The sequence below is a fragment of the Rhipicephalus sanguineus genome, unplaced genomic scaffold, assembly GCF_013339695.2.
Source record: "Rhipicephalus sanguineus isolate Rsan-2018 unplaced genomic scaffold, BIME_Rsan_1.4 Seq52, whole genome shotgun sequence".
NCBI lineage: Eukaryota > Metazoa > Arthropoda > Arachnida > Ixodida > Ixodidae > Rhipicephalus > Rhipicephalus sanguineus.
In genome coordinates, this window is record NW_023615423.1 from 1 (window position 1) to 60,001 (window position 60,001).

Sequence of the window (60,001 nt, forward strand, 5' to 3'; positions counted from 1 at the left end):
CGCGGCATTAATGCGAACTGCTTGGGAAACGCAGTCTCGAAAGCAGCATTTCAAACCTTTGATAGAGGGCGAACGATGTGGGGATTGAGGCTTGCCCATTGCCATTGCGCGGGTTTTTCGCCTATTTCTGCCATCCTCATGTCCGATCATGCCGCTCCCCTCCGCCGTCCTACGGCGCTGGGCGAGCGAGGGTGACGTTAAACCCCCTCACCCCGGCGCCGGATCTCGACGGTAGCGCTGCGTGCGAGTCTCGCGAGACGTTTTGCGCGGCGGGGGAGTCAGACTCTCTCTGGATCTCGTAGGGTAAGCACGCAATTTTCTTTCCTGTCCGTTGGCTCCTTTGTTTGGGCTCGCTCGGACGGAGTTCGCCAACGGTGCCTTGCGCCAGCGGCGAGCGCTTACCTTACGTTGTCCTTTTCCGAACGCTAGGCTGAAGAGCGGTGCGGTGCATTCGCGCGTGGTCTTACTACACCGAAACCGTACCTATCGAAGCCAACGCGAACGGAGTTTGCCCTTACTCGAGCGATCGGGCCCTGTGGTCGGAGATCGTAAGAGTACGCAGCATAGTCGCGAGGGTCCGTTTCCCTCAGCGGCGTGTCGCCGTGAGCCCTTTTGCCTGCGGGGATGTGCTAGCGGCACCCTTTGTGTTGTACTTTCGCCCGTAGCGTGGTTAAGCCTGTTTTGCTTCTCCCGCCGCCTTTGGGAGCGGGCGTTGTACTGCGTTTTGTGGTGTTGCCGCAGGCAATAAAGTGTTGCGGATTTCGAGAGCAGTACTGTGTACTTGCCGCGCTACGCTCGGCACCTTGTTTGCGCTCGAATGTACGTGTGCAGCGGCGTGCTAGTTCACGCGAGGCGACGGCAGACGCGGCCCTGTGGCTCGCTAAGTCCGAACCCACGCTAGTGGCCGTACTCCTGTGAGATACGTGCACACTACAACGATGCTCTATGAATAAAGAGCAATTTATCTTGCGATGCGCCCTGCAGTTTTGTTTTCATACAATAAAAACGATTCATTGACAAACCATCGGCATTCCACAGAAAAGCTGGCAGCGCCGTGTGGGCTGGCAACACTTCGCAGGGAACTAAACCACGTGACCAGTCACATGCGCCCACAAGCGTCTTCGCGTCGTTTTGCACTCACGCCAGTTCGCTGTTTTTGCATGTCGCTTCGCTTGCGAGCAGTGGTGTGTGCGATTTGCAACGCTGCCAAACGGACGCCAAGATGCCACCGCTACGCTGGCAACAGTACAGCGCTGCTTTCAAGAGGCAAGCGATCCTCTACGCAGAGTCGGAAAGCAACGTTGAAGCAGGGCGCAAGTTTGATGTGTCGGAAAAGTGCGTGAGGGAATGGAGAAAACAAAGGACCAAGATCTTCGCGTGCGCTGCTACACACCGTTCCTTTCGCGGGGCGAAGTCTGGACGATACCCTGCCGTTGAGGAGGCGGTTCGAGATTGGGTTCACAACCAGAGAAGCAAGAGCCTGAGTGTTTGCTACGATGATATTGAAGCAAAAGCACGTACTGTCAACGATGCCTGGTATGGACTGCCAATCGACATGGTCTGCACGGCGTTTTCCACGTTCGGCATCTCAGTACCACCGGCACCCATTCCGACGGCGAGCAGCAGCAGTAGCTCACACGATGGCAACGACCGCGACTGCGTCGTTCTCTCAAGCGACGACGAGTTGTAAGCTATGTTTCACGGGCAAACAAATGTTTCTTGGCATCACTCCCTCTTCTGAAAAACTTATTGGTGAGCTATGGCCGCAGCATGAGGCTGTGTTCGGAGTCAACTTTTTTTTCCCCTAGAAGGGGTTGCAAGTTGGGGGGTTGACTTATAATCGGAGTCGGCCTACTATAATCTGCAATATACGGTAATTTTCTGCACAATTTTCTATGGTTTCACTGCCCGCTTCTTCGTCTGTAACATGTCCTCTCTGTTTATTTCGTTCCTTTCCTTTCTGCAGGCTACAGCAACGACCCCGAGGCGACCTTGAAGGCCTGTCAGATTCTCCAGCGAGTGGTTGACACTGTCAGCACCCTGCTTCCCAGAGACATCCTTCAGAGGTGGGCGGCGCAGGGCGTTGCAAATTTTGAAAAGCCTGTTCTCTGAAACTACACGTTACTTGCAGCTACCATGTGTTCTGACGTGGGGAAATCAGAAAAAAAAAGAAGGAAATCTATTTACTGAAACGCATTTTCACATTGTAGGTCGCAACGTCAGTCTTTCCTTGTTGCCTTCATCGCTGTAGGTTCTTGTAGAAAGCTAGCCGGTTGAGGATTCATCAAGTTAGTCTGGAGTCCACCACTACCACAAGCCTCATAATGATATTGTGGTTGTGGCATATAAAACGCCAGAAGTTAATTTTGTTAAATATGCACAGGCACTAAGCTCACACTCTATTCACTGCTATGGGTCATTAGATATGCTCTTTGCCCTTTATTTCATCTGTGTTCTACATATTTAGTGGCCTTTGCCAGTGAATAAAAATTGGAGGCTTAACACTTGTTCTTTATACCATTCTAGGAGATTTTTTCTTTTTTTTTTGACTTTTTATTACAAATATGTGCAACCCACCAAGTCATAAGACAGCTAAGAATCGGCTTGCATGTGGTAATGTAGGGTATTTGTTAGGCTGTCATGCACCTTGCATGGTTTTCTTCGTGGCTTGATTTGGCGATTTCGTTTGCAGGTGCTACAACCTGTGTGTGGTCAAGGCTGGCAGTGCTGTCCCCAGCGAAAGGTCAAAGTTCATTGCCCTCATGACCCTGCTGCCTGTTGACCTCCTCACGAGGTTTGTTTGTTCCTCTCCCCACAAGTTCTTCTATGAGGGCAGATAGCTGTCTTCTTTTCCATTGAAGCTGTGAAGCTTTCAATAACTGCTAAAGGAGTCCTGTATTTTGTACGCTTCGCGAGTTGTTGCACTTGTGGTTGCATGTGTGGTTAATGTCACACGCAAGATAACGCAAGCTGTGCTAGTACAAACACTAGTTAAAATATCTTGACATTGCTCACGTAATGATTATTTAATTGTGAAATGGGCCTTCCTTTCACGGCCAGAATGAAAGAGAATAGCTGTGCAAATATCACGGTGTTCAATGCAATATGAATTTAATAGTGCCTTAGTAATGCAGTAGCAAATATAATCATGTAATGAGATATTTTTTTCGTGAATATAGCTGAAAACTACATTTACCAAAAGTTTTCAACTTTCTAGTTGAAAACTAAAACGGTTATTTGACGATATGACCAAGAAATTTACAATGATGTTTATTGAATGTCACCACGACAAAAAGAAACGAAGTGTCAATTGTCTAGAGAAAAAAAAATGCTTGGTAGCGGCTGCTAGGGTGTCCCCCCTGGATCCCCCAGCGGCTTAAACTCCTCATGACCTATGAATAAAATTCTTGGCTGACTGGCTGACTGCTGGGAGCCACTGCTATTGTCATCCTGTTATTGGCCAGGTTGGGGCAATTTATAGCTAGTCTGACTAGGCCAGAATTGTGCAACATTAATTGTGCCTTACGGAGTCCTCTTTCGCTTTGCAGCGAGGCACTGCTCAGTTCCCGGAGCTGCAAGAGCAGGCATTGCAGCGCACGGCCATCTTGTCCGCTCCCGGCACCACCCTGACCGTGCAGGGCTTCCGCACGGTCATGTCTGCGTTGCTACTACCACCACCTGGTGGTGGCAACATCGATGCCTGCGAGGTAGGCAAACCACCGAGTAATCTCTGATGAAGCTGGCTGTCAAATACGGTTGTTTTGTAAACGTTTGTACAACCAAGTGTCTTTGTAACAAATTGCTCAGGATCTTCGACATATCTTGCTGTACTAGTCACTTTGCTGTAAGGGTCATGCACTGTTGTGCTCACAATATAGCCCTTTTGCAAGGAATTTGTTATGCAAATCTTTTCAGTGTAGAAGCGTCCACCTTAGCACACTGCAGAAGATATGGGGTGTAGTGTGACATCTGTTGCAGCCCCTGCACGAAATTTAAAGCTTGAAATGCAAGTGGGAGTGTCATGAACAGCTGGAAAAATTGTCATCTTTGATACCAAACCTGACACACACACAAAAAAAAAGCAAAGTGCCACAGAAAGAAGACAACATGGAATGCTGGACTCTTTGGCACTACCTCTAAGGTAAGAGGGCGCTGAAGCATCTCGGAGGTGGTGGGCCTGGACCTATGTCATAAGGACAACCACTCTAGTCAGATGCTTAAGAAGGCGGGAGAGGCCCCACCCAGATGACCGAAGCACTGCCACCGATTGCCTCCACAAGTAAACAAATAGTCCTGCTTACAAGCTCGATGGCGGAGTTGCAGGCAGTCGTGCGTGCCCGTTTGTGTAAGCTCATATTCATCTGCCTTTGAAACGGAAATGTCGCTACCTTCTAAAGTTGTGCCTGACCATAGGTGAATGAGTCTTCTGCATAGGTGTTGTCCGTAGGTCATGGTATTGGGCTGCTAACAGGAAAGCGTTGCCATTACAGCCCTGTCGCTTTGCCAAGATTGCTTCAGTGTGCTTGATACTACTCGTAGCTAATTCAGCCAAAGTGAAATTTGATTACAGTTAAGTTTTTTTAAGGCTTAATGTGTCTTCATTGGAGCTCTGTTCTGTCTCTTTGCAGCTGCGCCTGGAGCGGTTGGCACCGGCTGGGCTGGCCTCGGGTCGCCACGCAGGCGCTCTCTGGTGCTGGGCCCTGTGGGAGTGTGCGCAGGTGTGCGTGCAGCAGAAGTTGCGCACTGCTCTGGGCAAGCCCCAGGAGACGTTCACTTCGGTCGAAGGGGCCCTCAAGGCCCTGCTGGCCGAGCCCCCACCCACGGGTATCCCTTCGCTCAAGAGGTGGGTCATGGTACCGGGCTGTTGTGCGGTCCTATGCAGTCTTTGCTGTGCAACTGACACTGTGATTGGATTCGACTTTTGACAGAAACTCTGCACTCGTGTTTCATATACGTAACTGAGAAAGGCAGTAGACCAGTTTTGCAATACCAAGTCGCCACTGTCATGGTGGTAGATTTTACCAGGCTGCAGGGCAACTGTTGTAAGAAACACCAGCGCATTTGTGCTGTGAAAAGCTTCAAAATTGAGTGTTCGGGATGAGTGGATAAAATGATTGTGTAGCAGACTTGCGGTAGAGAAGATGCATGCGCTCCTCATGTTTCCCTTGAAATTCTAAGGAATGATTCGCAATAATGTTTTCCATGTTGCTGTTTTCAATGCCAGCTTTTAGCCTGTTGTAACAGTCCGGCTGGAGGTTGGACCTGCATAACAGGACCTGCATAACGTGGATCAAAGATACACAGACGGAGATAGTCGGCGAGGAAGTGACGCTGGCCATTCTGACCCAATTTACTTGACAGAGTTATCAGAGGATAACATTTTCTTTGACAAATCACACCAGTGCGCACCGGAGCACCCAGGCGCTGCCTGCGATAATTGGTCGGAACTGCACACTGGGACACTCTGGTGTGCATCGGTGCGAATTGAAGTTGCCATAAGTGTACAGTAACCATTTTAGGTGCCATAGTGCACAGCATTCTTCCAACGTCTGCTAATTTCGGCGGGAGCATATCACGAGGAAGCAGCACATACATGGCCGCACCACAAGCCCAGTGGTGAGAATTACTGTTGTCAGTGCACTGGCAGGGTTTTGGGTGTGTTTTGAGTGTGACGTGACCGGTCTGTTCTGAACCTGATCTCCTGCAAGTCCATCACGTGCCCATGTGTCTGTTTGCAGGGTGCAGCTCCTTCTGGACTTTCTGGAGCAGCTGGACAAGTGTATGTACAATGCGTACGAGGGTAGTGCAGGCAGCCTGCCTGCGGCCCCCAAGGCGGTGCGCACCTTCTTCCGCACCAACCGGGCCACCTGCCTCGAGTGGCTGGCCCGGGTGCGGCCGCGGGCCGTACGCCTCGCCCTGCGCGCGGGACGACCCGCCGAGGCCCTGCGGCACACGGGAGCCCTGGCTGCCACTGCGCCCCAGGTGAGATGAGTGCCGTAGTCTGTGCACAGGCACATAAAATGTAGTTTGCCTAATTTACCTACCAAGGATTGGGGCTAGAACAGTGTGAAGCTGCTGCAGAGCGGGTTTTTAGCAGCGCAGCTGTTCTAAGTCAAGCCTGTGCCGTCTGCGTGTCTGACTGGTGTCGCACAAGCGCAGGTTTCCCCACCTCACCGCTAGGGGCACCCTTGATGATGCTCAGAATGATAATGAGGGTAGATGATGAGGATAATGCTCGTAATGATGAGGGTGGTAATGCATGTGATCTTGCTATACTATGTTACAACCGAAGAGAAAATGTCAGCTTTGCCCACTGCCATCACTGTGCTGCCCACAGAGAATTTGCTTAAATTAAGTACTCCATCCAGTAGCAATTACCCAGTTTCATGACGTCAAGGACTTCTCTAGTTGTTTCAGATAGTTGACTTTCCCATCCAGACACACGTTTGCGTCACTAGTTTTAAGTTGGAATCTTGAACGTCTTGGTAAATTTCATCAGGGATACTGACACCGCTGCTGTGCCACATGTAATGTTTCAGGTAGTAATGATGAATCTTTAATGTTTAATATTTATAGTATTTATATTAGCTGAAATACTGTACTGATAGTTTTGGTAGAAACCAGCTGGCATGGCTGTCTTTCGCAGGTGGAGGGGAGGTGCGCCACGGTTATGTGGATTGAGCTGATATTTTTTTATTTTTAATTTTATTTTATATACTGTTAGCATACATGCCAAAACAGGAGTTGCTCAACTGGGCACAAGTACACGAATTTCATAAGTCATTACAAAAATGAAACAAATTAAGTAAAAAAAACAACATTCAATGCGCACATTGCAGCAAACTCAGCAGAACACAAGTGAGCAGGTGAGTACAGTGCAGACCACTTATAACGTAACCGCATATAGTGCAGGACCGGTTATAATGCGGTCTTTTTCGACTCCCGTTCACCCTCCCATAGAACCGCATGTACAGTAGAATCTCGATGATACGAATCCCGCGGGGTCACGAAAAATATTCGTATTAGCCGAAATTCGTATCACCGAAACACATGTAAAACTAGCTAAATTAACAGTCAGAGGCAAACTCATTTTTAGGAACACATAAAAAAAACATTTATTTCTTGCAGAAAAAATCTCTAATGTCTTTCTGCTTCTTTTTTTTCGCGAAGTCACTCAGCAGACTTCTTTGAAATCCGTAAAAACGCGTGCACGTGTCGTCGCTGATTTCATCAGCGGCCATAGCACGCCTCAGGACGTCGAGCGCGTGCAGCGTTTCAGCCGCCGGTGGTGGTCCTTCACCATCGCCCTCGTCTATGTTGTCGCCATCATCGCTGGAAACGGCAACCTCGCATGTGGCCTCCTCAACAATATCCTCCACCGTGCGCGCACCACAAGTGGCGAGGTTGTCATCCGCCGTGCAGAAGTCTTCAGCTGTACACCCAGCATCAAGCAGTTCCCAACCCTCAATTGGCTCTTCCTGCTCTGAGGGCACCTCTTCGGAACTCCTGAAGAAGCCGCATTTCGCAAAGCAGTTTGCTATGGTAGTCGGCGTTACTCGATCCCAAGCCATAGCGATAAAATGGATGGCGTCCAGGAGGCTTATTCGCAGGTCGCCTTCGTGTTTTCTGTCAATATTGGCAAGTAGGCGGCGCACAAGAAGGCCCTTGAAATGATGCTTGAGGTTTTTTATTATTCCAGCGTCAAGCGGTTGCAGGTGCGTCGTCGTGTTCGCGGGCAAAAAGATCAGTTTGACGTTTTGGAGCGTTACTTGCCTCGGGTGGGCGGCGCACTGGTCAAGAATCAAAACAATCTTCCGATTCTTGCAGGCCATCCTTCTGTCAAGGAGCGACAGAAATTCTTCGAACAGGGCCGCCGTCATCCACGCCTTTTGTTTGCGCGATAGACGCACGGCAAATGGCTCTCGCGCTTGAAACACCGAGGCTTTTGGGATTTGCCAATTACCGTCAGCTTAAGTTTCTCCGACCCGTCGGCGTTACAGCACAAAAGCACCGTTATTCGCTCTTTGCTTTTCTTGCCTCCTTGGCACGCTTCGCCTTTTAAGCAAAGGCTCTTCTCAGGCTGAAGGTTAAAAAACAGGCCAGCCTCGTCTGCGTTAAAAACATCACGAGGCTCATACCCAGAGATGAGTGACTGCAGCTTCGCGAGCCAGTCGCTAACAACGGTCTCGTCAGCCTTCTTCGCTTCCCCACAGACGCTTTTGTAAACGAGACCGTGTCTCGTCTTGAAACGGTGCAGCCACCCACCTGAGGCCTGAAATCCGTCGATGCGCAGAGCAAGTGCGATCTCGTCGGCTTTCTCACGCAACACTTTGCCATCGATGTTCACACCAGCTGCAGTAACCTCCTTAAACCAGGTCAGAAGAGCTTCTTCAAGCTTCACGTGTTGGGCTGTCTTCGCTTGCCTCGCGTTGACGTTGAATGAAAGCACATTCTTCATTATTGAGTCCCGCTGTCCAACAATTGTGCTTAATGTCGACGTTGCGAGGCCTAGCTCCTTAGCCAACTCCGTGCGTTTTCTTTTGGGATCCTCATCGACCTTTCGAAGAATGTCCAGTTTCTCCTTAAAGGAGAGGGCTTTCCGCTTGCGAGACATAGCTTGCTGCCACTCGGCAAAAAAGGCACAATCACAACAAAGCAAGAACGCGGGCTCGAGCACAGCAACGACAACCACTCCGTCCGACGGCACACATAGAAGAAAGAAGCTCCCGCGGGCCGTGCCTCTCCCTCTCCGGCGTCTCCGCCTGCCGGCCTGCCTCCGCACCAAGAAAAACAAAACAAAAAAAAAAACGTGGCCAGCGCCATCTGTATCTTCAAGAGAAAGCAAAAGGCACACTCCGGCCTCCGATACACGCAGATCTTGGAGGCTGTCGCGCGCTGCTCGCCGGCGGCGCTGGCAACGTGCCAAACCGGCGGCGCCGCACGCATTCCAGCGCCGTAAGTGCACGTTGCTATCTTCCGTGGCCGTCGGTGGGGCCAACGTTGCGTTGGGTGGGGCGGCGTTTATTCGTATCAAACGACGCGGGTCAAAAATCAGTTCGTAACAACCGTACTCAAGCACGTTGTAAATTAATGGGCCTTGGCCGGGACCACAGAAAAATTCGTATCATCCCGAAATTCGTATTAGCCGTGATCGTATCATCGAGATTCTACTGTATACGCATACCGCTTATTGTGCAGTCCCCCAAGATGAAATACCGTTTATAATGCGGTTGCGGGAAAATATTTCTGACAAACGCGGTAGCGAGTGCGGTTCTCAAAGGAGGTACGCCGCTGGGGAGGGAGCGACGAGGTCGTTACGAAGGGCGAGGGCACGCACAGTGAACGAACGAGGGGCGGAGGGAGGAAAAAGACCGCGGCAGCGCTGTGCGGGCTCGCCGAGTGGGGAAGGATGGTGGTTGCCTAGGCGACGGAGTAGCCTAGGCGACGGAGTAGCCTTTGCGCCGGCGGCGGCAAGGCTCCGCGGCTGCTTGCCGGCAGCGCGTTACACGTGGAACGTACGAGCGCGTCCTCATCAAGTGCGCTTTAAAGTGAGTTTCCTGTCGGGAAAAGCGTCGTCGTTATCACACTTGCTACAGATATCGCGTTTGCGACCTCGTCCGCAAATTGAAAAGTTTTGCGGCTTCATGACGCGAGCTTTCGCCTTTTCTGCCAGTGCGCGGACTTAAACGAGCTTGGCGGGCTTTTGTCGCCGTTGATCTCCTGGCCGCGAACACAAACTTCGTATCACGCGCGCTGTTCTTAAGTTAGTGCTTGAGTGCGATCTTTTCGACGTCCGATCTTCATGTTGTCTTGGACAAACTTCCCACGACAACATGCTGAACGGCACGCTAGGCCTGATCAGCGTTGGTTGCTTTTCGGTAGCGGTCGCGGGCGATAAAAGTTGCGGTTTGGTGCGGAATCAACGAAACTTTTTGCGATGGCTGCACTTGAAGGGAAGAGAATCATATAGTTAATGAAAACGAGGGCATGGTTGGCACATGCAACTCTCGAATTGTGGTTCCGGATTCGATTGCAATGTCTTGGACATCGCGTGCGCGCCCGTGAAATCGAACGATCGGTACCGCTCAGCACGTGAAATTTCGGTCGCGATTCGACATGGTTTTGTGTAATGCGCATACCTCGAGGTGGCCTGAAACGTAGTCGGCGAATTTCCGCGATGGCACTTTGTTTTGTTTGCTTTTTTCCCCTGTGTTCATTTCGTTGGCAATGCAGGTCTTTGGCGGTTAATTTTTGAACATTCGGACATTTAAGTGGTTGTAAGCGCCCCAAATCGCATATGTCGATTATCGGACACGCGAGGCTACATGCTCAACACGTTTTGCGCAAGTGCAGCCTTTGAAGAAGGTTGTTTTGGTTATAGTGCGGTACCGCTTATAGTGCGGATATTCGCGACTCCGGCGACTTACGTTATAAGCGGTCTATACTGTACATGTTCATAGCTCAGTACAACATTTGAAACCAGCATCCAAAAAAAAAAAAGAAAGAAAAAAAAAAGTGCATTTAATTCAACAATGCACCTTCGAAATCTTTAACATTGTTACACAGTACAACATCATTTCGCAACTTGTTCCATGTGTCAACAGCGGATACAATGAAAGAATTCTTGAACGATTTTGTGTTATACTTCAACGGTTTAATGTGTTTGGTGTGCTTTGTTCGTGAATGCGACGTGTCGAGAGTGAAAACTTTTGTTATCTCTGTTTTGTAAATGCCATGGAATATCTGAAAAAAGAATTTCATGCTGTTGATGTTCATTCTTTCGAACAATGTAAGAATATGAGCCTTTGTTCTTAGGCTCGTTACGGACTGCGTTCTTCGGTAGGAATTAAAAATAAATCTTAAGGCTCTATTTTGAACTCGTTCACATTTAGCTATGTTATTTTGCGTATATGGTTTCCATATCGGGCACGCATATTCCAGCAACGGAAGTACTGTGGTTTTATATGCTGTAAGTTTTACTTCAGGTGTCGCGTCACCAAGCCTCCGACGAAGCATCCAAAGCTTTTTTTGCGAATTATCACATACATAGTCGACATGGCGGTTCCAGTTCAAGCTATCTGTGACGTAAACACCCAGGTATTTATATTCTGACACACGGCAGAGCGGTTCGTCATGTATGACGTAACGAAATAAGAGAGGCTTGGTTTTTCTTGTAATCGGCATAAAAACTGTTTTGCTTGGGTTCAACTCCATTTGCCATTTTTTGCACCAAGAGCCTATCATGCCCAGATGTTCATTAAGCTTTTCCTGGTCGTAGTTCGATTCTGCCTTTGAGTAGATGACTGTGTCGTCCGCATAGTGCTTAATGAAAACATCGGGCGAGAAGCCGCTGTTCATATCATTGATATACAGTAAGAACAGTAGTGGCCCTATGACAGAGCCCTGCGGAACTCTTGAACCTACCGACCGTCTCGTGCTAATTGTGCCTTTAATGCAAACCACTTGCTCTCTGTTTGTCAAATAAGCCGTTATCCAATTTATGAGCTCATCATTCTGCAGGATCGTGTTAAGTTTATGAAGCAATTTTGGATGTGGTATTTTGTCGAACGCTTTTCTGAAATCAAGGAAAATAATGTCAGCTTGCCCTCTGTCATCTAAGACCTGATTAATGAAATGTGTTACCTCGGTAAGAATCGTCACAGTCGAGAAACCTCGCCTGAAACCATGTTGTTGCTCTCCCATTAGTTTGTGCTCTTCGAGAAATTCTGTTAACTGCTTAGTAAGTACATGCTCCAGTGTTTTACAGCATGTGCTTGTCAAAGACACAGGCCTGTAGTTGTTTACGCAGTCTTTAGCACCTCCTTTATGAATCGGTACGACCTTAGCACATTTCCAATCATTAGGAACCTCTCCGTCACGCAAAGATTTGTTAAATATATCAGTGAGATAATAAGAGCACCATTCAGCATACCTTTTTAAAAAGACATTCGGAATGCCATCTAAGCCAGTTGATTTCTTCTCATCAAGATTTAGAAGAAGGTTACAAATGCCTTCCTTAGTAACCACAATATCAGTTATTGGCGAGGCAGGACAACCTAAACTGAATTCCGGCAATATACCATCATCGTTCGTAAAAACCGATTCGAAATAATCATTGAAAGTACAAGCTAATTGAAAACTATCCATAACAGTGCCGTTTTCGTTAGTTAAGTACACAGCATTGGATTTTTCTTTCGATAAATATCGCCAAAATTTCTGCGGTGCTGTTTTAATAAACTGCGTTAAAGATTCATTCATGTATCGCTTCTTTGCGTCAGCCAACTCAGCTTTGAACGACAAAGAGAGCGTCGTGACGTCAGCCGACCTCAGACTTTGTTTACTATTTTTTCGTTTTGCCCGCATGCGCCTTAAATCACGCTTCATGTGAATAATTTTTTGCGAAACCCACGAATTCATTCTCTGAACCTTTTTTTTTCGTTCAGGTATATATCGTTTTATTAGTGTGTGTACCGTTTCTTTAAACCTTATCCACGCATCATCAACCGTTGAACTATCAGATACAGCAATGCGCTTAAAATCTTCATAGTCAACGTCAAAGAAGTCCAGAATTGAAACATCATCAGCTCTAGAGTAATCGGGTACCAGTACAGACTTTGTGGCTCGCGCTTCATGACGCATTCCTAATAGCTGAAGAATCACCATACTGTGATCTGAAATACCCTCCATCACCTCACAAGTGTACATTTGTGCAGCCAGTGATGGACTCAAAAATACAAGATCAAGTAGAGAGCCACCCTTTTCGTGTACCCGTGTGTATCCCTGTACAACTTGAACCATATTGAGCGAGAACACCACATCTAGTAGTGCCCGGGATGGTAATACATCAACTTGACCTGCCTTATACTCCACCCAGTCAATGTACGGAGGATTAAAATCACCGGCCATTACAATTTTTCTTTTTGAATTCTGAAATTCGCTTTGTAAAAAGTCATTGAAAGATAGCATGTAGTCTTCCGATGAATCGGGAGGACGATACACTGCAATGAATGATTGTGATTCTTAGTTTGTGATCGATATAGACGCGTGCACTTACAGCCTCACTGTCTGACAGTTTTCACGGTGTAGAACTGGCTGAATTTACTTCGTTCTTTTCTTCGCGTCTGTTATGTTGCTGGTGCTGTAATGAATGCCAAATAAATTGATTGATTTGAGTTACATTCCTGTATTTAATACTTTCATCTGCAAAAGAGTAGTGTGTGGCAGTAGAGCAGAGCAAGGTAGCCCGAAAAATCAGACGGTCACTGTACACAGCTTTAGCATTTTATTTTTGCATGCACAATATGGCAACAGATGAGCCAAGTAAAAGGTTTCGCTCTTTACTCATAAGCTGTGTGCCATGCTTACGCATGATTATGAATGAAGGTTGTCTGTAAGATCAGTAGTGACTTTCAAATTTCTTTTTTTGTCCTTCTTTCAGGGCTTGGGAGCAGTGGTTCGTGATGCAGCCACCTCGCTGGTGCAGCTGCGCTGCCCCGAAGCCATCTGGGGCCTGTACGCCTGGGGCAAGGAGATCCTGGGACAGCGCATGCCCTGGCTGCGCGCGGCTGCTGCTCATGCTGCTGGCAGGTGGGTGGGCGCTTCCGGCTACATCTCCCTGACATGCAGATTTGAATGTCTTCGTTTGTTTTATTTTTTGAAGCTGACGACATCAGACTGCCCAGACATGCAGATTTGAATGTCTTTGTTTGTTTTATTTTTTGGAGCTGATTACATAAGACTGCCCAGACGTGCAGATTTGAATGTCTTCGTTTGTTTTATTTTTTGGAGCTGATGACATAAGACTGCAGGCATCGTAACAGCAAGTGAGGGAGGTGGTTGGATGAGGTGGAGAGACAAGGTGCGGCCAATCACTTCACTGTCTCCACAAGACCATCTTTCTTATCAGTCCATCAATCAGTTTAATATTCATAACAAAATAAAGTACAGTGCGTCGCATTTATAGAGTTGGTACACCAGAATGACTGAAATCCACAGAAGTAGCTGCTAAGCACATCGATCTTTCTCGGCTGTCTGGCGCTGTATGGTGTTCCAGATGGTGGTCCGGTGCGCTTACATGGGCGCTTGAATGGTCTTCTGCAAGTTGATGAAAGCAGTATTTCATGAATTGCTGCTTCGTCTGAAAGACGTTGCTTGTGAGAAACAAAAATTGTTGCCACATAGTGGTGACTGTGTCCAGGCAAGAACACAATGAGGCATTGGCAAGCAATAAACCATTACTCTTTAGTGGACAATCTCGTGCCCAGACCAAACTCGCTCATTGCAGCGGCAGTCACGGTGGCCGGCGCCTGTTGAATCGAGATGCCGTGCACTGGCCGGCCCGTTACTCATACCTGCATCACCTAACATCTTAGGCATGGTGTTAGCGAGCAAGTACATTCGCGAACATACTAAAAACACCTAGACGCATGTGCCCAGAATTTATGTAGTGAGCCCACCTTTTCAAAAGACATGCATTATCTGATCGCCAGCACATAGTTGCATACCAACAAAAAAGTGACGGCAAGAGTACACAGACAACACAGGAACACGAATGGCAGTGTCACTCTTTCTCGTTGAGTTGGCCAAGTTAGTGTACGTGGACGCAGGCAGAGTCTTAATCATGGGAAAGTGCACTGTGAGACATTAAAAGTTGCAATCGTCCCTGTATATTAACTCTATGCAGCCTGCGGTGATGCCGCAATGCTGTTCAAGTAATGGTGCATTTCCAATTTTATCGGTCAACAGTGTAGTAAGTGTTGCAAAAAATGCACGGTATCCACGGTTCTCTGACGTTTGCAGCCATTTTGCTTGCGCTGTTTCGTTGAGAACTTTGCCTCTTTCGTTTCTCTTCCTTCCAGATATGAGTCTGCCGCTGACGAGTATGCAGCCATCCTCAAGGACGAAGCGCAGGCGTCGAAGGAGATTCGGCCATTCTTGCTCAACCAGGCAAGTCTTGGCAACCCTGCATTGTTGATATGGCTTCCTGGCAGAGAGGATAATCACCATTTTATGATTAACAGAGACAAGATGGCAGCTTCTCAGTAGTGACCGTTTTCGCCCTATCTCTCGACAACTTGAACATGAGCGGACTGTTGTTGACAAGTGTAGAAGATTATTTCTTTCCTGTTTATGGTTTGTTGAGGAATAGTTTGACAGGAAAATACTGATGGTTTAAGAAACTCGAGAAAATTTCAGGATAGATGACCAGGGCTCTTTGATAGTATAGACCAGTACACCCAACAGCAAACGATTACAGGATGTTGGCTCCACAAGAAATACGAATTTCTACTCTATTAGTGCATAATGCTTCTAATCTAGCTTGTGACTGTATAGGTTGCAATTTCAGCCTCAGGCTGGAATATTTATTTAGAGGTCATGTTCCCCGACAAAGCAGTAATATATAGCTTTCTCGAGCATCTTGTGTCCCGCAAACTTTTGCTGTTGGATGTACTGTTGTTACTCTAGCATTGGAGGGTGTGTCAGTCAGCACTCAGGAGGGCTTAGTGGCCTGCAAAAGCAAGCATCGCCTTCCGTATCTTGTCACACTTGGGCCGTCGGGGAGTCGTCATAGTGTACTGTTAGGTTGACAATGTTTATTGTATCTTGGATGCCATGTCACTGACCGCAACTGCATTCCGGTGGCTACAGTGTTGTTTTCATAACTTGACTGTGTGACAACTGTCGTAGCGGGTGAGGACGTCCATCCATGACAACGTTTGTCATATCTTGGACGCCATGTCACTTACCGCAACTGCATTCTAGTAGCTAGAGGGTTATTTTCATAACTTGACTGTGTGACAACTGTCGTAGCGGGTGAGGACATCCATCCATGATGGGGAGGTAGGCGGCGCCCTCTCTGCACAGTGTAGGCAGACTGTGTGTGCGCCCACTGGTGTGAGCGGTTGTTGAAGCTTTGCACATAATACTAAACCTGACAGTAGTACCTCGACTTGGGCGAGTTGGTTTATACTCGGAGAAATGCAGCGTGACTTATACAAAGACAGGAGACACAGATACACACAGATGCCGGTTCTTTATGTCTATCTGTGTCTCCTTTCTGTGTCTAAGTCGCGCTGCATTTCTTCGAGAAACCTCACAAGTGTTTGCCGTGCTGCTTTTCTAATCCTGCTACTGTATCTTAAATTGTTTCCTTAGATCCTGGACTGTCACATGAAGTTGGCCGACTGGAACGAAGCACTCAAGTGGGTAGAGGATTCTCGGCATGCACCAGTCAACGGCTGTGTCAACAAGACCAGTACCCGCATGTCCTCCATCGCCCAGCACATCAGGTAGCACATCATCAGCTTCACAGGACATGTGCGTGCTACTACACTAGAAACCCGCTTATACGTTCCTCGCTTTGGCTCCCAGCAGAGAATGCACAATCACCTATCATATTAACTCGAACCTAATACGCTCCTTTTTTTTATGATAAAACGAATCCAAAAATTTTCTGCATGTTAGAATCAAGCAGATCTTATTCTGTTTGCCTTGCAACAGCAAACGAAGTTACCTTTGCCTCACACAATACACAGACATAGTGCTTACAATGTATAGATTTTTCCTGTTTTAGTCACTGTCACTAAGTTTGTTTCCAAATTACTCACAATGTTCACTACTGCTATTACTACCAATATTAATTGCATCTCTCCTATTACATAGTGCCGTCATTTTCTTAGTAAGCATTATCCAATTTCTCAATTTTCATCCTCCTTTTATGTATTTGCCTAAGACGGCTCGAAGGTGAGAGTCATCTTCTTTTTTCTTTGTGATTGGCCCACATTTGACCAAGCGACGATGTCATGTGATAGTGCCATCACGCGACGTCGCGGTGACATCGTTATAACGACGTCACATGACGGCATGATGACGTCATCGCATCATTTTTTTTCATCGCTCGTGTTGATGCTGACACTGACGGTCAATTTTCTCATTTGATGAGGCATATGAGCCTTAATAAATAAGTAAAAACTCGCAGGGTTCCTTTTTCACTGAGGGCAACTCGAAGGTGAAGACCATCTTCTTTTCCTTCTCAGTCGATGTATTGACCCTCCCCCTGCAGTATCGAAGTCATTGCAAGCTTTTCTGCACTTCACCCGGTCGTGCACTGCCTCAGTGATCGGCCCACCTTTGACCAAGTGACGATGTCATGTTACGACGTGGTCATGTGATGTCATAGTGACGCCATAATGACATCACAATTTTTGGCGATCTGTGACGTCATGATGGTGTCATCACGTGATGATGATATTTTGCATCACTCGTGTTATGCCGCTGATGGTCAATTTTCACGTCTGATGAGGCACCTAAGGCTTTCACCTGAATAAATAAACCTGCAGGTCGCTACTGAGCACAGACCCCGTCGAGAGCCCATCCTGCCCGCGAGACATGTGGGACGCCGAGCAGCAGCTGCTCTTGGCCCAACACCGGGCGACAATGCCCGGCTGCTGTCGCGACATCAACGCATCGGAGGAGTCGGCCACCGCGCTGCTGCAGCTGTGCACCATCCAGTGGCCACCACAGGTGGACCCCGCCCTGCTGGCTCTGGTGCGCCGGGTGCCACCGGTGATTGGCGAGCCTCTGTCGCCCGCGCAGCATGACTGCAGCGCCATCAGCGAGGCCCTCACGTGGAGTCACGCCGAGCCCATTGAAGGGTGAGTTGCGACGTGTTTGGTATAGCGTATCTGAACAAGAAAAATAATTCAGGAGCCCTTCTTGTATCGGTAAACTGGGGGAAATCGAAGCTTTACATGTGCATGCCTCGCGTATTTCTTTCTTTCTGTCTTTCTTTATGTCCTGACAGAAGCGAAACGACTGATTGGTTGGAGGTGTGGTGTGAAGGCACGCTTATGCAGTTGGCATCATGCCTAATGATTCATGTTCCTGTCTTCTTTTCACGTGGTTTCTCGTTTGCCAAGCATCTTCTTGGTGGAAGTACACTGCTTTAGGTGTATTGTGAAAGGGAGATTTGCTAGTAGAAGGGAAATTGTTTTTCTCATTAAATTGTCCCTACCATTGCCAACAATGCTAAAGTCAAGCGCAAGAGACATTGCACGTCCTCTTTCACACTGTTTTCAAGCTTTAAAGGAGTACTGACACGAATTTCAAATATTTTTGGATTGTCGCTCTAAGTAAAAACGCTGGTGTTGAGAACCCTAAAAAGAGTATCGTGGTGCCTGGGAATGCATCAAATATATTTTTAATACTGCTTTCGGTTTCAATATCGAAGGGGTGATTTCTCAGTGACGTGTCATTGCTGTGTCATGTCACAGAGAGACAGCAACTTGCGAGTCACGACATACTAGCAGCAGATCCGTCACCTGCTCGTGGTACACGTAAACAACCGTGAGTGAAATATCGTCCTGTGACCCCGACAGTGATTCCTGCTCGCGATTTATTTATTTATTTATTTATTTATTTATTTATTCAAATATACTTACAGGCTCAACGGGGCATTGTGCGAGGGGAACATCAATTATTTGTACATGGCTACACAGAACTTAAAGGGGCCTGCAACACCTTTCTTTGTTATATTGGAATAGTCCCATTTTGACGTATGACTCTTCACGAGCCATATGCCGCAAAAATTTTTCGAATCCGTCAAGTCTAAGTGGTGTTACCAAATTATAGAGATCACGTTCCGCAGCTTTCTCTCTCAACTCACGCAGCGAGCGCGCTGAAAGCTCGCGCGGCGTGAGGGGAGGGAGGGAGGGCGGAGGTGCGAGGAGGCGACGTCAGCGCCGGCGGCATTTTTTCATTTTTTTCTCTCTGGCGTCTCGGCGCAACCACGTGGTCTGTGCCGCCACTTCCGGTCGGCTGGGCGTCGTTCGTCGAGCGGAGTCGATCGCGCTGTTATCGCGCGTGCTTTGAAAAGCGCGTCGGTTTGGTAATGTTTGGGTGTGCACCTCGAACGCCGTAGGTTTTCATCGCTCTGCCAACCATGGAAGCAAAACGCGCGCTCGTTTGGAACGAATGACAGCTGAGATCGGTTTCGGCCCATACTCCGATACACCGCCTCGTAAGACGGCACTGGCAGACGCCCGAAGCGCCGCCATTACCGGACGCCAGCATTGTTATCGGAGACACGCTGCGCCTGTGCCTCGGTCGGTCGTTGAGAAACGTGCCAACGATGCAGTTCCAGCTGAGAGGCAACACTCGAACGGTGCCACTCTCGACGCAAACCGGCGATGGTCAAAAGCACAGAATATTACGTTTTCGGCACTGCGCATGGCGAAGAAAACGGAACCACGCAACTACGAGCAGACGAGCTGTCGGTGAGACCGGAAGTGCTAAAATAATGTTTGTTCGGTGTTTTTAACGCGATAACAGAATATAAACACCACATATTATCTACTTATTGAACTCAAATTAACAAAGAAAGTAATAAAGAGGGTGTATCGTGATTATAACATCAGCCAATGGGAACTGCCGACAATCGCGTCATATTTTGCGGACTAATACATCATTTGTCGAGAGAAGGGGAGCGATTTTCAGCTGACTTTGAGAAATTTATTGTAAATCCAGACCGTGCGCATCGCTAAAATATTGCTGGCGTTGTCTCGGGAGCCTCGACTACCGATCGGCAGCGCTTTTTGAGCATGCTCGAAAAGTGTTGCAGGGCCCCTTAAATAATAATGCAATGCAGGACGCAGAGTTCACGAACTCAGTGGAACTGTATTGACTCGTCTGGATAATTTCCATCGCGGTGGGGTGGCTTGCTATGCTAAGCGATGCAAGCTTTAAATCAAAGTAAAATATTTTATACGTGTTGTCTCACCAGTGTGTCAAGAGTGTTAACACGCATACCAAGGAACGAAAACATCCCTTTTACATAGCAGTAGGGTGATGTTGGGCGATTTGGTGCAAGTTCGTGCAAATATTTGTGGCACAGCTGAGACAAGCAGAAAAAAGAGAAGATAGGATAGGGCACAATGTTCAAAATCGTGTCAGTACTCCTTAAACTGCATCACTAACTCCACCAGAAAATTGCTTTCTTAGCGCGTTGCCTTGGTGTTGATACTCTGTTCTTCATGTCCTGTTTGTTTGTGCCCGTCGCAGGTTCCTGTTGGCGGGGGCTCGTCTGGCCCGCAAGCAGCACAACTTGCGACTGGCCGAACGGTGGCTCCTGCGAGAGGCCGGCAGTGACGAGGAGGGCTCTTCCCTGACCACGCTGGCCGACGACGGCGCCCCCCTGGCCGTCCTGAGGGGAGGCCGCCAAGTTGCTGCACGCTCGGGGAGAGCTGGCCGAGGGTGCGAGGATCATGGCCCGTGTGGCCTGGACGCACGCCACCAGTCTCGAAGACTCGGAGCTAGTTGCCAGGTATCGTTAGGGCAGGATCTGCTTTCCTCTTAGTTGGGGAAGTTGGCTGGTGCTTTCCTGTTCAACCTGCGTAAGGGTGGGGTAGCTGACAGTTGTGCAGTTATGGTTCAAAGCCGAGTTCCTTGAGAGTCATCATCAGCCTGACTATGCCCCAAAGGCCTCCACCGCGTTTCGCCAATCAACCCTGTCCCGTGCTTGCTGCGGTCACGTTATCCCCGCAAACTTCTTAATCTCAACGCCCACCTAACTATCTGTCCCCCTCGCGCGTTTGCCTTCTCTCGGAATCCAGTCTGTTACTCTTAATGACCAGCGGCTATCTCGCCTACGCTCTACATGCCCTGGCCATGCCCATTTTCGCATCAATTTCGACTAAGATGTCCTTCGCACACAGTTGTTCGCTGAACCACTCTGCTCTCTTTTGCCCCTTGAGCTCTTTGAGAGTATGATGCACCTGCCAAGTCTCCCGGTACCCTGGAGACTCCCAGATTTTTGAACGTTTCTCCCGGTTGTACGGGTCATAGGAAAATCTCCCGGAAATCCAGTTTGCCCCGCGCGTCCAGTGCACTGCGCGCCCCGTGCGTCACGGTGACGCGAGGTGGGACGTTTCGCGTACAGATGCGCTACATGCAATTTAAAAGTGATCCTAAATGTGTTATAGGTTATATCAGCCGTTAATATTTCGTAGATGATGCGTTTGTTTACACACAAATCTATCCCACAAGTTATCTCGCCTTCAAATTTTGTGTCACTACTGCTTTAAGTGGAAAGCCCAGAACTTAAAGGGTAGCCGTTACCGATGTCTGTCGAGATAGCGCGTTCGCCAGCGGTTGTGACCATCCCCGTCTCAACGGCGCCCCTTATGGTCCCTTGCCCAACGAAATAACTGGTAAGCAAGCGACGACAGGCGTGCACGCGGAGCGATGTTGTCGCATGTGCCCTTCGCGCGACGGTGACGGCCGGGTTGTTTCATCTCTGCTTCAACCGCGTTCGTCCCTAGCGCTAGCGCGCATTTACGCGCACGTGAAACAGACGATGCGTAAGCGATGTTATCGGTTTGGACTCTGTACAGATCAGCGGCGACCGCAAAATCCCGCTGACAGTGTCCATATAATTCGAGAGTAGATCCGAGAGTAGATCTCTCAGATTCCGTTTCTCCAAACTTGGCAGGTATGATGATGAATAATTAACGGCACCAAATTCTGTAAGCTTTGTTCCGCGTGAACACACTTGCGTTGTGTGCACTCAAAGAAAGGTACAAACCGAGAGCTGTTTGGTGCATGGAGACTCTGTTTCAAGCATCGGTTATTCAGAAAGTTGGTGTTAATGTGCCTTGTTTAGCTGGATTTTACTTTTAATATGCCTAATTGGAACGTGGGAGCTAACTTTAGGGTTTTAGAAATGTGCTTTTCTTTCATAAAATTTTGCACTTGGTTGCACCTCAGGAAGCCCCGTTTATGCCTTGTATCATGTTCTGCTAAAGCACACCGGGTCTGCCACCAAACAGCGGCGTTTCATGTTTTTTGTTCCCCGCTGTCATTACCTTGTTTTCTGTCAGGATTTTGCCTCATAAAATGAACTTGTTTGAATAGGACACTGTTGATATATCTCTCAGCCTACTTTTGCTCTTTTCAGAAGGTACTTGCTGTTGGGCTAGTTGGCTGATACTGTGCACTGGACCATAAACTTTGTTCACTTAGCTCAAAACAGGACTTTGAGCAGGGAAAAAGTTTTTACACTAGAATTTTGGTGATATGGACCCGGCTGATGCGAATTTGTGAAATTCCCACCCGAATTCATTGTATCCTTTGGGCGAAAATTCGGGTGTTCCGAACATTTTTCCACGTCGCGACGAGTGATACGAACTTGGGTACCTAAACCGTCGAGCAACAGCTGACAGCAGCGCACTATGGAAGCACCGAAAGTATGAGTGGCCAGCACACACAGAACCTAAACTGTGTTTATCGTTCGACGCGATCATGTATGGTGACGACAAAAATACTGAAGTACCCGCTCATCCAGTGCTCACCGAGTCAAAGCGATGCTGCTTGCCGCAGCTGCTGCGGATGAAACTGCGGTAGTCGCAATCATAGATAGCAGCAACGTAGTTCACAAGGCACATGCACGGCCAGCGCACACGAATTGAAAACAGAACTGCCATTTGCTGCAACTGCTATGCATGAAACTACAGTCACTGTTGGCGCGATCATCGATAGAAACTACGCAGCTCCGAAGGTATGTGGCTAACGCAGCGGTAGATTAGAAGCAATAAAGTCGTAAAAAGGCACAAAACGTTTCGATGTTCCTATCTGTTGCTTATGTCTGTGGTAGAGCAGACTTCCGCACATAGCTTTCAGTTGGCCTCTAGTGAAGCTTTTACACGCACGTTGGTGGCAGCTGCCGTCCCTTATTGGTCCTTTTGCATGTGTCCCAGAAAGACATACGTGAGTTCTTTCTATGGAAACAGATTTTTTTTCTGCGGATATCGTAACTTGGAAATGGACTTTGCAAGTTTCTTGGTGATACGAAATTTTGGTTGATACGAATATTTTTGCTCCCCCCTGAGGTTCGTATCGCCAAGATTCTTACTGTACATAGCCTAAGCACCTTGTGAGAGATAGGGGAGTGAGGAGTGCGCGTGTGTTGGATGTGGGTCTCGGAGGCTGTGTGTGGTTCATGGGAGGAGTGCGCGTGTGTTGGGTGCGGGTCTCGGAGGCTGTGTGTGGTTGATGGGAGAGGAACAAGATGGCGCGAGTGTCGGGTGAGCAGCGAGGGGGCGCGCGGGAATACGGGAGGAGGGAGAGAGGGTACGAGACGGAGGTCGGACATGTTGGATATGTGGCGCGGGGAATAAAGTGTGTGTAGTGAACGTGGTTGTGGATCGTCAAGTATATCGTCGAATCTGACAACCTTGTTCCAATTAAACTAGAAAGTTAGCTCTCACCTCGCTCTTTTTCCCTCCTTTTTACGTTTTTTTGTATAAAGTGTCCATAGTTTAATGGCAGCAGTGCACCCGCTGTTCTGTTGGGAATCTGGAGCATCAAGTTTTCCTTTTGGTGTGCCCAGGTCCCTGTTGACATTGGCCAAGTGGCTGCAGGCAGAACCGCCGACGGTCGAGCCACTTCTCGGGGATGGACTGCGCAACGGCCATGTTGACGGCTTGGCGGCCGCCTTCTCGTGTGGCTTCTCGTTGTCCGGCCATCAGCGCAACTGCTCTGCACCTCCTCCCCAGCTGCAACCCCTGGACGGCCTGCTGAGCAGCTCGGAGATGTCCATGGGGTCCCTGCTGCGGCACAGCCTGTCCCTCTGCCCAACCCTGCCCAAGGCGTGGGCCACCTACGCGGGCTGGTGCTATCGCTGGGGTCGCAAGGTCATCGATGCACCCAGGTTGGTTGCTTATCTGTCTCGTACGCCATAGCGCATACACTCGTACCTCGTTATACAGTTGACTCTCGGTTAATAGGAATCTCTTAAATGGAATTGCTGCTTAAGGGGGGGCGCGCCTTTCGTATCGCGAAAAATGGCATAAAATCGATTTTTTTTTAAATCGCATTTTCAGTTTCTGTAGAACCTTTTCTATCAGATTCCAAAATATCTTCACCAAAAACCACGTAGAAGTGCTTTAAAAAATTTGTTACGCCTGCCACGGTGGCGAAAGTTATTGCGGAAATCGCAAAAGAACACTGATTTTCAAAAAATAATAGCTCCGCAACGGCGCCACCGTTCACCGATATTTTGGTCTCGTCGGAACGAGCATTTCTCCGTCTTGAATTCCCCGCCTCAGCTGGAACCTCCCTTCGAAAACAAGCGCACAAAAAGCAAATGTCTGAAGGTCGTTTCGAGGCCTCCGATTGGCCGTGTCCGCCATGTTGCCCCAGCGCGCCTCGCCATTGGTTCGATGCTCGCTTCGGGGGATGGTCGGCTGCTGCTTGCGCTTCGCGAGGTCACGGCTGTCGAAAGTCGCGGTCTTTATGACGCGTTCGCACTCGTTATGTGTTCACGGCTCGAAGTCGACGATCACGTAGAACTTAACTATGTTTTAGTTAGGAGCTGCAAGCGGAAGCCCAATCAGATTACGATGGCACGCCGCGCTCGTAGTGAACATTGTAAGCGCGCGTCTCGGATCAGCGGTTGGAGGTTCTGCTATCAACACTTCGTACGTAGTGATGCAGATAATCGCGGGACGACTCCTTGTACTCGCGACCACGCATTACGTACTTTGAAACAAACATCGGGCACCGCGGCCGGCGCGTCTACTGCTCGGAGTCGTCGCTAGGCCTAACTCCGCTCACGGCGCCGGCGTGCGAGACGAACCTCGAACTTTGCGGGCAAGAACAACGCGTTTGAGGAACCGCGGCAGTGTGCTTCTTCGTTAGCATCGCCCGCCGGCTCCTCGGAACCGCGGATGGTAATTTTACGCATCGGCAGCGGACCCCGCAGCCAAGCTCGTCGCGCAGCGGCCGCGCGTCGGCGTCCCGAAATGCGAGACCAAACACGTTGCGCGCCGATTTTTCGTTGCCGCACCTAGGGATATTGCGCATCGTCACCGAATGCCGCAACCCAGAACATCGCGTGCAGATTTCCCGGACTCCGCGGTCGAGCACTTCGAGGTGAAATAAAGCACTGTTGATGCAATTTAGGCGCGCTTGGAGCCGTGCGTGGTATCGCTGCAAGCCCTCATGAATCTGAAAAAAAATAAAAGCCTCGCAGATAACCGTGTTCGCCGCAACCGGGTGAATTGTGAAGCGTATCACAGCCGAGGTTTACAAGTGAGCTTGAGTGAAGCAGGGAGATGAATTTACATCTGCCCTATTCGCGTCTTGAATAAACAGCTAAGGAATTTCTATTCCCCCAATGTCTTGACCGTAATTGCCTATTATTTAGGAGGAAGGGATAGGCTGTCATGATGAGAGCCACTCTTAGTATCCTATAAAAATCACTCAATGATCAATTGCAATAAAGACTTAGTGATAGCACGAATACAAGAAAGCTGGCAAAGCACCACAGCATATGGCCTAATCACATTACAATACAGTAGAAGCTCGTTATAACGAAGCGGGATATAACGAACTAATGGATATAACGAAGCAATCGTAATTCCCCTTGAAATTCCCATAGACGCCCATGTATTTAAAACCTCGTTTTAACGAAGCTACAATTTCCTCGCAATGGATATAACGAACCTTTTTTTTTTCCCACCGAGCATTTACTGATCATTTTGGTACCCGGCAAGTCAATGTCTTATAGCGCGCGACGCTTTACGTCGCATGCGGTAATTCAGAACTCGCGCCACGCGCTCCCGAGGAGCCGCCTGCCAACACGCGCGAGGGTGCGCGTCTGCCTGCCTCCCCTTTCCACCGAAACTCGTGGACTCACCCGCGCACGTCACCCGGCCTCCCCTCTCCCGCGGAACTCGTGGACCCGCCCGCTCTCCTGCTGCGCGCGTGGACCACGTGGACGACGACGCGGCGACCGCGGCACCGCGGGCCTTGCTTGTCGTTCGCTGCGTGTGCATGAGAACAGCGTCTTTCTCGGTTCCCGCCGCTAGACAGGAGATGGACGACGGCAACGGCAAACGAAAGCGCAAAACGATTACAATCGAGCAGAAGGCGGCTATGTTGAAAGCCGTTGAGTCCGGCGTCAAGAAGAAAAAAGTGGCCCAAGATTTCGGCGTAGCGTTGAGCAACAAAGAAGCAGTCACCGGTGCTGTTGCACGATCGCCAACTGCTTCCGGCATGCCTCGTTTGGCGTCAAAAGCGGCGGTGACAGCGAAGATATCGGTGCTGCCGCCAATGAGGGTGCCGCGGGTGACCAAGACTTGGCGTCGTGGGACGCTCTCGTTGACGCCGGAGTTGTGCCTGACTGCGACACCTTCTGCACGTACGTCAGTGCCGATGCTGACGCGGTGACAAACGAAGAGCTCACAGAGGCTGAAATTGTGCGCGCGGTGACAGGGGTGGTGAATGACGACAGTGACGAATGTGTCGACGACAGCCCGGAGTTTGCGAACCCGATGTTCGGCGCTCACGATGACGGCGAGGACGGACTCGACATAGCGGCAGCGGCCGAAAAAGGCATCATCCGTCTGAGGAAGACACGGCAGAGGTCTATTAAGGACTTTTTTTCTGCTAAGTGAGCCGCCAGCTGGCGCGCCGAGTTTGGCGTGAATAAATTAGCAATTCTTTGCTCATCTTTCTTTTTTTCTTATTTTACTAGTTTTTCTCCGTGCGACGGCCGTTTTTCGTTTGCGTGGCGGGCTGCTGTGAGATTCGGTAGTGAGTACATCCTCTCTTGTGTGCTAATTGTCGGTAGAAATGGATATTGGCTATAACGAACTAATGGTTATAACGAAGTAATTACGACTCCCCCTTCAACTTCGTTATAACGAGGTTTTACTGTATAACAGGCAGCCGAGAAAGAATCTCTGCGCTTGAAAAAGGCTAAGAATTGATCACTAGAGGAGATGGAAAGGCGGCAAAGAAAGAGTGCCAAAGGACACCTCCAGTTATGCTGCAGGATCATTTTAGAACTACATATGTGCTCAAAACTTTCAAACGTCGTTTTCTCAAAATGACTTTTTTGGCTAGTGAGGCTGCTTATCCCAGCCATATCTCTGGAACCGCTCATCGAATTTCCATAAGTCTTTTTTTATTATGTACTTGAATCAATTTCTGAGGGGGTGACAAGGCCCTTTTTTCAATATATTGTGTCTGTTATTTATTATAGTTAATCAAAATTTGATTGATAATATCCTAATCACCAACACTAAATTCGATGGTCTGCTAAAATTTTTCAGCAAGAAAATTCAAAAAAAGGGCTCTGTTACCCCCTGAAGTATCAATCTGGGAATCATCATAGTTAATTTCACAGTTCCAGCACCTTTTGAAAGTTCTCCAGGCCTGGGATAAGAGAACCATGTGCACTATTCTGACATACTGCTGTAACTTGAGAACCAGTGAACATAACTTCATGAAATTTTGTAATTCTTCTAATGCTTTTGCTATGAGTCTATCCTGAAAATTTCATTAAGATATCTCAATAAACAAAAAAGCTGGTATCCGAAGGTAGCCTCCCCCCTTAAACAGAACTGCCCCTAATGTGATTGGTTTCACACTTGGATTCTGCACTCCTGCACCTCTCTCAGTGCGGTGTATTCAGACGACAGACCGATCCGCGGACAGCTGAGACACGTGACAGTAAGAACGCAATTGGTTTGTCTGCTTGCACCATACACACATGCAGTCCAAAACGGGAGGTATAAAGCTCTGGCCAAGGCCAGTTCTAACCACAAACTTTGAAGATGCGCACCCAAGCGCATCTTCAAGAGAAACTACATGCTCGAAGAGCTGCCGGCATACTCGGCTGCCGAAAAAATTAATGAAAAAAAATGGTATTGTTGACGCACCACCCCTCCGAGCACGCGGCATGCAGCCGAGGAGACGGGCAGTTCATCAAAATCTTTTCACCATTGTTGGCCCTCCCGGTCCCTGGCCCAGCTATGGACTCCCCCCAACCGGAAGCGGAGGGTCACGTGACGGCGAGGCCGCGGACCAAAGGAGCGGTTTGGTCCGTTGTCTGAATCCACCATAAACAGAACTACTGAACACATTTTCCTGGTACCTTCAGGTTCCGTTGAGAGTCTACTGGAATGAAGTCAGTCTGACACGACGATAACTTCATTACATCTGAAAATTGGTTATAAACGTATGTTCCTAACACTGTTTTTGAAGGCAAAACTATTCTTCACTTACTTCATCACAACCAATAATTCGTTATATCCGTGTTTGTTATAAAGAGGTTCAGCCGCATTTCTTACTGAAGCCCATAGGTCGGCAAAAAAATTGCAGCTCACTCAGGCTCACTCAAGAAATATATTTTGCTCTGAGGGCTCACTCGGAGTCAGACTCACCGAAATTTTCCACAACCGGACTCACTCGGACTCAGACTCACTAAACTTTTTCTCAGTCGGACTCACTCATACTGCAACTCTCCAACATATTACTAAGCCGGACTCACTCATACTCAAACTCACCAACATATTACTCAGCTGGACTCACTCAGACTCGCGGCTTCACCTGAGTCTGAGTGAGTCTACTCTTGAGTCCGTTGGCGTAAAATTTGCTTTTCAATCGTAGTGTCAATCCACTTCAACACCAATATCTCACGTAATCAGTGCTCTACGATACGCCTTTTGATCTTGTAGCTTCATATACAGGTTATCATCATACATCATATATCATCATTATCATATATCGATCCAGTAAGGACATTTTTATGAAATGCGCGACTCGCACAAGATGTTTTGTCAAGAACTTCCCATGAAAGAGTTTGTGGGGGGAGTTCATGACACCCCTTCCCCTAACTCACGCCTCTGATCAATAAAATATTGAGGTGGCGCATGAATGCTAGTGTGCTGAGATACGTGTGAATAGACTTGAGTATAGACGTAAGCCGACACAAGGCTGATAGTATTGCTGAAGATAAGTATATAGGATCATAAGTCGGCAACAAAAGGTGGAGCTCACTCGGACTCACTCAAGAAATATATTTTGCGCTTAGGGCTCACTTGGACTCAGACTCACCAATTTTTTTCCTCAACCGGACTCACTCGGACTCAGACTCACTAAGCTTTTTCTCAGCCAGGCTCACTCACTCAAACTCACCAACATATTACTCAGCCGGACTCACTCAGACTCACGGCTTCACCTGAATCTGAGTGAGTGAGTGAGTCGACTCATGAGTGAGTTTGCCGACCTATGCTGAAGCCTACTCTAACATTAAAATGTTCAGCAGTGGAATCCAGATAAGCAATACTCTCACGGAAATGCTGGATATATGGAGTGACGGTATCATACAACTTTGGACAGCCGCCCATAGGCACAGTACGAAATTTGGGCTTAACGGAACCCATACCTTCGTGAAGTGTGTTTGCAACAGAAGCTTATTAAACAAAACTGCCTAACTCATTGTCGTATCGTAGATAAGCATTCCTTGAAACACGTCGAATAGTAATGTTGAGAAAACTGAAGAAAATCCAATTTGTCAGACAGTTGAGCGAAAGGTAAGAACAGTGAAGTTGAGACAGTGTATCCGTTACGTCGACTGCCGGTCATGTAATGATCCCCAAGGACGAAGAGAGGACAACAGAGTCTGGTGGTCACACTTTTTTTGTCCACAGTGCCATGAGAAGGAGACATCAGTTGGCTCCCTCGTTATCTGCTTTGAACAGATGGTTGATTGGTGGGATTGGTGGAGCCAAACATTTAGAAGCAATGCCTTTCTTTGTTTTTCCACAGAAATATGAAAAAAACTTGCGAACACTTTCGGAATACGACGATTCGTAGCAATTTTTGTGCGCTTTGCTGCAGCTCTATAGTGTTGGTCAGCCTTTTTTGCCCACCATTATCGTCCTTGCGTGGCCATCTTTGCTCAAGGGTGCACACTACGCAGACACAAGGCATGTAAGAACTCTCACACTGAAGTCTCGTGGTTGTTTGCCTTTCTTTCCTTCTCAGTGATGGCAAGTTGAACATCTCGACAAAGGACAACGACCTGGCGTACCTGCTTCCCGATTCACTGACAGAGGAGGAGAAGAGTGCTGCCAAGCGCATCCTCATGAGAGTGCAGGTCTGTTTGCATCATTTTTTTTTTCCTCTGTTTACACTACATAAAAGGAAATAGCATGAGTCTAGACACCCTGGGGCTGCATTCACACAATCACTTTTAGTGACATTCAACTTCAATGCACACTGACTGTTGAATTTAGTGAACAGGATACTGCCCAATATCCAGAGAAGCATCATGTGATATTCAAGCGAACTAGAGTGCTCAGTTGGGCCGGTTGGTACATGTTCAACAGAACGAGAAACAGCGTGAAACACAGGACAGTGAAAGAGACGGACTGAGCGCTGACTTACAACCAAGGCTTTATTCCATACATGGGGGTATATAGAGCACACGCAACATTAAAGGAAGGAGAGGAGAACAGTGACGTGGAATTTTGGTCATGAATTCTATGTAAGCATCCATCTGAAAAGCACTGTCCTGCGTTTCGAGCTGTTTCTCGTTTTGTTGATACAAGCAATAGGGTGCCCAAAAGTGATTGATTGATGATACCGTAAAATACCGATCAAGCGCCCCCCCTCGACGCGGGGATAATCAGGTAATGTTAGGAGGGGGGCTCTTGCTCGGAACTGCCCCGAAATTCAAGATGGCGGCCGACCCCCCCGAACCCCCTTCCTCAGGAAGGAAATGCAACGCATGGAAACCAAAAAGCTTTATTCAGCAGCATTCGCTCTAATTTAATCACTTTCAAAACCGTCAAATGATTCTTCGGAGTCAGAGCCGAAAACTAAGTCCAGGCACTCGTTTTGCAAGTCCTCGGGATTCTGGGGTGCCACGGCGCCGATGTCGGAGAGGCAGTCATGCAGCTCGCCATCCTCGGAGCCGTCGAGTGCGTTGGAAATTCCGCACCCCTTGAACGAGCGCACGACTGTCTCAGCGGTGACAGCGGCCCAAGCCTCAGACACAAAGTTGAGGGCGTCCTGCCGCGATGGCTTTCGCAGGTTGCCTTTCGGCGTTCTTTCTCCTTTCCTCATGAACATCTCCCAAGAACGCCGAAGGTTGGCCTTAAATGGCCTGTTCCAAAAGACGTCGGCTGGCTGCAGTAAACTTGTGCAGCCCGCAGGCACATACACAACGTCTGTGTCGCGTTCCTCTATGGCGTCTTTTGCTGCCTGAGTCTTGTGGATGGGTGCCTGATCCAGCACAAGTAGCCGCCGCACATCATCATTGTTCGGCCCCCACACCCTTGCCAGCCACTCCTGCAGTTTATCCGACGTCATCCAACCGTTTTTCGATGCGGTGACGCGAACATTTCCTACAAAAAAAAAAAAGAAGGTCCAGTCAACTGAGGTCACTGTAATCGAGCACATTCTTAATTGTTACTTTCCGCCGTGAAAACAAACAAAAAGAACCCGACGTACAAACTTCGTCACTCACCTGGTATACGAAGGCTCATGAACGCTTTGGTTGGAATCCTTCCACTTTGTTCCTTCAGAACGACAAAAGCTGGCAGTTTGTGGCCGCTTGCGCATGCTGCCAATGCAACCGTGAAGCCCCTGCGGGCGCAGCCAGTATTGGCAATGCGCACGGTGCTCTCCCCAACCACGTTGTTTGTCCTGCTTGCCGGGGAGTCCATTCGGACCATCGTCTGGTCCATGTTACACATATTGTATGGTGTGTAGTCATGGCGTGCTCGCAGGCTATTGACAGCAGAGCGAAATGCCTTTGCTGCCTCCGAGAAATCGTCGGGCGTCTTCTGACTGTCGTTTGTGGATTGGCGCATTGTCACGCCAAACCGCTTCTTCCACCTCTTGATATACTGGCTCGACGCAGCAAAATTTCCGAGCTGCAAGCTGCGAGCTATTTTGACAGCTTCTTCTGAAAGAAGTCTGTTGCTTACAGCACGTCCAGCGCTCCTTTCCCGCTCGAGGAACTCAAAAAGAGCGTCGTCTACTTCCTCACTGAATACTGGCGCTCCGTTGCTCAACTTACGCCTAAGCTTGGCCGTGCCGTAGTTTTGTTGAAGTAGGCTGTCGAACTTCTTGTCCCACTCGCGGACCCTCTTTCTGTCAATACTGAAGTGGCGAGCTGTCGCGTGCACATTCCTTCCCGCCTGGCGGTGCCATTCTACGACTTCGATTTTTTTTTTAACTGTATAGGAATGCATGTCGAGAAGTCGCCGCTGTCACGTTCGGTACCAAATAACAAAGGCTGTTGCTAGGGTTACGTCCAGACGTAACTGTAGTCACCGCTATCGTTACGTCCAGATTAAAGTCCCTAGATTTTCCCTGTTGAAGAGCAGGTAGATTTTCCCTGTTGAAGAGCAGGGAAAATCTAGGGACTCTAGTCAGATGTGGCTTTCCACAAACGTGAGTACATTATTTTCCTGTTGCTCAGTGAAGGCCCTCTGCGCCCTTCGGGCGCGGAAACCTAATCGTGGCTTCGCCCTCGCTTCGCGAGTGCGGCCATTTCGCTAACGCTCAATGGCCGATTGGCAGGGTCACGGTCACGCGCTACTGGCCGCTATCGCGGCCACGCGCTGTTTAGCCCGCGCAGCCTGCCCCGAAGGGGCAGGCGGAGGCGTAGGTAACCCAAGAGCCGCGTCGCGCTTATCTGGCAACAGACTTCAGCAACACCTGAGACGACGACAAATAAAAAAAAAAAAAAAAAAAAAAGTAGCAGCAGCGAGGTTCGAACCAACGTCCTCGCAGTTCCGAGCACGACACGCTAGCCGCTGCGCCACAGAGGCCAATCGGTTTAGTAGGTCTAACGGGCTGTATTTGTATCGTCACGCTGGACGTAACTTTTAAGACTCATTATTCTTACGTCCAGACGTAACTGCAACGGCTCCTACCGTTACGTCTAGACGTAACGCTAGACACTCCCAATAACAAAATGGCAGGCGTCGTGCCAATGCCAGCGAAGGTGGTCACATGACCCATTTTTGGATTGGATTTTGGATTAGGCGAAAGCGTAGCCATTGGCACGGTTTCGGTTTCGGCAGCTTCGGGTTGAGTCGGCAGAGAGTGGCGGGTTGAGGTGGGAAAGGGGGGGGGGGGCGCTTGCTCGGTATAGACCGAAAATAGGAAATCTTCACAATATATGAGGGGGGCGCTTACACGGGTGGGGGCGTTTGATCGGTATTTTACGGTAGTTAACAAGATCCGATGCAGTGACCATAGAATGGTAAGATCTAGAATTCAACTTGACGTGAGGAAGGAACGGCAGAAACTGATACGCAAGAAGCCGATTAATGAACTAGCTCTGAGAGGGAAAGTTCAGGAATTCAGAGTTTCACTTCAGAATAGGTACGCGGCTTTAACCGAGGAAACCGACCTTAGCGTTGACGCAATAAATGATAATCTGACTAGTATCATCAAGGAGTGTGCAGTGGAAGTCGGGGGTACAGTCGTTAGACAGGACACTGGTAAGCTATCCCAAGAGACGAAAAACCTCATTAAGAAACGTCAAGCTATGAAAGCCTCAAATGCAACAGACAAAATAGAGCTGGCGGAGCTTTCGAAGTTAATCAATAGGCGTAAAGTAGCCGACATAAGAAAGTATAATATGGAGAGAATTGAGCATGCTCTAAAGAACGGAAGAAGCCTCAAAGCTATGAAGACAAAACAGTGCATAGGCAAAAATCACATGTATGCAATAAGGGACAAGGAAGGCAAGGTCACAAACAATATGGATAGAATAGTTGAGATAGCGGAAGAGTTCTACAGGGATCTGTACAGCAGCCGAGGCATTCAGGATGATAACGTAAGAAGAAGTAATAGCGCAGAGGAATCTGACATCCCACCAGTATTGACAGGAGAAGTAAAGAAAGCCCTAAAGGGAATGCAAAGAGGCAAAGCAGCTGGTGAGGATCAGGTAACATCAGACCTGTTGAGAGACGGTGGAGAGATTATGTTAGAGAAACTGGCCACCCTGTATACGAAGTGCCTCTCGACGGGGAGGATACCAGAATCTTGGAAGAATGCCAACATCATCTTGATCCATAAGAAAGGGGACGTCAAGGACCTGAAAAATTACAGGCCCATAAGCTTACTGTCCGTTGTCTACAAGCTATTTACAAAAGTAATTGCTAACAGAATTAATACAACATTAGAGTTCAATCAACCAAGGGACCAGGCAGGATTTCATACAGGATTCTCAACAATAGACCATATTCATACTATCAATCAGGTGATAGAGAAATGCACGGAATACAACCAACCCCTATACATAGCCTTCATAGATTACGAGAAGGCATTTGATTCGGTGGAGACATCAGCAGTCATGCAGGCACTGCGGAATCAAGGCATCGACGAAGCCTATATAAACATAATGGAAGAAATCTACAGCGGATCCACAGCCACTATAGTCCTCCATAAAGAAAGCGACAGAATCCCAATAAAGAAGGGCGTACGGCAGGGAGACACGATCTCTCCAATGTTATTCACCGCGTGTTTACAGGAGGTTTTCAGGGCCCTAGATTGGGAAGAGTTAGGGATAAGAGTTAATGGAGAGTATCTCAGTAACCTACGATTCGCTGACGACATTGCATTGATGAGTAACGCGGGAGACGAATTGCAGCTCATGATTACTGAACTGGATACGGAAAGTAGAAGAGTAGGTCTGAAAATTAATATGCATAAAACTAAAGTAATGTGGAACAATCTTGGCAGAGAACATCGCTTTGCGATAGGTGGCGAGACACTGGAAGTTGTAAAGGAGTACGTCTACTTAGGACAGGTAGTAACCGCGGAGCCGAACCATGAGAGTGAAATAACTAGAAGAATAAGGATGGGTTGGGGCTCATTCGGCAAGCATTATCAAATCATGAATGGTAATCTACCACTATCCCTCAAGAGGAAGGTATATAACAGCTGCATCTTACCGGTACTTACCTACGGAGCAGAAACCTGGAGACTTACAAAGAGGGTTCAACTTAAATTGAGGACGACGCAGCGAGCGATGGAAAGGAAAATGATAGGTGTAACCTTAAGAGACAGGAAGAGAGCAGAGTGGGTCAGGGAACAAACGGGGGTTAAGGACATCATAGTTGAAATCAAGAAGAAGAAATGGATATGGGCCGGGCACGTAGCACGTCGGCAGGATAACCGGTGGTCATTAAGGGTAACTGACTGGATTCCAAGAGATGGCAAACGCGTGAGGGGGAGACAGAAAATTAGGTGGGTAGATGAGATTAAGAAGTTTGCAGGTATTACATGGCAGCAGAAAGCACAGGACCGGGTTGATTGGCGGAACATGGGAGAGGCCTTTGCCCTGCAGTGGTCGTAGACAGGCTGATGATGATGATATGGGCTAAGCGTAGTGCATTTTGAGGTGCCCCTAAACCACCTCTGATATTATTTTTTTGACATTACATGTAAACACACGCGTCAAGTTCAGAGTGCCGTCACAATGAACAGTGCCAGACACTGGCAGCGCTATACGCCGCGGGCACGCCACAACATCAAAAAACAATCCCATGCTCTTCTGCCGGCCTTTCAGTATCCCCAGCATTGGTCGTGATGTCACCAGGGGAATCTGGTCACGTCAGCAGCATGAAAGAACCTCTTTTTATGCTGCAGATACGCACACTACCTGCTTATCCTCCTCACCAAGCAAGGAGGAACACTTGGCCATGAGGAGAGGCTGGCAAACAAAAGGAGCGTAGTGAAGGAAAGAGCGAAATGGGCGAGGGCTGTATTTCAATCGTCAAACGCGTGTAACTCCGCTATTACAGCACCATTTCAAAAAATTCTTGTGGCCACGTGTTCGTTGCTGACTCGTGCACAACTGCAACACCACAACTAAATTTCAACTTCAGGGTGGTTTAGGGGCCCTTTAAAACACGTTTTTTACGACTTATAACTTACACCCGACCACTACACTCACTCCTCGATATAACGAATTATTGGTTATAATGAAGTAAATAAGAAAATAGCCTTGTGATAGGTGCAGTGACATGAATGCACGTTCATAACGAATTTTTGGATATAACGAAGTTAGTTCCGTGTCAGATGCGACTGTGTTATAATGAGGTTATAGTGTATTCAAACTTGACTACTCTTCAATTCGAAATTATTCAACTAAATCACTATTTCCTTATGCCTAGTTCCTGCCTTTCTTCAAACGCGTGTAACTCCGCTATTACAGCACCATTTCAAAAAATTCTTGTGGCCACGTGTTCGTTGCTGACTCGTGCACAACTGCAACACCACAACTAAATTTCAACTTCAGGGTGGTTTAGGGGCCCTTTAAAACACGTTTTTTACGACTTATAACTTACACCCGACCACTACACTCACTCCTCGATATAACGAATTATTGGTTATAATGAAGTAAATAAGAAAATAGCCTTGTGATAGGTGCAGTGTTATGAATGCACGTTCATAACGAATTTTTGGATATAACGAAGTTAGTTCCGTGTCAGATGCGACTGTGTTATAATGAGGTTATAGTGTATTCAAACTTGACTACTCTTCAATTCGAAATTATTCAACTAAATCACTATTTGCTTATGCCTAGTTCCTGCCTTTCTTCTCTTTCATCTCTCTCTTTCCTGACCGTAAGGTGAACTTTTTGCCTTCTGTTCATGTGAATTTTATTTTCGGTCACGTTCAGATGCCTGAATGCCGCAGCATTATGAGTGGTAGAGTGGGCAGACAACAGGCTCCTCTCTGAACTCATAGTATTTTCCACTAACAGTGGGAAGAGTACAGTCTTTGCTGTTGTCACTTGCAGATTGTGGCAATGGTACTTACTGCTTCATCCCCCGCTCGCCGTTTGGCATGGATCGCTGGGGAAGTGGACGGGAAATGTTCTACCTCTTCCTCGTCGGCATCGTTCTGTTCCTCCTGCTGTGGTTCTTCGAGACCAACGTGTATGGCATCTGGTACTGGATCAGGTCAATCCCTGGCCAGAGGTCCCGCGAAGGTACGTCGTGTGCTGCTGCTAGTATTCAAGCTTGGTTTCATTGTGAACTGCGCTTTTTGCAAAGAAATAACTGAAAAATGATGCATGTGGGTTACAGTTTTCCCAAAAGTGCTCACTGTAATCTTGGAATTCCGTGTTCACTTCTTTCGCGTTTATGTTTCAAACATTTTGTGGCCTGTGTTGGTGCTGTGCTCAATACTGCATCCGTGCCTGCGGGAGCGTTCTAGCATTTGTAATGTCAGCATGCATCATTGATAGCCTGAAGCCTTTTTCTGTAGAGTCATACCCGGATGTATCAAATCTGAAGGGGACTGCAAGATAGTTCTGTATGTTAGCAATTTGATACAAAAGATATTGAGCCCCGTGGTGGTTAGTTGTTACCATTATTAGTATTGCTCACTGTATTTCAGGACTGTGTTGCAGTGAAGCCTACTCACTCTAATTCGTCATTAAAGAGTTATGGTTCCGTGTGCATTACGTCCTGAACAGCATTTCATACTTTGCATAGAGCGCGTGCACGGAACTTCTGCTCGTGCGCACAATGTGAAACGCGGCTTTCTTACAGACACAATGTGTGAAGTACTTGCTCGCTATTGTGGAGTGCAGAAAAATCTTTGCAGTCTGATCCATTGACATCGTGAGCCGTGCAACTTGTCAATTTTTCCTCCATATGGCATCCGTGCTTAGGACTGTGCAGCACTCACAAAAAAGGCGAAGGATGAAAGAAGTGCACACGACTTGCGCTGACTCTCGAGTGAATTTTTATTCAGAAAACACACAAAAAAAAAGAAAACTAGGAAAGTCATTGAACCATGTGACCATGTGACTTCATGGCATGTCATTCCCTTCAGATTCAATGTCCTCATTGACAGCGTATGCCAAGAGAGTACTGTTTCGTTGGTGTAGACGGATGACATGAGTAGTGACTGCCATGTCATACGACAAAAGCCTTGCAAAGGCGAAGCATGGGTTAGCATTCGGCAGGACCAACGTGGCAGTGAATGTTTTTTTATGTATGTGTAGCACAGAGCAAAAATTTCATACGCGATTTCCCAGGGGATGTACAAAATGTTCCACATTGACAATACTTGTAACTTTTGATTGACTCCAAGCAAAAAATGGGTTTATTTTTCCGACGATTCTGAACCAACTCTGCTCCTTCTTCATTGATAGTGACTGCAGTGATGACGAGGTGCAATTTTTGCGTGTCTCTTATAGTTGAGCTGGAGATGGGGGGACAACGAGGGGACGTTGCTGTTCTTTTTTGGCGCATGTGGAATTGGGTAGGCTAGGGACAATAGGAGACTTGACACTTCACTCTAGGCACGCTTTCCTTGACTTTTTCCTGACTCTGCTTAAACAGCGAATATAGACTGACGGCAGGTTTTTGATTACAAAGCTGTTTACCTCTAGCCCATGCAGTCCCAAATCTCTGGGCAGCTCGCAGTCCGTGTAATCTACACGAATAGAGACAGGGTAGGGGAGAAGGGGAAAGAGTGCGGCAGTAGCGCCTGCCTCTACGTAGTGTGCTTGTGCTGCTGCAGTATGATGTAAAGCACTGCGAGAAACTGCCGATGGCAAGGCGGTGCAGCATACTCAAGATGGAGGAACGAGTGGACAGGTGTCTACAGAAGAAATACGGATGCAGCATCGCTGGTAATCCATCCCCATATGAGTTTTGCAGCCTCACTTTCTGGAATAGTGTAAGTTGTTTTGGTATTTTGAATGTACGATTATGACGAAAGCTGTAATTAGCCCAACCAGGCAAGCAATTCTGTCTGAACGTTTTACTTCTAGACAATTACTTCAGTATACCAGGGATCGATATACCCGCGTTTGTAGTTTAATAAACTCTGTGCTCCCTAAGACGGGGCAACGGTTTCACTTTCAGATATTGAGATGGGCATCCACGAACCGGGTACGTCGGAGGACGACGACGTGGCGGCCTGAGCGCGCAACAGTCGAAGCGTTAGTCCAGAGAGGCGGCATGGCACATGAAGCTCTGGTTGTGCTCAACCTGAAGAAGAACTTCCAGTCTCTTCAGGTAAGATTTGTCCAGCTGCGCTTTCGCAGTGATAGATCTATTTGCAAGTAGCACTTGCTCAGTTTATGGTAATGCAACATATTGGGCTCTGTACAGCCGCCCAAATCTTTAACTATCGTGCGCGAGTGCCCTACTTTTGTGTGCGTCAGCGCCGTACGAAGGAGCCAAGTTGCAAACAGGCCAAGAGTAAGCGCCCCTCTTACAAGGAAAAAAAAAAGCGTTTGCTTCGCCAGATAACAAATGAACGATCCACATTTGTCAGCTTATCTCATGTGCGGGAGCATGTGACGTATCTGTGGATTTAATTTTCTCGTTTGCTTGCTGATCTTTGGAATATAAGATACGAGCAAGACGCGCTGCCTGTTCATCTGAAGTGAGTTCATGCAGGGTGACGTTCTCACGAAGGAACAGCCAAGCAGATAATGGGCCCAGCTGAACGTGCTTCGTGGACATGCGCTTAATCTCACCCTGTTTGCAACTTGGCTCCGTCGCACGGCGCTGACGCACAAAAATGTCGGCACTCGCGCACGATAGTTAAAGATTTGGGCGGCTGTACATATACTACGAAAGACCATTTCCAATGAAATTTCAGACTGCGTGAAAAGCCTAATTTTAAGTACAAGAACTTTATTCAATCACTTACGGAAATAAAAGTGAAGCAACAAAATATAGTCTAGATCATTAGCCTAGCCACAAATTTCTTTTGGGTTCAACCATACTTTTTGTACATTCGTGCGTGTGTTTATGTGTATGCATGTGCATACACATGCGAAATTGAAAACATTTCAGAAGGGGGGGGGGGGTTGAACCCCTCCAACCTCCTCCCTGGCTACGCCACTGGTCTAGATATAGAGCAGCTTATGTGGAAAATTTTACACTTGAAATGTGAGCCGGTGCATCAGAAATTCACAAAACACGGACCTTTGATGCCAAAACTAAAAGTTAAGTAGTGTTGCCACTAATGGTTTGCTGGACACAATGTAGTACTGCTGAAACTCGATTTAACAATGATGTCATGGAGGCACTCGAGTTCTTTCGTTAAGTTGCTAAGTTTGTAAAATCGAGGAAGGTAGGCAGCCTGAGCATGAATTCCTCCCATGTCCGGGCGATACAGACGAGGTAGATGGTCACGTGAAGCTACGGCAAGCTGTCGATATTCAAAGACGGGAAGAACAAATGCAGTTAATGTGCGAGCAGGCAGAGCAAGAGATTTCCAAGGATGCAGTCAAGGCCGTCTGTCACATAAACCACGAAATAACGAAAGCAACCACCGTACGGTGGTTTTTTTTATTCTCTCTTCGGAACACTTGTTTCTGTGGGAGTATTTGCAGGGACAACAAACCAGCACCAGTCAGCTGAATTTGATATGTAAAAGCACTACGGACTGCGGCATGTAGCCTTGCCAAAACAAAAACTAATGTCGTGACTAGGGTGGCTAGATGTTTTAATGCGATGGAATTACAGTGCACGTCCAAAGAAAATCCATCTGTTTAAAAATTGAAAAGAAATCAGTGCATTTTTGCTCATTTATTTCCTGAATAACTTCGTTATATCGAGTTCAGTGCCATGAAAGCTGCGTTAATTCAGTTGATGACAACATTGAACCCTATGAGTACCTGCCGAGGAATGGAAATTTCTTCGTTAGATTGGGGAAATTTGTAAAATTGGGTTTCGTTAGATCGAGTTTTAGCTGTAGTTTGAACCATTAGACCCTGCATAGGAGCCTTGGTATGACCTCAGGGATTGGGCTGCACCTACAGCCCACAGGATGCACATTTGGGCATTTTGTCCTTATTTTAAAATTCCGCACTGTTCTTGACAAAATGTCTCGCATTACCTAATTTTCGTAGGCTGTGGACAACCTGACCTTTGCCGTGCACAAGAATGAGTGCTTTGGTCTGCTTGGTGTCAACGGGGCGGGCAAGACGACAACCTTTAGGATGCTCACCGGTGACCTCCCCATGAGCTCAGGCAATGCGTACCTTGGTGAAGCCAGCCTTCAGAACGACCTTCTGGAGGTGAGCCCTCCTGCTTTGATTTAATTGCGTGCACGAGTAGCCACAGGTTAGCACGCTTAATTGCTAGTTTCCTCAATCAAACTTGCGCTGACCCGCAAATAGAATTTTCATGAGGCACATCGAAACTTTGTTGAACGTAACTGAACCTGGTAAGCAGCATTGTGGTGATTGTGAGTGAATCCTAAGCGAAAAATATTTAATTTTTGACGAGTCTGGGTCAGTCTTGTTTATTTTGCCGACTTATACAAGTTGTATGATACCTGTAATGTCTGACTGCTAATGTTTACCGACAAAATACCTATGGTAAGGTGGCATCTGAGTGGCAGTGTGTTTAGTGTGTATGTGCAGTACTCACGGATTGAAATAGGACAATTTAGAGCTAAGTAATGCATTGTTTTCGTTTCTACCGTCTTCAGTTCCAGCCATATCGGCGTAATTTAAACTCGGAACACGTAGATCAGAGCCAACCATATCTTTAGAGACCAGATTGGTCGCTACATGACGTGGTCATCTCGAGCAATTGCACATACAAGTCGTTACACTAAAAAATTTAATGTCGCATTTGAATCCGTGAGTACTCTTCATTGTGTACTGCAGGGGTCTTAAACACGCCGCCTGCGGGCCTTTCGCTAGTAACCCGCAGCTTCATACAGAAGGAAGTTTTGTGGCTTTGCTAAATGGCACTCGCATTATTCTCTCGCCTATTGCATTTGGTAGCGCATTGTTCCGGTACGCTACAGAGACGGGAGTGCTCTTAAGCATTTTTTTCTTGAGGCAACAACCCATGCGGTCACTATAAGTTGAAACTTCGCTGTGGAACGAAAATTATATTTCAGAAACAGCGGCCAGATTTTACTCATTGTAGAAATCCGTTATCGATATGTTTTTCGGAACACGATGTCAAATCCCCTTCAGAAATGATCCATATATAGGATATGGGAAAGGCATTCTTTCAAATGGCAACGTGGGGTGACATTTTGTTCAAACTTCGTAGTTTTTTGCCACCGCCGCCGGTGTCCGTAACCACTATCGCGCGAAATAAGAGAAAATATCCAGGATGGAACGGAGTTTGAACCTGGGCCCTCTGCATGGGAGCCCAGTATTCTACCACAGATCCATCCGGTGCTTGGAACTCTGCAAATAGACCCTATACAGGCTTCATGTTGGGAAGGAACCAGATTAATATATGTAATGTAGCATAGTAGAAGAGCAAAATAACAACCAGGCATCACAGAACGCGAATTCTGTAGCCAGGCGTCACACAATGCGAATTGCACGAGTGGGTCATTGAATGCTTCCAATCCATTACAAAGGGCTCAGCCATAATTCTTCGTCATCAGGCACAGCACCAACAAAGTTCACATAATGCCTTACAGATGTGTAGTGGGTACCATGGTTCTCCGCAGAATGATGAAAAATGGAATAGTGGCTTCTTCCCTACTTCACAAAAATTATGATGATTTGTAGCGTTGTGGGTACAATCGCAAGTGTATTTGTATTAGTTGCCAAGGAAGCCCATAAGGCCCCCATGATCCATTTCCTCAGGGCCTCATTAAAGTTCTTTCCCTCTCTCGCTCTCTTTTTCTCACGTTAATATATGTTATCTATAGCGTGATAGGAGAGTGAAATAACGACAGGGCATCACACGATGTGAATTACGTAACTAGTGGGTCATTTAAAGCTTCCAACCCATTACAAAGGACTCAGCCATAATCACGGTGTTAGAATAGTTTAGGGGGAGCGACGGTGCGTTGGAATCAGAAAACGGGGACCTCTTTCCCTTTCTTGCCGAAAGGAGGCGCGCGCGGGACGGTGGGGGCCTGGATATACCCAGCGCAAACCTGACACTTCTAACGTTCGATGTTTTAGCGATATCGCAAGGCCCTGTGAGGATTGTGTGGTATTGTAATATCGTACACATAAGTTAAATATAAAGACCTAGTAGTGTTTTATGCATGACGGCTCGGCATGCGGCGTGAAACTCATAAACACCTTCGGCCTCGGCAGCACCGTGGCCTAGGCGATCGTGCCCGTATTTTGTCTACAAAAGTAAATCTGCAGTTTCGTGACGCGTGTTGAACTCAGCCTTCATTTGCCCTCGAAAGATTAATTGATGTATTTGTGGTCAGCATCATATAGAGAGCAGGTATCATGCGTAAGGGGCATTTCGCATATGAGATCAGGTGACCCTACAGAATCTTTTACTACGAACCGCTTATTTACACATTCTGTAAACATTTGCGAGATGATGAATGCTTTAATGTAATGGAATAGAATAACTCTATTTAGGTCTTTCGGGGCGCGCACTAGCTTGTGACGCGCCGCTCCCACGTCGGAAAATACAGGATTGAAAGCGAATGCAATAAAGTGGGCGACAGCCTGTGACCAATGGCTACGAAGCCGTTCTTTGATGTATTCAAAATAAATGAACTGCAAGATATATACGTTATGGTGCGCCAAAAAGTTTATCACAGTATTGGCACGATCTACGAATTTTACATATTTTTGCGTGAAAAAGCTGCTTTAGCTCAAGTATTGTATGGTGTGGCTAAACGATACGAAAGAATGTAGAATGATACACCAAAAAATTTTTCAAGAATGTCCTGGTTGAATTTAGCTGTTAGCACATATATAAAGCCACACTGTTCTAACAAATACTTTGAAAGCTGAATTGTAGAAAGTATTGTTACTCGCATACCTTCAGCAGTTGAGACAGGAAATTGTGAGGATTTACTTTACCTAGATTGACATCTTTCTCCCAGTTGTTCAGCCATTGCAATGTTGATTCTAGGATGCTGAAATCTTTGCTTCCTTCCCTGAGGCCTTCCTTCGGGTGCTTGCTGTTGAAGGCATCGAACAGGTTATTCATCCTTACCGTAAAATCAACTGTCCCTTTTACAATGCTTAAGCCAAGCGTTCCCTTCTGCGAGTAAAATTCTAAATGGTTTGCCACACTGAGACTGAACAGCTGCGTTGCAAGCTTCATGCGAATTTTTTCGGTGTTGCTTGGGTTTACATGTGAGAAAGAAAGTTTGGGCTGGCGAACGTATCGACTAGCGTTTCGACTGGCGAATAACGTATGTGCACGAATGGGGCCTCGTCTGGTTTGGCGTGTTAGTTTTAACGGGTCAGACAGCGACGTCACGGAATATGGTGTCACTCTCAATTTCTGTGATTCCCGAAAGAAGAAACTGGAAAGCAAATGGTTAGGACGCTGAAAAGGAAACAAGCACGACCATTTCACGTTTGTGCACCCAGAGCAAGGCACAAAGTTCTACTTCTGCTACTGCAACAAACAGTATGTCTGTGACGAATAACGAGATGCCCAATCAGAATGGCACATGGTAAGTTATGATGGACTGCTCGTTAAACGGACATTAACCTTCATTACCACGCGCCATCCAGCACGTGTAAACGTTGCAAAGGCGGCTGGTTGAATCCATTCGATATGGTGCATGCAGGACGACAACCCTTGAGAGGAATTTCTAACCTACCATTGTCAAATGTGTTGCTTTCTTCTGACAACCATCATTTAGTGATACGTCAAAGCCCCCCCCCCCCTTGCCTCCGCTTTCTTTTGCAGGGAATACCTTTTCTTTTTTTCTTTTTGACTAACCCAGTTCGGCTCCGCCACGGTGAATCAGTGGCTAAGGTGCTCGGCTACTGACCCAGTGATTATTACCCCAGTTTGCCATGGAGGACTTATTTGTGCACGAGCTAAAATATTTGTGAAATTTGTGTTCACCTGTAACCTCATTATCGCTGTTCGCAGAAGCGCAGAGTATATTTCCCACCTGTTTCCATCTGTTGGCTACCACCACTGAATTTTCTTGATGTGCATTTACTTTCAAATCAGAGTGATATGTGCGGTTACCCTCATAAAAAACGAACGGCCAGCAGTTGAAGAGTTGTCGCAAATGCAGCTTTGCAAGCGACGCAGCCCCCGTTGAAGCGGCTGGGCTGACCTCAAGCCTCGATACACCCAGCGCAGCCTGTCAGAAAGAATTCGAAGCCCGTCTCCGTGTTCGGCGGGGAGGCTGCGCGGCGGAGTCGGAGCGTCGGTACACCTAACCTATTCTAACACCGTGGCCATAATTCTTCATCGTCATCAGCCACTGCACCAACAAAGTGCACATAATGCCTTACAGATGTGTAGCGGGTACCTCACTCCTCCACAAAATGATGAATAGTGGTGTAGTCGGTGCTTCCAAACTTCACAAACATTGATTTATGGCATAGTGGGTACCTTGCAAGTGTACTTGTATTAGTAGCCCCAAGAGAGTTTACAATAGACTCTAGAAATGCCACTCTTCCAGCTTTCGCTGTGACTGTGCTGCGCTTTCTGCGCAGGCCTGGCGTTTTCTTTTTTTTTTTTTCTCAAGTGGGTTACATGCGGTGAAGCACATCTATTTGTTCATTTCGAATGCCCCGAAATTTCGGAAACTTCTAACTAATTTGTGTCAACGCAAATTCAAGTAGTGTAATATTCATTTAGATATTCGAAGCGCTGGAATATTCAAACCGGCCTAGGCTTCTGTCAACTGGCCATTGGCGTAAATCATGAGGGGGGGTCAGGGGGGTCCTGACCCCCCTTGTGTTCAGGCTGGGGGGGACACCCCTTGCAAGTGTCCCCCTTGAAATTTAGCTTTGGAACATCATATACTTGAATTACTTGACAGTTAAGTATAGCGCATTCAATTTTTTGTAAAGGCTGATTATTTTTTAGTGTGTACCTTTGTTGAATACTTCTCAGTTGTGCCAGACTATAACAATCGTAAAAGCCGCTCGACTGGTTCAAAGAGGACTCTATAGAATAATGCAATTGCTCGAGCTGGGACCCCATGCTCATTTTTAAAGTTTTATTTGAAAGCATGGTTTAATTCTTACGTAAATAAGAATTCAACCCTTATGTATAGAAACAAAATGGCCGCCATGGTCTGATGTGTGTCCCCCATTGTGATTTTTCTGGATTTACGCCACTGCAACTGTCTCCAATCTTCCTGAAAACTTCTGCTACAGCACACTACCTGTTTCACTGCTATCCTCGAGTGTTTTTTCTTCTTGCATTGGCAACAACCACAATGGAGCAAGTTTCCTTTCACACTTTCTGGAAGAAACAGATCATTACTTAAGTGCCATGTGCAATATGTTTGACATAGCAATAACAAATGGCTTTGCCGAAGATTTCACCAAGCTTTCTCAGGCGTGTCATTTCTGCACATATAAGCTTCGATCATACTAACAAGGATGTCCTTTTTCCTTTTGTCACCATCACTCGTGACAGCACTGCACTTCACTGCTCCACTGGTTACATAATGTTACTATTTTTTGGGAAGTGTCTTCTTGACTTTCACCTACAACATCATTTGCCATCACTACCATGTCGTCATCACTGTTTTGCATTGTTGTTGCTTGTACAGTAGTGTCGAAAATTTATAGGCCACCAGACACAAGGAACAGCTGAATATTCTCACTGCGTCGGAGAAAGCCTTGAATTCAGATTTCTGGTCTGTTTTGAAACGCGCCAACACCATGTACTGTGCAGTTAGGCCTAATACAGTCACAAATTTCTGGGAAATTCAATGTTTTCCCAGACCTTAGGGTCTCTAAACTTTTGATACCCACTGGACAGTCGGAAACAATGTGAAATGGAACAGTAAAATAACCTTTTACAGGTGTAGAGTTCTACAGGTTATACAGTTGGCGTGCCTCAAAAAATGAAACGCTACAGTTTCTGTACAGTCCCAGAAATGGAAGACGGACTTTTTCTTTCCACTTCCAGTTTCAGTCCAATATTGGCTACTGCCCACAGTTTGATGCCCAAATAGACAGACTGACTGGGCGAGAGACCTTGGAGTTGTTTGCGCTCATCCGAGGCGTGCCCAATCACCGTGTTCCTTCAGTCGTCAACTACATGATCAACCTAGCAGACCTGCAAGCCCATGCCGACAAGCCTACAGAAGCTTACAGGTATGCTTCTTGTATATCTTGCTTTTGTACTGGCAGACGCTATATAACACATATACAACTGGCAAGCCTTACAGTCATGTAAAGTTGAACCCGCAAAAGGATGGCCTTCAAGATCTGCATTTTAAGATGACACCTATGACAGCGTGGTCAGCAAAAGTAAGGCCTCCAAGATTTGTGTCTGTTGCTCAGAGCTGTTGCATTGGCTCATCGTTGGAGGAGCTTCTATGCCATGCTTTCCTCGGCCTGATTGCGGTTTCTTTGTGGTTCTTGTGTTTGTGAGTCTTTGTAATGCATTGTGTCACGAACAAGAGTGATACCACTTCTGAGAAAGTCTATGTGCAGTGTGTTTTTTTCTGGTAGAAAAACTTTGCAGCCACCGTTTTGTATTTTAGTGCTGTTCCAGGAAAGCGCCCTCCCCCCTCTATACTTTGCCTGTAATTTCAACCTGCTGAGGGACGGGCGCTTGCTCGGAATTTTACTGTATGTGGAACCTGTATATTGTATTAATATTAGGGGTGTGCGAATATCAAATTTTTCGAATACGAATCGAATACGAATATCCACCTTCGAATATCGAATATCAAAGGAAAAATGCCTCCACAGTAACAATATTTTATTTAACATGTAGCTATTTGAAAAAAAAAAAACATTAACAGCCTGACTGGCAACACAACATACACTGCTATCTCCAGAACACAATGTCCAGGCTAGCACTATGCACATCACAACACAAGCGAATATCACGGCACAATGAAAGTAATGTCTACATGTTATCGTGAAGAAATATGAGTTGCTCCACATGATCAGGCAGCAGGCGCTCCCTTCTAACAGAGACACCCCCCCCCCCTGCCACTGAAAAGGCACGCTCGCTTGGAACAGAAGTGGCTTGTATAGGGAGTTACATGGGGCAAAGCTTTGCCAGACTGGGGTGTCTGAAGGTGCCCACAGTCCGCCACCAGTCACGTGGGTCACTGTCTTTCTTCAGAAGTGGTTCCGCATAGTGAACGAGTGGTAGTGCGGTACGTTACGGCCACATAATATTGAAAATGTACGGTTACATGATCGCCAGCAGCGCTGCACGTCAGAGATGCACCAGCAATAAATCATACGTATTGGGGCGCTCGTCGCAGGCAGATATCGTGCCTCCGTGTACTTGCGATGTGCATCGCCCCTCTCGGCAACGTTTTTAGCGATACGAACGCAGCAGAAATGTGGAAGACAAGTTATTTTATGCATGATAATCGAATCGCATATTCGAATTTTTGGAATATTCGAAGTTATCGAATATTCGAAGTTATCCAATATTCGAAACTTTTCGAATACTACACGATTTTCGAATCGAATACGAATATTTCTAATGCAATATTCGACGAATATTCGAAACTTTCGAATATTCGCACACCCCTAATTGATATCTATATCAAACAGTAACTGCAACATGCCCATATAAATATCATGCAAAAGTATAGTACTTCGCTGTGTGTGCACTAAAAGCATGCTCTGCCATTTTCAATATACTGTACGCTGCACTGCATGGAACCCCTGCAACTACCCCTTAACAGTAACATGATTGCCTCTCGCGTTGTTGGAAATATTCCTGCCAACAAAAGCATTACTGTTTTGGCGGACACTGTCAGACAGTGTACTGAAGGCAACTGCATGTAGTGGAGGAAAGAATGGCAAAATGTGTGTCTGAAAATATTGATGGCTCAAGTAGTAAGGGTCTTATTTGCCCTTCATAGTAATAGGCTTGCTTTAGTAAGCTTCACTGCAAGACGTTTATGCAGTGAGTCGTGTAGATTGCACAAAATAGTGAACTGTTATGCTGGGGAGCTTACCGCTATTTGAAGCTTGTGTTCCGTATCGAACTTTCTTGAGCTTGCCTTCGGATTTGGATCCGGATTTGATTGTAGAAGCGCTGGACAAACGGTGTTCCAGACTGGTCTTAATCAGATTAGCTTAAATGGCACTGTGATTACCCCAGAGAGGTGGTGATCCTGTGCTAAGTTCATCGACGTTTTTCTTCAACTCTTTTGTATTTAACTGAAAAGCATTCCTTTTTATAAAAAATGAATCTGTTTCCTCTGCAGCTCTCTGTTGTCTCCAAAGCAGACAACGCTACAGTTGAACCTTGTTATAATGAAGCAGCCTCGAGACCATAAATTAGTTCGGTATATCCAATATTCGTTGTAACAGTGCAGATAAACCGGCAGTCTGACTCGCGCAAAAATTCTGCATACAAAAACGCCTGCAAAATGCCCTTGTCCAATGGCTGCAGAGTAGAAGTTGCATTTGGCGGTAGAAACTCGAAAATTCAGCACAATCGAGACTGTGCACAAAGCAGTTGTCTAACAACACAATTTCAATTTCACATTTTGAAAAAAAAAAAGGAATATGGTTGTAAATTCTCTCTGAATATTTATCTTGATTTTTATGCTGCCTTTCGATTTCTGAGCCACGTGCAAACTAAGTTTCTTCGTTACAGATGATATTGCGACGGCTCTCCCATTTTTCGTTTCGTTATAAGAAGAATAAATGTCACTGAAGTGAAGCGTGACCAACCAAAATTCGTATTTACTTCGCTGTGACCAATAACTCCCTTTAGTATCAGTGTTCACTATGTCAAGGTTCAACTGTAATTCTAGAGTAGCGGTTTTCATATTAGACGGCACCGTTCTCTTTCTCCATCTTCTCGATGAAGTGGTGGGAGTCGGCGCAAGCTCTCCATCGCCATGGCACTGATCGGCAACCCTCCGGTGGTGTTCCTCGACGAACCCACAGCAGGCGTGGACCCAGCAGCACGGCGCAAGATCTGGCAGGGGCTCGACGACGTGCAGAAGCTCATGGGTGCTGCCGTCATCCTCACCAGTCACAGGTCAGTACTTTTGCTGCTTGCTCCACATGATTGTAGATGAGTGTTTTGTTTCTGTGAACGCTTTGCTCAGGTATTCACCAATTTTCGTGATTCCTTTACGTTGCAAAACCCAACACGATGCAATCCAAGGTAACCTACCAGAACTATTTCTGCTAAAGAACTGATTTGCTGACTCTCTCTCCTCTCTGCGCAAATACACAATAAAACAACACATCATACCCGAATGCTCGCACTGCCAAAAATTGTACGTACATCAAGAGTGTGCCCAAAAATGAAGGCAACATGGAGGCAAGCAAGTCAACATGGCTGGTAGTCTTCGTCCTTCACCAGTACTTGGTTTATTGCCTTCAGTACTGTTAGTACATAATTTCTCTGCTGCACAGCTCTCCGTCAACCTATACTTATTAACAGCAAAGCTGTTTAGCAAATTGTTCCTTGCAAGTCGATTGCAGAAAACTGCCATCATCTTAACAGGTATGTGCCACTGTTCAGCTACCCGAGAATGAGTACAGAGAAAGAGCGAGAGAGGAAGAAAAAAAGAAAAAAGAAAGAAAAGAAAAGAAACAAACAGAGACGGAAAGAAAATATTTAAAAAAGAGGGATAGCAAAATTCTTGCCGAAAAAAAATTATTCACGAGGTAAGATTCAAACCTGCGTACCCTCGATTCGAAGGTGAGCTTCCTAACCACTCGGCTATCCAGGCATGCAATTGGAGCATAGCATAACGTTGTATAGTATAGTGTAGCAAGGAGGTGGGAAAGGGAAGTGAGTGCAAGGAGGATAGATGTGATGGTGAGGAGGAGGGGAGAGAGTACAGCGTGGCACAGAAAGAATGAGAAAGAGAGAAATAGAGAGAAAGAAATGCAGAAAGAGGTAGAGAGAGAGACCGAGAGAACATCAACGAAAGAGAGAGAGAAGTAGAGGTAGGAAAAAGACCAGTTTCTCGTAAAGACAATCAATGCCTCCCGTGAATGGTAGTGAGGCGTGTTGTCGGAGGCAGAGAGACAATGCGTAGAGTGCTTGGTCTGCATGTACTCCACCAGCCACGCCCTCTTCTTGCGCACCGTTGAAGTCGCCGACCAAGACAATGGGACAGAGGGTTTGGAGCGCACGCAACTTTCCATAGCCGCGTCCGCTCGCGGCAACGGCGTCCTGAGCGAGGTGGTGAACACGGTACCACAAAGCCTGTCTCCGGTGTAGGCTGTACATGTCCTCGTACGGAGACGCGTCCCGATGAGGAAGCCGCGCATCGCGGAGCTCGCTCCGCAAGCGAGCGCCCTAGACGGCTCCGTCGGCGCTCGACGGGGAGGCGCGGCGCAGCTCCGAGCGGCGACGGACCAGGGACGCACGACAACCCCCGACTAAGAAATGCATTCGTTTAAGAGACAAAGAAAGAGGAAGCAAGCATTTGCTGCGACCACATGCCACCTGGACAAGCCACACGCTCAGTAGCTAAGCCACGCCCACCGATGGATACATCACACACAAACTCCGCTCTATGGTGCATAGCCAGGCTGTGTACTCCCGATGAGGAAGCCGCGCATCTCGAAGCTAGACGGGTCGGTCGACGGGGAGTCCGAGCGGCGACGGGTCCGTGCTTTGCTGTGCCAAGCCTTGCGCGACTTAGTGCAAACTGCCCGCAATTTTTTTTCATTCATCTCATTTTATTATACTGTCAGCCCCATTTGGGCTATCACAGGGGTGGAAAAAGAAAACATACGTACCCAAGAACTAAAGCACTCCTTATACAATCTATAAATATGACATATAACGAGAATTAAGCAATGAAAGAATAGTCAGGACAGTTTACACGGAAGCACAGCAAACAAGCATAATAAGAAACTGAAACATTCCGGAACACTGTAACATTCAGGTTTTTCAAGAAAAAAGGCTGTCTATTGAGATGATACACTGGTGTTCAATTGCCTGTTCCACTCACTGATCCTTCTTCTCTGATGTCTGGCATACTTCAGCATGGAGGAGTGCGAGGCCCTTTGCCAGAGGATATCCATCATGGTTAACGGGTCCTTCCGGTGCCTTGGATCGACACAGCACCTCAAGTCCAAGTTTGGCGAGGGCTTCACTGTCATCGTCAAGATGGGGCAGGAGCAGGCGGCCAGCTCCAACGCAGCGTCGACCATCTCCAACGCCATGCTTGCCAAGTTTCCGGGCAACTGCGTCCTCAGGGACAGTCACCAGGTGAATTAGCATGGCAACTACGCTCCGTTTCGCAGGGCATGTGTGAATATTCGAGCACTTCGAATGTATGACAGTATTCGAAATCAGTGAATACCGATTAATAATACAAGTTTAAAAGCTTGTTATATGGGCTTATTTGTCTAAGTATAGCAAATTTTAAAACGTAACATATTTTATTGGTTATCGCTTGCATCCTACTACACTCAAACTTCGTTATAACGAAAACGGATATAACGAAGTGAATGAAGAACAGTCTTGTCATAGCTACAGTGTTACAAAGAAACGTTTATAACGAATTTTCGGATATAACGAAGTTATTTTCGTGGCAGGTGCAACTTTGTTATAATGAGGTTTGAGTGTAAAATTCAAATCCTGCTACTTTTCAAAGTTTCTTCCACTTCACTTTGAACAAAAGAGTGACATTTGCACATGCCTTGTTACAATTTTCAAAAATATTGGGCAGGTTAGTCGGGTCATGACAAATAGGCATGCTCATTTTCCTTTACTGTATGTGATATATGCCATTCGAACTACTCGATTCGAAATTATTCGACCAAATCACTATTCGTTTCAAATTCACTTCGAACCTAACATTCGAACCTTAAGCGACAGAAGTGTGACCACATGACATTGGTAATTGGTACACAACACCCCTCTTGTTGCATTCTGCAAACTTAATGGTATGTCGGACAACCTGGACCTTGCATAAACGTTCGACTTCATGAACACCATTCTTCCTTAAAATGCAGGCCAAGTAGCCACCTGTTCCTTCACTGCACAGTAAATGTACCCTGTGTTTTGATGATGCAACCATATTATTTCAGCACAGCGATCGAACAGCTACAGAGGTAGCCGAAACTTTTTTCATAGCACGGTTGGAAGATAAGTGCATAAGCCACCCATCTTTATCCCTGTCGGATAAGGAACTAGGTTTGCTGGTCCTAAGGCTGTAAGTGAGAAAGTGAAATGTTGATTAGGTTTTGCTGTTGGACGGAGTCACTGCGCACGACCAATTGTTTGTATGTATATGTTGTCTTTCCGAAAAGATAAGCGTCAGTTGAAAGTTAGCGTCTGTGTCGTCTCTTTTGCCTGTGTCCCTTGTGTGTTTTTTGTGCTATTTCACAATGCATTCGTACCAACTACTAACTCTGCTTTCCTCAATATTTTCCTGGTCCCTTCAGGTTCCATTTAATGAGGGTCCTACTATATATGGTATCCTCACAGTGCCATACCTTTAAAGACAATAGTCGTTCTTGGGATACTTCAAGGCAGAAATTTTGGTCTGTCTGTTAATCATCACGATTCAGCCACCCGGCCAAAGTTTAAGCACTTGCTGAATGCCCAGCCATCTTGGACTGGTAGCTGTGTTCATACTTGTGAACACTGTCAATCAAAAAGCAAATATTACGCATATCTGAGGCGCAACATCAATACGTAAGTATTAAGTGGTGTGTTTCTTTACTAGAAAATACATAGATACGTAATTCTAAAGACCCATAGCGTCGCTGAAAATGTGACGCTATGCACGAAAAAGCCCTCTGCCAGTGTTTCTTAGGCTGCGCTTAAAATGCGACGCTGTGCACGAAAAAACCCTCTGCTGACGATATGGTGCTGCCACCTGGCAGTGGCCCTGGGTTCTGCACAAGCTCACGTTTCCCGATGCCACTGCCAGATGGCGTCCATATCTCATGCAGCGCCTCCTCTATTTTACCAATGCCAGCCAGATGCGGCCGATTCAACATAGAGGAGCCGCTGTCTGAGGCAAGGCAAAACATAAATGGCAGAAGACTATCGTCTTTCGATTACATTTGCAGCGAAGCACGCAGATACACGGCCAATTTTTTGGTCATCTTCTCCTCCTTTCTCTATGCAGGCCTTGCTCCACTTCCACGTCACTGACACCAGCCTAAGGTGGAGCCAACTTTTCGAGACCCTGGAGACCCTGAAGCAGGAGCTCTCTTTCGAAGACTACATCGTAAGCGACACGACACTCGAGCAGATCTTCCTGGCGTTTGCGAGGTCGCAGCGAGACACAACGACCGAGGCCCCTGTTGGCTGCTTCCGAAAGTGGTGTCCTTTCTAGTTCTGGCTTTGTAAGCTTTGGAAAGCCCGCCAAACCCCGCCGCCAGAATTGCCTGCGCTCTCACCGCAACTTGGCGGGCGTAGAAGGTTGCACCAAGCTGCATCTAAAATGAAAGCTCCAGAGTCCGCGTCAAGCTTTCTGGAAGTTTCAAGCTTGCAATAACGTCAGCGTAACAATAGGCATGCATGAAAGTGCCAGGCAGATGCGATGAGATTTGATTTACAAGATTCATCTTTCTGCAAAAAAATCACATGTACAAGCTTGGTTACTATATTCATGATGATGTGTGCACGTATTCACGTGTGTGTATGTGTAGCTGCTCAAATCGAGTTTGCTGGTTTAGAGTTTCACACTCCGATTGCTCCTTGTTTATCTGTATTGCTTCTGCTGTTCTAAGCTTGGGCAGGACAGCTTCAAACAAGAAAAAAAATCAACAGATGTTCGCAAGTTTACCCAAATCACTGCAGCAATATTAAGTTGTAGTGAAAGACCAGCATCTTGGTCATTCCTTTGATGACCTTAAGTTAAGTGGAATGTCTTTCGAACTGAAGGAACTTTCACAGAAGTCTTCTACATATGCCTTACTTATGCAAAGCGAGACAAGTACGTCGAAGTTGGAAAATTCCTCTTGCATCTTACTGTGATAACGAAAGCTTCGGGCCTTCTGCTCTCGCCAATTTGCGATGAGACGCTGTGTGGCTGACGGTGCATTGCCTTATGTCATGTTTGTGCATGACTGCAGTGCTGTAGGCTTTCTGCGGTGCTAGTTTTTCTGCGTTTGCGATCGGTCTGATGTTTCGGAGTAAATGCGCTGGGCGCATGTTCGAGACGTTTTGCTATAACAGCGCTGAGCGCATGTTTAAGACGTTTTGGAATAACAGCATTGAGCACATTTTCGAGATGCTGCAGATGTCTCGCTGGTGGAACCTTAGGAATGTGATGTATGGTGGAGCAAAGTGGGTGAGCTTACTGTTGCCAAGTTTTGCGGCGACACGCAAGATACCACCTCCTGGTGGCAGTGCACTGTGATTTTGTTGTGTAAGAAGATAGATGCCTTAAGTATGAAAGTGTATCAGGATGTAGGTCTTTTTTCGTTCCAAGTGAGTGCAGAAGTGTTGCGCATGTCTTATTTAGAACTGTATGTTTATGATGTGTGGCCTAGTTCATGTAGGAAGGTGAATTGAATTGACGAATTGATTTTGCAACTGCGTTGCGAGGATGAACAGGCAAGAAAAGCTGCCAGTAGCAGCTTGAGGTGACACTGGCCACCTCAGTAGTGAGGTGTGTCAGTCCCGAGATAATGTTTCTTCTCTCACAAGATGTATCGGAGGCAGTTTTCTGGCAAAAGAAAATGTTGCCACTGGCAGTACTGTGTAGTTGAGATTATATTCACTTTCAGGCTCGGTTTCCCTAATATCACCAATTGTTCACGCAACGTTGCCAGTATGTTGCCTTAACATCCCGAACGTTGCCCCAACATTGTTGCACCACTGCGTGCTACTATGGTTTGTTCTGCTTAAAGCATTGTATAGTGTTTCTGAAAGTTCTATTCCGGTGTAAGTATGACTCGTACATTGCATTGTTTCAGGGTTGTTTAACGTATCCCTTGTTTTGCGTTGCAGTTCTTGTATTGCAGGCAGATGGCAAGGTGCCCATTTTTATAATCATCTCGGGGGATGTCAACCAAGTAATTTAATCATACATATTGCTTCATGTTAGGTATATTAAATGGACATCATTTTATGCAGTTGTACATTGGGAGACCAAGGTGGTTTTTAAATATTCCAAAGAATAGTAAAATGCTGTCATGTGTGCTCCTTTTTACTTTTAACTTTTTACTTTTGTGTTGTGTAATATTTTGTATAAACATGCAAGCAGTTGTTTTACTGCAGAACGCAAGTTTTTTGGAATAAATTATTATGAGATTTTTGATGTTAATAAGGCTGTTGAGTCATCTTTGTTGACAGGACAAAAGAGACGAAGGGATCTCGAATCTCGTCAACTATTTCCGTCTCTCTCAGCCTGTCAAACCACACTTTTTCACTTTGCAAACCTAAGAAAATTTTATGAATGACCGGACGATTCCTTAAATGTATTCAGTCACTAGCTGTTTATGACTGGCATTCTTGAAAATGCCACAACTGTAGCCGCTTATTTTTTCTATCACTTAAAACATTGATTCATTACGTGAAGGGCTGTCAGTGGGGTTAGCTTGCAGAAAGATGATATTCTTGCAGTTATTAGCTGGACAATGTCAAAACGCAGAAGGTACAGAAAGCTTGTTCAGAAAGCTGTTGCAAAAACAAAAACATGCCAAAAGCTTGTGCACGTTTCGTCATTGCAATGCTGCTCCTGCATTAGATAAAGATTTAGTCAGTTTTCTGACATCACACTTCTGCAAATTTTTGAAGTGTGGATGACAGCTGTGCAGGCTGTTGCACACAGTTTGTGTGATGTTATCAGATGACCACCGTGTACATCTGTCACATTGCAAAACATACACTACAAAGCTGCATACCTCCTGATAAAAAAATTGGCTGGATGTCATGATGTAGGTATGCCACGTTGCTGAAAAGCTGGTAAATTTTTAACACCTTTTCTTGCGCATAACCGCAATTTTGTAAGCAGACAAATGTCCGAAGCTGCATGCAAAATTTCAAGTATTAAGTCCTTAGGCATAATGTGCCTTTCTCTTTCATGAAAACACTGAACGAGATTTTTCACACACTGAAACAACAAACGTGCTTGTCATTCTGGTGTAGTAGAGAGTTAGTGCACGTGAGCCACATGTTTTCATTGAGGTCGCGAAACTGTCTAAAGCGCTCTACTACGCAAACGTCAAAAAGCTTCCAGCTCCAGTATATTGAACATTGCGATTCCCTTCAGATTTGACGTATCAGGTTTCGACTGTATAACCGTTGTTGCCAAACCTAAGTTTCATTGTCGTTTCAAGGTTGACGTTAACGTTAAGTTGAGAATGCATTTTCAGGAGCACAGAAGTTGTAAAATTGTGAAGTAGTACCTCATGATAATGATAATGTTGCTAAAGAAAGGCTCGTAAGGCCTCATGATAATAAGTGAGTTTTAGCACTGCATATGCTGCATCTGTAACTGCCTTGCATGCGCAAGAATGCCACATTTCCCTTAAAGTGCGCTTGCAGAAATTCTTAGGTGCACTTTGCCAAACATGGTGTTTTTACGTGCACAACGCTGTTGTGGATGCGCATGCATTTCTAATACCCACTAATGAGCCCAGTCTACCGCTGCCACCTCTTGAATACAATTGCAGTGTCTATCATATGTTAGGTCTGCCATCAATATTTCACTGAACATAGCCGTAAAATTCCCAGGCTGATGCATTACCTTTATAATGCGGAATATTATTATACAGTAAATGCAATAGGAGATATAGCTGCTGTGTGCAGAATCTGTGAAAGACTGTGCTGAAATGTCTGGAATTTTTACTGCTATATTTTTATATTTGTGACTGGTCACGCGCATGTTGTGTATCTGCGTATGTTATATGAGGCTGCCTGTTGATGTGTTTTGCTTATGGCTTTATTTTGACAATCAGTAAGTTATGCAGATAAATGTGTTAGCATTAGAAACATCTGGTTATCAAAGCTGCGCCATTGTAGTCACGCTGCTTTAATGCCGTCCATTTTCCGTGGCCTAAATCAAATCTGCGTGTGCAGCCGTTCACGTCAATATACTTAGTCAAATACATGTTACTGGAGAGTACTAATATTTATCTCTCCAAAATAATCCCACTTTTTATTAATTGTCAAAGGTTGGCTTGAAGGCACAATATCATTCTTTGTCTCAGATGTAAGACTATGATCATTGTTTTCTTTAATATTGTTATCTTTGTGTAAGCACGAATAAGAGCTATGCAATGTATAAATGGCTGTTGAAAGGTGCAAGATGCAATGTTTCGTGAGCCATATTCAACAAACTTGAAAGTTATGCAAGTTCATTGGGAATGTATGCATTCTCATTAGGTCATGATTGCGTGTTGCTGTAGGGCTTGCTGCTGCTGTTGTGATGAGGGGTGTTTTGGGTATTGGTTAGAGACACCTTTTGAATAACGATGTGAATGAAATGTTAGAAAAAGAAAAGCATGATTGGACCAAGTCAGTGCACCAGTTACATAAAGCTTTCACATTACTGCAGTTCTGTGTTCGAGTGTGAGATGGAGTGGTAATGCCTAAGTGACTCAGAAACTTGTATTATGTATTCAGCATTGGCCTGGTATATTCAACACTGGTTCAAGCACAGATGACAGTGATATCTTTCTATTTTTTTCTACGACTATAATTAGCAGCATCTTTTTCTTCTTCATTCATAGGTCTGAGTTATAAATCTTTTTTCTCATCTACTTTAGCAACTGTTTCAGCAAAATTTGGTAATATTCCTTCGGAAATGATTTCATGTGTGGTCCCATGATCCTTCATGTTTGGCATGTGTCTTGTACGAAGCCTACAGAATTTGTATGAGTTCTATCTCACTTTCACTTCTCCAATATTTATCCGAAAAGTGTGGGATTTTTGGACTCTGTACAGAGCGCTTCAGCGGTATGTGACACAGGTTTCAGCATAACACATGCTATGAAAAAAAAAAAAAGGTTATTCGAAATTACCAATTTCCGTTCATTACTTAAAATATTTGTCAAAACACACTAAGGCATTGTCTGTTTATCCATTCTTGGCACTTCATTGTATTGATGAGGTGTTTACCAACTTATTGTCATTATATTTTCATCTGCGTTTAATCCTGCTCTACATATCCTAGTCAATGTTCGATTATGTTTCATTGCTTCTACATAATCACTTGTTTCATGTTTTTTTCCATTTTGTGGATCGCGCGCTGGATTTCAATGCTTTGTCCTCTCCATGCCCACTGTGATGTTCTGTAATGGCAGTTTTCATGCAGCACTTAAAATAAAGTGTTGTTGAAGCTATGGTGGAATCTGTTCTTTTCAACACCTTAAGACGCTGATATATTAAAGACCCACCACCAGTAAGAACACACACTGAACGTACATACGTACACATGAACTTTAAGTTGGCTTAGCTCGCATTTAGGCAGGACAAGTTCCAATCTCGTACAGTGTGTGGAAAAAAAGACCTGGAAAAATGATTTGTGCTGCAACTGTATGCGCGTACTTTCTTGGAGTGGTCGTGCCTAGTTGAAACATAGGGTGGTTCAGACAGGTAGGTGCGGCTGTTAATGCCTGTTTGATTACAAAAAATACTGTGGAAAAATTTGAGCCTTAAGTTTTTTCCTCGAGTTGTTAAAGTTTCCCCTTAACGAGGAAACGTGGAAGAATCAGCGACGACAACTTTGAAAAACAACTCCTGTTAAAAGTTAACGTGTAACACTATAACACGGTATCCACAGTAAGCCTCCCATCCCAGCCTTCACACAAGCTTCCAGCCTTCTCTCTACCATGCAAGCCGCAATAGTTCATTGTAGTTTAGTGAACTTGTGCTATTGTGTTATGGCAATAAAATTTTGAAGGAAAGTAATGCAAAAGTAATTGATTACATTTTTTTAATGGCTCAGTTACTTTCCTGGGCCTGTAATTGACCACTGTAATCAGTTACATTTTAAAGGAAGTAATTGTAATCAGTTACTTATTTTTTTTAACATGTACAAGTCAGCTTTTCATGAACTGTGTTTGGATAATGTCTGGCATATGCTATGTTGTTGAGTAAAAGGTGTGGAAACACCGGAAGATAAAAAAATCGGCTAAGGTTTGACTCTTTAGTGCTAAGCATAGAACTTATATGACAGTCGGACAGGAAGGAACACACGCAAGCTCTATAGTGTGCAATATAAGATCTGCGCAGGGAGACTACAGGCAAATAACAATTCATGTCAGAGTGAAAGCTCAATGTATGACAACGTCTAAAATGGCAATATTATCAACAGCAGTGCCCTACTTACCGAGAAATTAAGCTAAATGTGTCACACGATGAGCGCCACGAGCGGCACATTT

At 46.4% G+C, this 60,001-nt stretch overlaps 2 protein-coding genes across 3 annotated transcripts; both read left to right on the forward strand.

Moving 5' to 3' along the window:
* The first annotated feature begins 1,963 nt into the window (after positions 1-1,963).
* On the forward strand, positions 1,964-23,704 carry LOC119377627 (serine/threonine-protein kinase SMG1). The gene is made up of 11 exons (XM_037647005.2): positions 1,964-2,066; positions 2,693-2,794; positions 3,549-3,707; positions 4,629-4,843; positions 5,739-5,982; positions 13,439-13,587; positions 14,859-14,946; positions 16,156-16,289; positions 17,340-17,654; positions 20,059-20,320; positions 23,384-23,704. The coding sequence occupies exons 3-11, from the start codon at positions 3,654-3,656 to the stop codon at positions 23,471-23,473; spliced, it is 1,551 nt and encodes a 516-aa protein (XP_037502933.1). The 5' UTR covers positions 1,964-2,066; positions 2,693-2,794; positions 3,549-3,653; the 3' UTR covers positions 23,474-23,704.
* Positions 23,705-36,602: 12,898 nt separating this feature from the next.
* On the forward strand, positions 36,603-58,960 carry LOC119377628 (phospholipid-transporting ATPase ABCA3). Of its 2 annotated transcripts, none has more exons than XM_037647007.2 (7): positions 36,603-36,811; positions 38,679-38,855; positions 40,706-40,873; positions 46,656-46,843; positions 49,545-49,718; positions 51,692-51,917; positions 53,791-58,960. In XM_037647007.2, exons 1-7 carry the CDS (start codon positions 36,629-36,631, stop codon positions 53,998-54,000), a joined length of 1,326 nt encoding a protein of 441 aa, XP_037502935.1. In that variant the 5' UTR covers positions 36,603-36,628; the 3' UTR covers positions 54,001-58,960. The 2 variants fall into 2 exon arrangements, with proteins under 2 accessions (XP_037502935.1, XP_037502936.1); XM_037647008.2 differs by having other exon boundaries at positions 38,703-38,855.
* Positions 58,961-60,001: the final 1,041 nt, after the last annotated feature.

What these genes read in the sequence shown, in the direction of transcription:
- LOC119377628 (XM_037647007.2), top strand. Translation starts at nt 36,629, where the DNA reads ATGGTACTTACTGCTTCATCCCCCGCTCGCCGTTTGGCATGGATCGCT. An exon ending in TGGCCAGAGGTCCCGCGAAG is followed by an intron (nt 36,812 to 38,678) that starts GTACGTCGTGTG and finishes GTGCTCCCTAAG; the next exon opens with ACGGGGCAACGGTTTCACTT. An exon ending in AAGCCTACAGAAGCTTACAG is followed by an intron (nt 46,844 to 49,544) that starts GTATGCTTCTTG and finishes TTCTCGATGAAG; the next exon opens with TGGTGGGAGTCGGCGCAAGC.
- LOC119377627 (XM_037647005.2), top strand. Translation starts at nt 3,654, where the DNA reads ATGTCTGCGTTGCTACTACCACCACCTGGTGGTGGCAACATCGATGCC. An exon ending in GCTGCTCATGCTGCTGGCAG is followed by an intron (nt 13,588 to 14,858) that starts GTGGGTGGGCGC and finishes TCTTCCTTCCAG; the next exon opens with ATATGAGTCTGCCGCTGACG. An exon ending in GACTCGGAGCTAGTTGCCAG is followed by an intron (nt 20,321 to 23,383) that starts GTATCGTTAGGG and finishes TGGTGTGCCCAG; the next exon opens with GTCCCTGTTGACATTGGCCA.